Below are 72,089 nucleotides of genomic sequence, written 5' to 3' on the forward strand. Positions count from 1 at the left end.
GTGTATTTGAAAATAAGATCCTTAGGAAAATATTTGGACCTAAAAGGAATTAGGAGACAGGTGAGTGGAGAAGGTTACATAATGTAGAACTACACAATTTGTATCCATGTCCAGATATTATTAGAATAATTAAATCAAGAAGACTTAGGTGGGCAGGCCATGTGGCACGAATGGGAGAGGAAAGAGGAGTTTACAGGATTCTTGTTGGGAAACCTGATGGTAAGAGACCTGTAGGAAGGCCAAGATGAAGATGGAGGGATAACATTGAAATGAAAGTAAAGAAAATCTGTAAAGATGGAAAAGTTTGGATTAATCTTGCCCAAGATAAGGACAGTAGAATCATGTAGTAATTACATGGGTATACAAAAGCCACCACAGAATTGAATACACACTTGACTGAATTTGTTTCTACCAAAACCATCAGTCAAGAACTTCATAGGGCCAACATTCATGACAAGATTGCTATACCGAAACCCTTGATCACTAGCACCAATGCCAAAAAGTGGTGCCAGCAGCGTAAATCGTGGACGTTAGACAACCTGAAATGTGTTGTGTTCTCGGATGAGTCCACCTTCATTGTTTTTCCAACATCTGGAAGAGTTTACATGTGGAGAAATCCATCCAAAGCATACCAACCAGACTGCTTAGTAGCTAGAGTTAAACATGGGAGTGGATCTGTGATCGTGTGGCGTGCAATATCGTGCCAGTCTTTGGGACCACTGGTCGTTATAGAAGGACATGTCACTGCCAAGGGCTATAGGACCATCCTGGAGGACCATCTGTACCCTATGGTACAAATATTGTTCCTGGACGGTGGTGCAGTGTTCCAGGATGATAACGCACTGATACACACAGAGTGGTTCGATGAGTTTGAATGAGAGGTTGAACATCTGCCATGGCCCGCTCAGTCGCCGGACCTGAACATTATTGATCCCTTATGGGGTATTTTAGAGGATTGCGTGCGATGACATTTCCCTCCACCAACAACATGTTGTGAACTCATTGGTTTGCTTCAGGAGGAATGGCTGCAAATCCCTCTCACCACTGCGCAGGACCTCTATTGGATGTGTTGCTGTTGTACTGGCAGCCAACCCAACACCTTACTAATAAAGGTTAGTGTCTGCATTTCAGGTGTTTCAGTTTCAATGTCCACCACCTGTATTTTGCACATATGATTTCATTTTAGCCACAGTCATTTATGCCAATTATTATAAGGACGTTGCAGGAACATGATAACTTCACAATGAATGAATGATTTTTGATGGGTCAACACTATCATGGAGGGAAATATGCCTTGTTTGCCCCCATGGAAAATAATTCTTGCTTACCCCACCGTGGCAAAAATTCTGCGAATTCTGCGAACAATCCATAAGTATCTGTAACTGCAAAACTGTAAGTCAATTAGTCCCACAGTAATTAGTCCTTTGTTTACTCGGTAATAACGCCTATATCCATTTTTTGCTAGTAATAACAATTTTATAGTATGCAAATACTTTCACAGGGCACTGTGACGGTTACTTTTGTCCAGTGTTTCCTCTTTGTGTTCACCTGATGCTTGCTCCCTCTGCCTCAGAATCTGGGGAAACTACCCCATCCCCCCTTGCTTCCTTCTTAGCTATGACCAGAGTTAGGATTTTTAGGTGCACACCTTTTTTTCGTAGTGAAAGTGAGACCTCTCTGGAAGGACTCAGTGTGTGAAATGTTGCCTCAACATGAGAATGGAGCTAATTTGCCAGCACCTTTTTTCCCCTTTTTTGATAACCTTTCCCCTTCCCTCCCTTTTCCAGGACATTTATCTATTTCCCCCTTTTTTCGTGTTCTTAATCGCTTTTCCTCCCTTTTTTGTGTCCTTTTACTGGTGTTGTTAAATATATTTCCTCAGCAAATCATTGAATTTTTATTTTCTTTTTTCGCGACACTTTTCTCTTTAAGATGTTTTCACATTGTTAACTGAAATTGAATGTATTTAAACTGTGCTTGATTGTTGCCTATTTGAAATCAACAATAAAAAGACCGCTACTGATATGCACCAGATCGCAGTTATTTTTTTTAAGATAGAAGAAAGAAGGAAACGCAGTTTGGTCTTGGAAGCAGTGAAGCAACAATGTGTTTCTGAAGTGGTGGGTTTCACGTTTCATGTGTGCGCAGTGGACAGATATTGTTTGTGGATGTAAGTTCCTTACCTGCTTTTTCACTCTGTTAGATGCTGTTAGTGCATGTACTTTACCATGCCGAAAGTGCCCAGATCCCTATTTCTCAGTCTGGCTCAAGAATTTAAGCACGACTTCATAGAAAGTGATGGAACTGTTATTCGATGCACGGTTTGTGATACGGGAATCACATTAGATGAAAAACACCAGAGAGATCGCATCCAGCAACATATGTCCAGCTCTAAGCATCAAAAGAACAAGAATCTGCAAGGAAGTAAATCTCGGCAGCCTCTCTTACGTAATGCATTTGAGCAGTGTTCTTCCAAGAACCAAAATTTAAAGGAATTTAATGTTGACTTGTGTGCATCTTTCACACAAGCTTCTTTCCACTCAACAAAGTGAACCATCCGGCCTTGAAAGGGTTCCTTGAAAAGTACACACGGTTGTCAGTGCCCGATGAGAGTACGTTAAGGAAAAACTATATTGAACCTGTGTATGAAGAAACTGTTTGTAAAATTAAGGTGAAAGTGTCAGATTGCGATATAGGTGTCATTCTGGATGAAACGACAGACTCAATGCAATGATATGTTTTGAACATTTTGGTTTTTCCTCTGACAGGTGAGGAAGTTAAGCTCATGTTACTAAACATGAATGAGTTGCAGGAAACCAATGCCAGTACAGAGATGCAGTCATTTATGGATTTCTGTCAAAAACTGTGGCCCGGTGGAATTCAGTTCGAAAAAGTTGTTCTTGTAGTTACTGACCAGGCTCCCTACATGCTTTCGGCATTTAACCAATTGAAGCCGTTTTTCCCTAATTTAAAGCATGTAACCTGTTTGGCTTATGCCCTTCACAGGGTTTCTGAATCTATTAGGAACGAATACAACATTGTAAATGAGTTCATATCTGATCTGAAGAAAATACTCCTTAAGGCCCCGAGTCGCATTCTTGCCTACAGAGAAACTACCTGCCTGCCCCTGCCACATTTACCCATCATTACTCGCTGGGGATCATGGATTGAGTGTGCTGCATTTCTGTGTGAAAATTTTGAAAAAATTAAGGAGTTTGTGCTTTCCCTGGATTCAACCGACGCAGGTGCAATTTGCAAGGCACAGCAACTTCTCCTCCCAGACAAGATAGATGATTTGCAAAAAGAACTATTTTGTGTACATTCCTACAAGTACCTGTCGACAGCCATCAAAAGCTTAGAAGAACAAGGTGTCGAAAAAAAAAGAAAAAAGAAAAAGGGATATCTTTACTACTGTGAGGGGGCTGTTAGATGGTTTTGCCAGAGACAAACTTGAGGCTAGTCTTGACAAGAATCCGGACGTTGTGGAATTTTTCACTTCCACAGAGTTGCCATTCCGAGTGAATACTAAGTTTGCCCCACTTGTTTCTGTGGATGTATAGAGAAGCTTCAGCTTATATAAAGATATTTTATCTCCGAAAAGAAACAAACTCACTTTTAAAAATTCAGAAATGCTTAATGTTGTAAGGTACAACAGCTTTGTGTTTTTCCCCGACTCTGGTGAATAACTGTGACACAACCTATTTGTGTGATGTGTACACAGCTTCGAGTGAATAGCTTAGACTAATAAAATAGGAGGGAAAGTTTTAATAAGTAGTATAATTATCAGCACTTTTTTGTCCCTTTTTGGGTCTTATTTTAGCACCTTTTCCCTTCCTTTTTCCCAATTAAATTTTCCCCTAAAAATCCTAACTCTGGCTATGACTCTGTTCCTTATCAGACCAATAAGTTTGAAATGTAATCTATATCTACGGTCTACAGTGGTACAGTGACTCTCAAACGTTTTAGGACAACGACATTTTAAACTAGGCAACCCAATTTACACAAGGCGTTGGTGGGTTGCATGTAGAGTTAGGCTCAATTTCAGGGTTGCCACATGCACAATAGATATTTGTGAAATACGCGAAAGAAATTAAAATAAGTATTATTGTATAAAATTATTAAAAAATATCAATATTATATCGCAAAGACGAAGTTCTTTCTAAAAGAAAGAAACTAGGTTTTCTAGTATTTCATCGCTGATGAGCCTAAGGAAAGGATAAGAGGTTAGAGGAAACGAAAGGCGACAAAGGAGAGGAGGAAACGTAGAGGAGAGAAGAAAGAGGATAGACGAGGAGAGGAGAAGTAGTGAGAAGAAAGGAAAAATCGAGGAGAGATGAGGAAAATGGGGCAAAGAAGAGGGGAGGAAACCGAGAGGAGAGGGGAGGGGAGATTAACGTAAAAGAGAGTGAAAGGTAAGAATGAATGAAGAGGAGAAGAGTGCAGTGGAGTCGGAAATCTAAGACAGGAAAGGAGATAAGAGGAGTGGAGAAGAGTGGGATGGAGACAATTTTCGAGAAATATAGAGAAGGTGATATGAGATAAAAGCAGAGGAGAAGGAGGGGAGAGAATAATAAGAAGGAGAAGAGAAAATAGAAGAGAATGGAAACGAAAGGAGAGAAGAGGTAGTTGGAGAAAATATCGTTTCGGCGTCAAGAATTGATGCATTGATCAAATTATCGACATGAAACACTCAATAACGTTTTGAAATATATTGGAGAATGTATAGATCGGTGCCATATGCGTTTTGGCTGAGTTCAGAGCAAGATGAAATTTTTCACGTAAGATCATCGATTTTACCTGCCATTATACCACTAAAACATGAATGTAATTTTAATATTTATAAGAATTATCCTCGACTTCTCGGTTCGTTGAAATGAAGATGTTGTAATTTAATGTTTCCCCTCCCCCGTCGTTAATACCAAACTGAATCATTCCGTTTCACACAGCGTGGACAATGAACACAATGGGATGTCTAAAACTTACGAAAATTTTCTGCCAGCGGAGGGGTTTGAATCTACGACCATCAGGTTGACAATCCTTAACGATAACCACTACCCCACAAGCTTTCACTCCTGAAAGCAGGTAGAAGGAGCTCACCAATGTGAAATGTAGATGCAACTCTCCTCCTACATGTAATGTGCAAAGAATACGTGTTTGTAACAAAGAAAACGAAGGTAGAACGAATCGGCGAAAACATTGAACGGAGAATTGCACATGTTGAAAACTTTTCATTCGATATTTGCGGAGGTTACAATAATGTTACATTGATCTCGAGTGGTAAAAGGGATAAAATTAGTATATCCTGAATTGCCACAAATATAGAGAGTTATATCATTAATATTTGGCAATGTCTTTATAGCAGTACAGAATTATCGTTAGAGTCTCATAATTCACGATCTTCTACATGAAAATATCTTTTTGAACGTGTGTCAATTCATTTATTTGTTTTTTTTATATACAAATTCCAGATGCAGATTAATGTAGCCACTTTACACTGCTTTACAAATAATATTACCATGCTCTTGTTTATTAGAAGAGGAAATAGATTTTTAAAAAAGGAAGAACACCTAGTATGGAGGATCGAACCTGGAACGGCAATCAATGCTTTCAAGAACTCTAACCAATACACTACGCCCTTTGTTTCCCTTGAAGCAACAGTTCTTAATTATTCTGTCGCCTCAATATTGAAAACGTTATCCTGCAAAAGAAAAGTTCAATACTCTGATATAGCTCTGTACTTCTAGAATTACTCTATACACATGCATTTGAAATTTAACTCTGAATTTCGTTCTTCGTATTAGTATATCTAAGCTTGTGAATTATTTATTTGTAATTTTATAACGGGTACATGAACATCTACGAAATAGTTCCTTACAACTTGGAATCTAGTACATAGATACTTTCAAGTGTTCAAATGAATTTTAGACCACTAGATTTTTGCATGTGGATTATATGTGATCCGTTTCCAGTCATTCATTGCTGAAGCAAACGTTTTAAAACTTTGTGGAATTTTCATTCTGTGATAAGATTATTTACTTGCTACATGTATGCGAACTACACTGTCCCACTTATCTCTGGAGCAGGTGATTGAAAACAAGTATCTGAGCAGCGATGAACACGTGAGAGAAATGGGATTGCGTGGAGGGAGGAAAGCCACTGCAGTTACCAGCCTTCCCAGCAGCGTACACTGTTTCGCTCTGTCCACTCGATCCCCGCCTTCCCCCTTCTCTTCTGCTATGCGTGGCTTTGCTCCAGAGATGCTGGGACAGGACACAATTAATTGTTTTCGCAAAAAGGATTTCTGTGTGCCACACAGTTACAAACTATTTTGTCCTGGATGAGAAGTTAAGTGTAAAGAGGCATTTTATTCATAATTTTGAAATTGAGGTCTAAGGTTAAAATCCTCATATTTAGGGCTGGAACTCGTAATCTTAGAGGTTTGAAGATCCGTCCTCTTCTTTGTGCGTGACCTTCTTTATTTCTTTCTCTATTCATTATTCATCCTCATCGTCGCGATTAGCCAAAAGTAAAATAAGAAAAGTCCTCCTCCTTGACTGTGCGGTCTAAGGACTTCGACTGCGGGAAGTCATGGGTTCGAGTCTGCCTGTGTTCAGTCTTTGGGTTCTCGGCCTGGGTATAGGACCGGTAGCAACCCAGCATAATGAGGAAATTGGGGAGCTACGAGTGAGTAGCGTAATCGGGTCTGGGAAATCTCCTATGACGGCTGGGGGTTCGACGTGCTGATCCCACGTCACCCCATTACCGGTTGATCTCCACACCTCTAGGTAGTACTGTGGGAGGGAGGCTGGAAGTCGGGAGATAGGTCAAGGCACTTCGAGGACTGTCGAGCCATGGGTTATTATTATTATTATTATTATTATCATTATTATTATTATTATTATTATTAAATAAGAAAAAACAAGGGAATGAAGAAAAATATATATTTTTTTAAATATTTATCTATAATAAAGCAACCATTCAGTTTTATTTTGTTTTTAATGGATCTGTTGCCACTACTACGCTGTAATTCCAATAAGTATCTTACATTTTACAGGATAAAGCACGTATTACTATTCGAATCCTCATTTAATAAGCTTTTTGTTTGTCAGGAATTATGACTTAAACTATTGCATGTTGAGCTAGTGCCCACCTATACGCCTCTGATGAAATCTATCATTCTTCAGATTCTCTTTAAAATTCGACTCTGGTCACTTGTAACTTGCTGGGTGCAGACATTGTGCATCGACGCACAGTGTTTTGCGATAAGAAGCGGCCTTGAATATAGCGTGAGTCACTTTGAACGCGAGCAAGCTACGCTACCAAACTTGTCTGCCTTTGAAAACAAAGTCATTTTTTCACAGTTTCTGAACGCGATTGCTATTGTAGAAGTATATATTCTCTCAAAAGAGCAAGAAAGGAAATTCGACCAATGTTCTCCCGTCGTTTTCTAAACATAGAATTAGGCTATAATGAATTTTCAATGGCGCTCGCACAATTTGAACTGTTTTGTAATCTCTCTCTCTCTCTCTCTCTCTCTCTCTCTCTCTCTCTCTATATATATATATATATATATATATATATATATATATATATATATATATATATATAAATTTTGGGTATGGCCCCTTCCTCAAAGAAATCCTGGATACGTGCCTGGTCTACGTCAATGACTGAAATGCAAGCAATATTTTTATATATTTTTAACACAATTAAAGGAATGTGTAAGAATTTAAAAGAAATTAGAAAGAGCGGAACTACTGTTGCTCTACCTTAAAAATTCTTGTTCTTCGAGGAAGAAAAATAAGATGCATTTAGTCCAGCACCTTAACACAGTGTCCCACGAGAATCTCTTGACAAACACTGTCAAATGTGATGTGATTTCATAAATAAACATTTTACGCCTGTCTACGTATAACGTTTCTCACAATTGTCAATTCGCAAATATTTTGGATTACATGTAGGAGGAGAGTTGCATCTACATTTCACATTGGTGAGCTCCTTCTACCTGCTCCCAGGAGCGAAAGCTTGTGGGGTAGTGGTTATCGTTAAGGATTGTCAACCTGATGGTCGTAGGTTCAAACCCCTCCGCTGGCAGAAAATTTTCGTAAGTTTTAGACATATCCCATTGTGTTCATTGTCCACGCTGTGTGAGACTGAATGATTCAGTTTGGTATTAACGATGGGGGAGGGGAAACATTAAATTACAACATCTTCATTTCAACGAACCGAGAAGTCGAGGATAATTCTTATAAATATTAAAATTACATTCATGTTTTTAGTGGTATAATGGCAGGTAAAATCAATGATCTTACGTGAAAGATTTCATCTTGCTCTGAACTCAGCCAAAACGCATATGGCACCGATCTATACATTCTCCAATATATTTCAAAACGTTATTGAGTGTTTCATGTCGATAATTTGATCAATGCATCAATTCTTGACGCCGAAACGATCTCTCCTTTCGTTTCCATTCTCTTCTATTTTCTCTTCTCCTTCTTATTATTCTCTCCCCTCCTTCTCCTCTGCTTTTATCTCATATCACCTTCTCTATTTTTCTCGAAAATTGTCTCCATCCCACTCTTCTCCACTCCTCTTATCTCCTTTCCTGTCTTAGATTTCCGACTCCACTGCACTCTTCTCCTCTTCTTTTCATTCTTCACTTTCACTCTCTTTTACGTTACTCTCCACTCCCCTCTTCTCGTCTCCTCCCCTCCCCTCCCCTCCTCTCCTCTCCTCTCGGTTTCCTCCCCTCTTCTTTGCAACATTTTCCTCATCTCTCCTCGATTTTCCTTTCTTCTCACTACTTCTCCTCTCCTCGTCTATCCTCTCTTTCTTCTCTCCTCTACGGTTCCTCTTCTCCTTTCGCTTTCTCTTTCTCCTCTCCTTTGTCGCCTTTCGTTTCCTCTAACCTCTTATCCTTTCCTTAGGCTCATCATCGATGAAATACTAGAAAACCTAGTTTCTTTCTTTTAGAAAGAACTTCGTCTTTGCGATATAATATTGATATTTTTTAATAATTTTATACAATAATTCTTATTTTAATTTCTTTCGCGTATTTCACAAATATCTATTGTGCATGTGGCAACCCTGAAATTGAGCCTAACTCTACACGCAACCCACCAACGCCTTGTGTAAATTGGGTTGCCTAGTTTAAAATGTCGTTGTCCTAAAACTTTTGAGAGACACTGTACATTTAACGCCATGCTTTTACCAGAACTAAAGAGAGAGAAAGAGAGAGAGAGAGGTGTACCTATTATATGATTTGTGCGTGCAACACTCAGAGAGACTCCTCTGTTCTCTGTGTTTGTTTGAACAAAACCTCTCCCTGCACAAATTTTTGTTGAAAGGACTTTTTAGCACAAGATCGTTGGTGGGGTTTAAATCCTTCCAGAATTTCACACGCTGATCATGACAACGGTACAGCCATATGGTATCATAAGTTGGCACAAAATGTTATTTAATACAGCCTTCTCTGGGAGAGGGGAGGGAGATGTTTTTTTAACTACGTCTCACTAGTCGCATGTCACTGTTTTTGACCTCTTTGAGGGTAATCACTAAACTTTACACATCATGAAAGGCGATCGCCATATACTCCTATGTTAATTGAAATTTTATAGTTAGCCTATTTAGCCATCTAGAGAGGTGATTGCTTATTTTAGTATTTATTCTAGTTTTGCACATCTCTCACACCCTTAATCTGCCAAATGTATAATTGATGAATGCAGTGATCGTGACTGTAGAGTTCATCCCACTTCCTCTGATATGTCACGTAAAGTCATACTCAGGAAACGGACATTCGTTGGTTTTTCATCAACTTACATTCTGTTAATAGAACGTACCAAAAGAGAGAGACGGGGAGATCCAACATATTCAGAATTTATGCATACTTTGGAAAGATTTCGATTTTATTTTAGTGTAATTTAATCGCGACGAAAAATATGAATAGCGAATCGGTGAATGGATAAACACAGGATTCGAACTTACGACCCTATTCTCCATTAATCTGGGAAACAGTCGAAGTTTGTTTTTTAAGTTCACTTTATACTCAGATATGCTAACCCAACCGACAGTGGCGGAGCACATTAAGTGGTCGGCTTTCGATCTCACTACCGAAATTCCCGCGTTCGAATCCAGGCCTGTGCATGGATGTTCTTGACGAGTGTCCCTTCATCAATTTAATCTGATCACTCATCTTCATCGTCGCGATTATCTTTTCTGCAACTTTTAGCTAATCGCGACGCTAAATAACATAAATTCAAATACAATTCGAATCTGGGACCCCTTGATAACAACTCAATGTCCAATAAATAAGGATCAAACTTAATAAAATTAATTTAATCGCTGAACGTATGGTAATTTATGTGCTTCAAAACCGTTTAACTCGGACTAAGAAATAATTTTACTTGTTGGTAATGTTTACCCATCGCGCGTCCTTGCGTCATTCTTATCCTTATCAATTGCGTAATACAGTAAATAATATTCAAACTTAATAAGATTAATTTAATCAATGAATGTATTGTAATTTATACTGTGGTTTGTGGGTAATATTTACCCCAGCGCTCGTCCTTACGGGTTAAAAGCCATAACTGATAAAATTCATTTTAAAATTTCTGTAGCTAAGGCGATGTATGATAACCGGCCAGGCTAACGCTCCAATATTACCGATAACAATAATTAAAAGTTTCTTATTGATAAGGGCAATAAATGCTGTTGTGAAAAATAACTACTAATATATTAGAAATTTCAGTACGTTGAAACAAGAAGTTGCAGCTGTTCTCGGTCACGTGATATTGTCTGTTCCCAGACCGTGACAATATTTTGCGGGTCTTTCAGTACCGAAGTTTTAATTTTGTAGCTCGAAGCATTCGTGCCATTGATTGATGACACTCATTAACGAAATAGGACAAACCAATGGAAATAATTTACATAGCCATTAAGTTGTACCTGATAAAAGTCGGAAGGATGGAAGGAGGAGAAGTTGAAGAACATCTTTCTTTTCATATCTCTCTGTCCCTCTCTCTGTCTTTTCTCGTGCAGCAAGTTTTATCCTAGTACAGTGGGATCCATGAGTATTACCGTGCAAATTGTCCATCACTATGTTCGTGCACTTTATGTGACCCAATAAGAGCTTCAAGAATTAAAAGAAAATTGAAAACATGCTGCTGACAGCTTCTGCACCAGCATACTTAAAAATCCATCGCTTAAAGCATATAGGATGCAAGAGAAAAGTTAATGAAAATAGTCATGGACAATTTGCACGGTAATATTCATGGATCCCACTGTACCTCTGGTAATTTCTTAGATAATGATAGGTTACCGCGATATCGCTTGAATCCCATGAACAGAATAATGGATCAATATTTGTTCGCATTAAATTAATTTTTGGTAGTTTTTCAGTTCATCGGATATTCTCTCTGTTCCTTTTTTTTTTCTTTAATAGTAGTTTCTGAAAACTGGAGAGGTCAGCCCCCTTTCCCCTCCTCGAAGACCTGTATCTTCATGTGACCTCATTTCTAAATTGCGTCTGATGTGAGATGTAAACAAGAGGCAGATGTAGGTTATAGTTCTAAAAATGGTCTGTGTTTTGTCACAGTTCCACCCATAAAATGGACATACCGGGGCGTGTTTCACATCTGAGACACGCTAAGATCGAATGTCGCTTTTGCAAGGATGTGTTTCGATTGTTGCGAGATTCGAACGTCATATGTGGGCGGATAAAATGGGTGGCGGAGGGGGCGATTAATTTTCATCATTATATTGAAAATAATTTGTACCTCTCTTTCTCCGTATATATAGGAGCTATATTTTATAGAAAACATGAGGTTGTAAAATAATTTTAATAAATTCAATTTAAGTATCAGTTCTATAAAATCAGTCAAACTTTGCGCGGAATCATGAAATGACTAATGTGCGTGAATAATGGAAACTCAACAGAATGCAGCAATGATTGAGTTGGTGTTTTAAGTTCACTTTATGCACAGTACGGCTAATTGGGACTGGACCTACAGTTTAAAGTGGGATCCGAACCACTATGTGCCTTCACCGGGTATCGACCAGGGACCCCTTGATTACAAGGCGACGACGATACTACTAAGCCATCCGGGAGGCCACTGCAGGAATGAAGCTTGGAAAATATACTTGTGTTGGAAATTAATGATTCACTATTATATTCTTATAATTAATATAGCATTTAACTACTTAGGGAAAATATAATGTATTCTATTTGCACTTGAATGCAGCAATGGATGGTATTATGGGGTAATTATTGATTGATATTAAATTTTTACCGTTACTGACATTCTAGAAATAACCATACATGCTCCATGAAGAACATGAATTGTTAATTAAAATGTTATTAAATGTATGTATTCAGCTGACTCCAATGGGTTTTGCCTTAGAAAAAGGAAATCTCCATTTTCACATTTGCTTTCCAAGATCAGGATGTATGAAATATATCTTTAATATTTATACAAATTAATAAAGTGAGAAGTTATTGAAATAGAGATGGTATCTGGCAGTGGCTCCATCTCGTCTCGATTTGTAAACAATCGTCTGGAGTCTTGAAATAGAAACAACACAGATGCAACGGGTCACAGCAAAAACTTTTATAGCGTTCAAAGCTCATGTTATAGCAAACAACTCCTTCTTGATTTTTTTGGCTCTGGTTTTGACGCTATGAACCCACGTAAAACGGGATAATCATCCAAGTATATTATGCAACCATGCAGCACTAGTTCATAATTATGACTGATGAGCTGACTTCGCAATTACCAATGAACAAAATGTACAACCTATCTGTAAATAATAAGGTAAATACCCACCTGGTATGTCTTAATAAATGTGACAGTGATGCATTCCCTTTGGTTTAGGTGAAATTATCAAATATCATACGAAGGTCTTGAATGAGACCGAGATTCTCAGATGGTAAGTCTCGTCTCGAACGAGACAGGAGTACTCGCCTTGGTACATCATAAAGTCGTAATCATACATTTATCTGGGAAGAAAGGTTCCTGTACTCTTCAATTTGGTTTGTTATTGTGTTCATCATAAGAACTCATCGGTGTCTGCAGGAAGGGTTAAAGGGAAGGGAGAAATCAGTAACCCTCCTCTTGGAATAAGGAAAAAATACCTACTTCTCTTTCCTCCCTTCCTTTCATTTGTAACTCCTTTCTCTCCTTTTTTCTTTCTTTCTAGCTTTTGAAATTTTCTCTGTTTTAGTGCATTTTCGTTCGTGTTTGCTTCCTCTCTTCTTGACCGTTTCTTTTTTCTAAGCTTTCTCTCCCATCTTCTGTCTGTTTCTTCTTTATTCTTTATCTCTATCAATCTTCTGCTATTTCTCTTATCTTTCTGCCTCTTCTTCTTTAAAATTGTTCTTTTCTTTCTCTCTCGCTTCCCTATTTACTTTCTTTCTCAACCTCGCTACCCTATTTCTTTCTCTCTTCTGTCACTCTAGCTTCTCGATTTCTTCTCTCTCTCTCTCTCTCTCTCTCTCTCTCTCTCTCTCTCTCTTCTCTCTCTTTCTCTTTCTCTCTCTCTCTTTCCCTCTCTTTCGCTTCTCTCTCCCTCTCCTTCGCTTCTCTCTCTTTCGCTCTCTTTCGCTTCTCTCTCTTTTCTGTTTATTCTGCTTCTTTATTTCTCTTGGTCTCTCACTTATGTTTCAATTCTCATATGCTTCCTTCTTTCTCTCTCTCTCCCCTCTCTCTTTCTGTGTTTATCTTGCTTCTTTATCTTTTTATCTCTCACTTATGTTTCCTTTATATTTCCTTCTCTCTCTTTCTCTATCTCTCTCTCTTTTACTTCTGTCATTCTCTACCGCTTCTTTCATTTCTCCTTTTTCTATCTCCCTTAAAGCACTTCTTATGATGACATGTAAGCATGATGTCAGTCAGGGGCGTGGCCTGACCTTTCGTGATAGGCAAGCGATGGGTGAATTTTTCGTTTCGCTTAATTATAACAATTTCAAATATAATATAGGCCTACACACATCCCCATTTACAATAATGTGCATAATGGTGACGTATCGGGCTTGAGAGTGTGATGTGCATACATACCGTAAAATCAAATCTTCGCTGCACGGTTTTTAAAGAAGGAAAACAGCCTTTCGATATAACTTTTAAATTCCAACCATGAAGAAAATTATGATTTACCTGATATTTGAGGGCAACTATAAATTAAATTACGTTCTTCTTTAACCCTGAAAATAAGAAACATCCTATTAGCATAAAGTTTTGATATTAAATAAACGGACGGGTTTCGGTTTCTTACTTGGCTAGAATTATGAATCATGACTTGTCTTCAGTTGGATGCAAGCGCAGATGTGATTCTGCGAACGTTCATGTCTTTGCACTGCATTATAAAAATTGCTCAAGTCACTCACCGTAGCCTGTATAGTTCCATCAGTGGCCTGTTCAGGATTTTCGAAAGGGAGGGGTTATGTATACTTTTTCTTAGTAGTCAGCCCTCATTTTGTCATATTTTCCTACTTTTGACGTTCTTTTTTAGGAATACTTGGCGAAAGGGGGGTTATAACCCACATCAACCCCCCTTCTTGGGCACGCCACTGAGTTCCATGGTCCTACATTTGTATTGAATAAAACGCATGGCCAACAAAATAATTTATTAAGATCATTGCTGACACATAACCAGATAATATTGTTGTGCTGAGATGTTTAAAACTGCCTAGTGAAAACTTTCCCATCTTTCTTAGTTGGTTTGGTTATGAACAATTCAGGACACGGTCGCTCATGGTTCACAAGCTCCAACCTTTTACCTTATGTTCTCGAACTGAATGGTTTTGAAAGAAAGCTCCTAATAATCAAGTCCTTACCTGCAACACTGCAAATCGATGGCTCGTCTGGCATGTCAACCATGGCGGAAATTTTCAATGTAGAATCATACTTTTACATCAGGTACAAAAAAATACACAAAGACCAGAAAAACACGGCACAATATCACAGCAAAAAACAACACGCATCCGCAGCACCCACGCTTCTTCCGTTTCATCCTACCTTCAGTGTTACATACCCTCCATATTTCCGAGTAACTGACTACATGACGGATATGTTCAAGTACCGGCTGTGATTTTATTTCTTATAAATAGCACACGACTGGTGATCACTGGCTAACTTCATAATGTAATTTGTTAATTACTATAGAGTTTCAAACATGAAAATCGTACCGCGTGAGGTGGTGCTACGGACGCACAGAAAATTCTGGAAGTTAGCAACCTTGTGGCCAGTGTGGACGAATTCTTTCCAACACCCTTGCCAAAGACAGATGCGGGCTTGGTGTCGCTTGCCCTTGGTCGTTTTTCTTCGTGAACGGGGATCGACAGTGACCATGCAAGAACTGCATAAGTCACTCGAAAAGCGGGGAGAAAGGAGAGCAGTCCTCTTCCTCTAACGCGGTCAGTCGTGCCGCATCGCCCAGCGTCGTCAAGGGTGCAGCCAGTTTATGTTTCAAGCCAATAGAACAGGAAATAGGGGAAATGAAAATTGTGTAGTAAATATCTTATAGTAAATAAATTCCATTCTAAGGTATATAAAGGCATTGAAAAACACGGACTTAAGATATCAAAAGTGTTTTAAAAAACAACGCAAGCGGCGCTTGCCCCGCCTTTCCTTACCGCACGCTTCTGATGTCAGTATATCTAACCTAAGGAAGCAGCTTTTCGATCCAACGCCCCCTGGATCTCCTTTTTCTTCTGGAACCCATCTGATTGGTTGGTTGGTTGATTTGGTGTTTTAAGTCCACTTTGTGCACAGTAAGGCTAATCGGGACTGGTCCTACAGTTTAAAGTGGGATCCGAACCACTATGTGCCTCCACCGGGCAGGAACCCATCTGAGAATTACTCAAATTATTGTGATATGTTCATAAATGATTGTTCATTCTTGTAATTACACAGACATTTCTTTTGTTAAAATAAAACGTTATTAGTTTCTATTCTCGCGTATAAAAAGGTGCTGACGGGGTACCATTGCGTACCGTCAGAAAAAGAGCACTGTACATAAAGAAAAGATCCTCCACCTCTTAAAATTTATTCTAAGTCGATGCTTCTGAACATAGCGCTCATAATGTGCTCACAAACGCAGCCATCTTGCAAGCAGTTATATTCAAAATCTGACAGTCTATAGCAAAGAGAATCGAGTATCTCTTTGGTCTATAGTCTCCTCCCGTTCGTCACTTTCATACCCTTGTAATCATTTCCTTACCTTGGGCCAGATTGCAAAACAGTACGATGTTATCAGAAACCTCAAGTGACGTGGAAATGAGGAGGCAGTTGGTTTCCAGGAATGCAATATCGTCACTCTCGTGAGTCACAAATATTTGTTGTGATTCAGCAAGCTCTGAAAACGTACCTTTGTCTGACGCTAGACTTTGAGCATTAGGCATGTGGTACTATTTGATTATGTTGCTGCTTTGACATTTCAAGTTTTTTCCCTTAGTAGCTAGTACCAAATCAACTTCTTACGAAGACACTAAATAGCGCACATTCGGGATCGATTCCCTTCTATTGGATTTCATTGTGACTGTCCTTTCAGCAATTTCATTTAGCTATCATTCATCGTCATCGAAATTAGCCGACAATGGTGGGAAAGCGACATAAAATAACAAGCACAAATACAAAGTCAATGAAACTGTTGGACGATAAGGTAATCTCTCTATTTCCGTTGTAGTTTTCTGTCTCTTGGGGTAATCGTGACGATGAGAATGAATAATGATCAAATTAAATAAATGATGGGACAAACATAAGGACACATCCATGCTTTACCCAAGATTTGAAGCAATGAAACAGGGGTTCTTAAGACCACCATCATCTTTGATTTTTAGTTAAGGTTGGTTTTGATAGAGGCCCTAGTGGAGAAACATATCTGCTAAAAAAAGAAAAAAAAGAAGCAATTTGTTTTATTCTTCCGGATCATTCTTCGCCTTTTCCCCAGCAAAAGGAAAAACTTAATAAATTAATGTTATTTTCACCCAAATATTCATTCATAGGGGGGCTATATTGAATGTGACTACCCAACAGAAAATATTTTCACCCCTCTGCCTCCCCTATTATTTTTACCCCTTACGCTTTCATCTATTAATATGATTAATTTTACTTCGCTTTTCTGCCACTTTTGGCTAATCGCGAAAATGAGGATCAGTTATGATGAAATTAATGAAGAGACACAAAGAACACTCATGCCAACCCGGGATTCGAACCCGAGACCTCTGGCGTTGTAGCGCGCCGCGGTAATCACTCCACAACAGAGGCCGGCGCGCCCTAACCAAAACAGCATACACTAACCACAGTGGAAAAGTTTTACAAGAACCAGAACCTTCCTCATGTGCAATACTGCGCAATCAATGGGGGATGGGGGGAGGAATTTAATCCCTCTTTCTGGTGGTAGTTTTGTGAAAGAAGGGTATGACCTTTTATCATTCCATCTCTTCGTGTATCTAACGTATTTTTAAAGGAAAGTTGAGTAATAACCGCCCGTCCTCTTTTGAGAACATTAAAACCCTATTATATTCATCTTGTCAGCTCAGCGAGTCACTCTTTTTGTACTTTTATAGGCTAAGCACCATGAGGCTGGACTAGAGTCGGTACCAGACTTTCTGGTTTAGAATCGCTGTAGCACTTTCAACTTTGGGGCCAGATCTTCGAATAAAATGTATTTGGATTCAGGACTCAAGATAAAATTTTCATCCAAACGAGATTTTATTTTGCCCCCCCCCCCCTCTTATTTTCTATCCTGCCACCCTCGTAACTTTCCACCCTGCTCTTCCTACGTTCAACCACTCTTAATAAAAAAATATATATATTTAGTTTTAACGAGGAAAATAATACATTTATTTTTAAAATACCTTAAGTATTAACTGTTAACACATTTATGGTGGTAAGTATTTATTTAATATCTACATAATGATATGTTAACTTCAATTAAGACTCGACGTGCTCAACTGTGTGGCATGAGAGACGATAGTGTTAACTAGACCTCGGAGTTTAGGTTTTTAACCTATTTTTTCCTTTGCGGGTAAATAAGAAATAAGTCATATCAGCGTTTCATTTAAAAACGAAACAAATGACGAAGTTTATAGTGCCTAAAATAACCGATTTTGCTTGTTAGAACCTATTTTAGGTGTATGTGCCTAAATTAAACCTTTTCTTGGGTTTTTATATATTTTTTAATGTTTTACAGAACTTTTATATTTCACAGAGGTATTTACTAGGTTTGGTGGCGAAGTAATTCCATGACTGGCGTGTTTCAAACATGTTTCCTGACGATTTCCCTCCCTCCAAGTATATGATGTTTATCAAAGCTCTACACAAAACAAAATGTCTGACGCACTGTTACCTGCACACAGTGGCGGCGAAAGGGGACAGTTCCCCCTACCTTTTACCCCCGCACTATAGACTTTTAATGCTAAGCCTTGCCTACTAAGATAAAGTAAACTTCTTCCCCCCCCCCCTCTCCATTTTCAGTTTTGGCACCCAATTGTCTCTACTGCCTGCACAGTCCCAAGTGCAAACTTCTGATCTGTGCAGCCTTGCTAACTCTCGTGTCAGTATGGTCCTTTTTGGCGAAGTAATGTTTCAGCATTCAAATTTGCTTTCATTGATTGATTGATTTGGTGTTTTAATTCCACTTTATGCACAGTAAGGCTAATCGGGACTGGACTAGGGATGGCCAAACGGATCCGGATCCGGATCCAAAAGTTACGGATCTGGATCCGGATCCGAGAGTTCCGGATCCGAAAATTTCGGATCCGGGTCCGAAAGTTTCGAATCTAGATCCGGATCCGAAAATCCGGATCCGGATCCGAGAGTTTCGTATCTCAATCCCATTATAATATGTATTACCACACCTTAAAAGGTATTATGATCTTCGATTACAAAGAAATTTTTCATTAGTTAGTCCTACAAGAATTTATTTCAAGTGTTTTTCCTAAAATACTTTGCTACGCATCGGCTAACACACTCGTGCCCAAAAATAATCTTACTTGTTTAACATAAAATGTCAGAGGTGATTTTGTAAATGCCATTGAAACAAATATGTATTCATTCGAATGTATTGGAAATGAAAACACACATAAATGTGAGACATTCCATTCCAGGATGAAACCTTTAACACATATAACAAGATAGAAATGTTATACAAAAATTATACAATTGTTCTACAGTTACAGTTTTACAAATTAAAATAAAACATTATAATATATGCAGTGTTATACAATTACAAAGTGTAAGACTAACAAGGGAGGTTATCTAAGTGTCCCCCTCCGATTTCCATGAAACTTGGCAGGCGTATAGTGGAGCCCAAAGGAAGAAATACGTGTTTTTTGTTTCAACTAAAAAACAGTTTTAGAGGGCAAAACCCCCTCAAATGTCAAGATGAGGACAAATTGAAGTCAGGATCTGACCCCTGTGTCCCTCCGATTTCCATGAAACTTGGCAGGTGTATAGTGGCGCCCAATGGAATTTATACGTGTTTTTTTTGTTTCGGCTAAAAAACTGTTTTAGGGGGCAACCCCCCCCCCCCCTCAAATGTCAATATGAGGACAAATTTAAGTGGGCATTTGACCTATGTGTCCCCCTCCGATTTCCATGAAACGTGGCAGGTGTATAGAGGAGCCCAAAAGGAAGAAATACGTCTTTTTTTGTTTCAGCTAAAAACTGTTTTAGTGGGCAAAATTCCCTCAAATGTCAAGATGAGGACAAATTGAAGTGAGGATCTGACCCCTGTGTCCCCCTCCGATTTCCATGAAATTTGACAGGTGTATAGAGAGGCCCTATGCCCCCTGTTTCTTCCTATGCCATATTTACGTGGTTTCGGGGTCAGATCCCCACTTCAATTTCTCCTCATCTTGACATTTGAGGGGGGGGGGGGTCCTCTATACACCTGCCAAGTTTCATGGAAGTCGGAGGGGGAGACTTAGACCTCCCTTGTAAGTGTATTAATTAATTACAAATCCCGCACGCGCGCACACACACTATATATATATGTGTGTATGTATGTATATTATATATATATATATATATATATATATATATTAACAGGTAACAATATGTTATAAGCACATTCTTACTTTCCAAAGAAGCGCATGTGGGATGGCAAAACGGATCCGGATCCGAAAATTCCGAAAGTTTTGGATCCGGATCCGAAAGTACCGGATCTACGGATCCGGATCCGAAAAATTTTAGGATCCGGATCTGGCCATTCCTAGACTGGACCTACAGTTTAAAGTGGGATCCGAACCACTATGTGCCACCACCGGGTATCGAACCCGGAACACCTTGATTACAATCGCACTACTGACTATGTTTCTGTTGAAAAATAATTTTCAGTGATCCTCACAGACAAGAGGTGGAGTTTGAGTGCGGATAACGCAAAGGGCTTCATGGTGGTCAATAGGTAAAAAAAAAGGTAAAGGTAAAGTGTTCCCCTGTGCTTAGCACCACGCCATGAAGGCGTATAGGGGGTGTGGGGGTAACGCCCCACACTTTCTTGACCATGAAAAAATTCAAGTATAATTCCTGGTTTTCAAGGCGAACTTACCAAAAATTCAAGGATACAAGCAGATGTTTTCTCTATTCCAACCTTACGTATTACCGACTCTCACCCTCCCTTCCATACACAAAAATATTAACAATGTAAAGGGTTTGTATGATTCCAATGTACCAAAAAATTTACCTAATCAACTTCAAGATATATTATTTTGTAATAACCTTCCGTCTGTCAGATAGATTGTTCTGCAAAAGACGCTAAGTAAACGGATTGAGAAAATTTTGTTTTATTTTCAATGTAGCTTTCTTTTTCTTCATAAAAAAATAATATAAAATAAAAGCTAAACTGAGCGAAACTTTCCTCAGGGCATTTATAAACATGTATAAATTTAATGGGATTTGGATTAATAAAAGTTGCAATTTTTCACGTCTACGGAAAAAAATGGGACTAGAGAAAACATACGGTTGTACCTTTTTTCATGTCTTGCCAAAATTCATGAATAATTTCCAGAGCAAATAATTCACGCATAATTCCCGTAATTCAAGGAATTCCAAGTGAGTAGACACCCTGATTTTGTGCAGCAAATTATACATACGTAATTCATTTTTCATACCAAGAAGTAACTTTCTCTAACAGCACAAGTGCAGTATTATATAATTTGTAGATAATTTTAAAAATGATATATAAAGAAATGAAAATTTGTTTAGAAAATTAATATTTGGTTATTACGGTTCTTATGAAATTTTGTTTTTAACGGTTGTATCTATTCAGTATTTTTCAGGAATTTTGTACCAAATTAAGTCTTTTTGCAACCTATTTCAGGATTTTTCGAGCCTAATTTAAGGTTTTTAGAACCTATTTTAGGATTTTTAGAACCTATTTTAGGATTTTTAGAACCTATTTTAGAATTTTTAGAGCCTATTTTAGGAACCTAAAAGCACTTTTTTTTAGAACCTGAAAATCCGAGGTCTAGTGATAACAGAGTTGTTGCTATGATGTTGCACTGTCTAGTAAGTGATTATTGTGAAATAAAGAAAAAACTTGTGCATTCAATTGAATAGTTTATACTCCTCACATGTCAAAAATGAGTGCAAGTGATTAAAAAATATAGCGTCGGGACGAATTGCCATTACGTACATCGATCATGAAATAGTTGATGGATGATAGTTGTATGAAGGCGTTAACGTTTCATAATGCAAGAGCCTTGCACACTCCTCGTATTAAGCAAGCGAAATAATTTACAAGAGACAATCATGGAGCTATAAATTTTGTTATCGCACGATTCCACGTCGGGTGAGGTGTATATAAGTTAATGTAACCGAAAATGTATTCAGTGTCTTGTACACCTAGGCTCAGAAAGGAAGCATATCTAGACAATAGGTAAGATGCATGGGCGTTGGAAGGGGATGTCGAACAGGTCAGCCGACCCGCCCTGAAATTTGGTATTGTTCAAGTTGAAAAAACAAACAAACAGAAAGCGTGTAATTTTCATTGTTAGTAACAGAAATAAATTTCGGTTATTATTCGAACACAGTAATCAACGTGAAAACTGCATTGGATGGAAAATATAGTGTAAAACAAAGGATCCAGGGAGGCAGAGGTGTTGGGAAATTTGTTAGTAGTTACGACTTCATTGTGGAACAGCCAAACGACCAAGTATATAGAAATAATCATAAGAAGGAACGTTTATGAAGGTTCCCGTTTAGCCAAATAGTTAACGCTCTGGCCTTTGGTGAGGGCGCATAGCGATAAGAAGCCAGAGGTTCTAGGTTCAAATCCTGGATAAGGCCTTGGTCATCTCCTCGATGACCAATGGTACTATTGAGTACTGGAGCCTGGATTCATGATCTCGGCTCCAACATGGCTCCAACAGTCACGCTAGAGTCCTGGCGTGGGCATGGGTGTTTCTTTGCGAGTGTGTCTTCGTCAATTTCAACCTATCCGTATTCATCCACATCGTCGCGATTCGCCTAAAGAGGCAGAAAAGCAACAAAAATATTTCGTCAAATCATCATTCATCCTCGTTATCCCCTCCCCCTCACACATAAACACACACATAATTTAAATTGCACATCCAGTCCCGAAGAGCATGTCTGTACATAAAGTGTCCTCCAAAAATGCCATTTTAACCTCAAACTAATCTTTGATAGATGTCTTTTTTTTATTTTATTTATTTGGGGATTTCCGTCTTTGCAGTTTTCCCACAATTCCATAGATCTAAAGCGACACATTCTTGCGTACTCGATTTGTAAACATTACAACAATTGTTCACGTTTTCTTTAACAATTTAAATAACAGGAAAGCAGCGGATGTATAAACAAGAAACACCACACTGAAATTGAGAACAGGACAACCGTCCCAACGTACAAAAAAATTAAGATATATTAATCATCACAAATTTGAGTCTTGTAACTTATCTTTACAAAAGTTAATAGAGTTCGCGTTTTCTTTGTTTCAGGTAAAGTTTATAGCTACGTATTCCATAGAAATAAATACATCGTTACCATATCTGGATCTACAACTTTGGTTTCGTCCCGAATTCGTTTAGAAGATTTCATTATTTGCTCTCATATCAAAACGGTCAAACTTGATAACATTGACCCCGAGACCGCAGATAGCATAATCATGTTTTCCGCAATCCTCAGCTTGTTTGCTTCTTTCTTGAGAAACTAACTGAGATTTGAAACCGCGTGTATGAGCGTTCGTCTCTGTAGAATTTAATAGTATCCCCTCCCTCCACTCCACCGTCTCCTTGCAATTGTCGCAAATTTAGCACAAATTCTATAATTTTCCCTTAAGAGATCAACTGTGACTTTTTCTGCATATTAAAGCGATGACAATGAATACGATCGGAATTGATTAAACTAATAGGCGATTAATCACAAAGAATCACAATTTCACGCAGGATTCGACTCAATGACAGGATATTATGTTAACGCAGAAAAACGTATTATAATACGTATATCTATGATGTTATCCTAGTCCCTAAGGACAGAAGGAGGACTGACAGTAGGGTGGGTTCTTAAAACCAAGATCAAAGAGCTCTATGCTAACATTTCTGAGATTCTACTGAAATAGTGCCAAGTGTATATTTTATTAAATTCTGATCAAACAAATAATTTCCCGAAGCACTAGAAATAGAAACTAGTGAGTCACTAAAAAGTAAATGTACACTAAAATTAAATTGAAGCGTTACAGGTTAGGGTGTTCTATTTTTTTACAAAGCTGGCCTTTAACCGACATGGCCACAAGCCACGTTGAAGAAACCAAGCTATTCGAGTAATTTATCCATAAGATTGCAACTTTTCCTGTCCAGCTCGAAACTTTTGATGTCGCTTTTCGCTAATTACAGTAATTTGAAAGCAATACGCTTCATCAGATAGTGTTTGTGTGCTGTGCACATTGCTGACAGAATACAAGTTAAGCTTGTGCATGAAAATGAAGGAAAACATTGCGAAGTCGTGCTTTTGTGGAAGGTGAGTGTTTCCAAACCTAAATGATCGTGTTCTAGCTTCCATCAACATAGCGGATTCTGCTATGTGACGAGGAATCAATCTTATTAAGCAACGGCACATATAGCTATTATATTATTTTTAAACTACTTATTTCAAAAAGAAGAGTCATTATTCTGGAATCTACGGAGATATTCATTCAACCTGTATTGATTTTACGAGTCACAATTCTATTTTTTTGCTCCATTACGAAACCAATGTGCACGTGTAAAAAAGGAAAGCCCGACAATTTTCATTTTACAAAAATCCTATTTACTGTTAAAGTTAAATGAGAGGACAACCATTGACTTATTGTTAATAGCCTGGATAACTGATGTGTGTGTGTTTGTGGGTGAGGGGTACCTCCTGTCATGTGCCTCCAATGCTGTGACATAAACTCTTCTTGCTTTCGATTTCTATTACTTTTCCCATCGCATATTCAGTGACAACTTTGCGATTATGTTTGCCAAAGTGGATGGGGAAGAAGTTTATATATTTTTCAAGCCTTCTCCCGGGCTAGGATAACACTTTTCCCGAAAGAAAAAATAAGTTGTTTTTTTTGTTTGTTTGTTTTTTTGTTTTTTTCATCATCATTTTCAGGAATTACAACAGCACTATTTCCTCCTCGCTTATTCAAATTGCGTTTTTTCTTTTCGTTATTTAGTGTTGCTTTTCTTCCATTTTTGGTTACTCGCAACGATGAAGAGACACTCAAAAGAACACCCGTGCTCAGGCCAAATTCGAACCCCGGGCTCTCGCATTCTAACGCATTGTGATAAATTTCAGAGTGACACCTTTTTTAAAATTTTGAATTATTTTCCTTACCAGCGCAATAATGGTCGGGAAAGCACTAGGTAACGTATCTACACTATTCCCACGAAAACATAGAAGCGTTCGCGCATTTTTTTCTACCTTTTTTTCAATTTCTTACACGACTCTGAAGTGACCGCTCCCCCTTTGACGGCACTCAGTGCCGCGCGCGGGAACGTTTCCTACCTTAAATCATAGCACGCCAGCCATGAATTTGGTTTATATAAAAGAAGAATACAACAACTCTACGTTGTTAGAAATGCAAATTATTTGTATGCAGAAACCATTGCAGTACCCGTAAGAAATGTTCCATTTGTTTGAGTCAGTATATCTTTTCCTACGTATATCTCATAAGAGTGGGAGAAACATATTAAGATTTGAACATTTCAAAAATATTTGGTAAGTTTCATCGAGTTTTGTTTCAACATTTGGTTGTTTTTTCTGCGAGTCAGTAAGATTTTGACTGAAAATTTTGGAATAAATAGTTTCTTTCTAAGTCCATATAAGTTTTACGATTTCAATTCGTTTTGAAAAATACGTTGGAAATTGTTGAAAAATACGTTGAAAATTTTGTGAATGGTGAGTTCAATTTTTAGTTCCTTCATTATACGACAAAGTTTTTAATTATTTTTAGAATAATATTTTTGTGCATTTCCTTCAAGAGTCTGAGCTTCTACTTCTGAGACACTTATCTCATTTTTTTAAGTTTAGTCTCTTTAATAGCTAATAAACATGTCCGCTATTCGGGCGATTTCGTGCAGTTTGCAACTTCGTAACAAGTTTGAACATGCAGGCGCACTCCCCGTCAAGCGGAATGCTGACGTATGTATTGTTGTACAGTGTCTCTCAAAAGTTTTAGGACAACGACATTTTAAACTAGGCTACCCAATTTACACAAGGCGTTGGTGGGTTGCGTGTAGAGTTAGGCTCAATTTCAGGGTTGCCACATGCACAATAAATATTTATAAAATACGCGAAAGTGATAAAAACAAGTATTAGTGTATTAAAAGTATTAAAAATATCAATATTATATCGCAAGTGACAAAATTCTTTCTGAAAGAAAAATAATAGGTTTTCTAGCATTTCATCGCTGATGAGTCTACAAAAAGGAGAAGAGGTGAGAGAAAACGAGAGGTGACAAAGGACAGGAGAAAGAGAAAGCGAGAGGAGAAGAGAAAAAGTAGAGGAGAAAAGGAAGAGAGGATAGACGAGGAGAGGAGATGTTGTGAGGAGAATGGAAAAATATTCTAGGAGAGATGAGGAAAATGGAGCAAATTAGAGAAAAGAGAAGGAAAACGAGATGAGAGAACAGTGGAGAGTAGAGTAAAGGAGAGAAAAAGAGAAGAACGAAAAGAAGAGGAGAAAAGTGCGTGGAGTCGGAAATCTAAGACAGGAAAGGAGATACGAGGAGTGGAGATGAGTGGGATGGAGATAAGATGCGAGAAAAGTAGGGAAGGCGATATGAGATAAAAGCAGAGCAGAAGGAGGGGAGAGAAGAAGTTGAAGGAGAAGAGAAGAACAGAAGGGACTGAAGAGAAGAGGTAGTTGCAGAAAATATCGTCTCAGCGTCAAGAATTGATGCATTGGTCAAATTATCGACATGAAACATTCAATAACATTTTGAAATGTATTGGAGAATGTATTAAATCGGTGCGAAATGCCTTTTGGCTTAGTTCAAAGCAAGGTAAAATCTTCCATGTAAGATCTTTGATTTTACCTGCGATTATACCACTAAAAACATGAATGTAATTTTAATATTTATAAGAATTATCCAATTTTTGTCCACTTCTCGGTTCGTTGAAATGGAGATTTTGGAATTTAATATTTCCCGTCACCCCATCGCTAATTCCAAACTGAATCATTCCGTTTCACACGGGGTGAACAATGAACACAATAGGATAGGTCTAACACTTACGAAAATTTTCTGCCACCGGAAGGGTTTGAACCTACGACCATCAGATTGACAGTCCTGAACGTTAAACACTACACTACAAGCTTTCGCTCCTGAAAGTAAGTAGAAGGAGCTGACCAATGTGAAATGTAGATGCAACTCTCCTCCTACATGTAATGTGCAAATAATACTTGTTTGTAACAAAGAAAACGAAGGTACTACGACTCGGAGAAAACATTTAATGGAGAATTGCACATGATGGAAACTTTTCATTTGATATTTGCGGAGGTATCCTTGCATTGAACTCGAGTGGGAAAAGGGGTAAAATTAGTATGTCCTGTATTGCCACAAATATAAATACAGTAGTTATTTCATTAAGATTTGTCAATGTCTTTGAAGCAGTACACAATTTTTCGTTAGAGTATCATAATTCACGATACATGAAAATATCTCTTTGAATGTGTGTCAATTCATTTATTTGTTTATTTTTTTATAAATTCCATATGCAGAACAATATAGCCACTGTACACTTCTATTACAATTAATGTTACCATGCTCTTGTTTGTATACCGCGTTTGTTACAACCTGTCCCGGTTCCCGCGCTAGTTGCTCCCTGGCTTTTCTCGGTGCTGGGGAAAGTCTAAGCCAGGCAGCCAATTAAAATACGCAACGTCGCAACAGCGTCTACGTAAGCGCCTCTCTTCTGGCTTCCATTCGCTCCTCGCTGCCCAGCAGACGATTTTTTCCTCGTTTCTCATTGGCACCAAAACTGTTGAGCGCTCCCTAGCGCGGGAAAGGGGACAGGTTGTAACAAACGCGGTATAATAAAAGGAGAATTAAAAAAAGAACACCTCCTAAGGAGGATCGAACCTGGGACCACAATCAATGCTTTCAAGAACTCTAACCAATACACTACGCCATTTGCTTCCCTTGGAGCAACAGTTCTTAATTATTCTGTCGCGTCAATATTGTAAACGTTATCTTGCAAAAAGAAGTTCAATACTCTGATATAGCTCTGTACTTCTAGAATTACTCTATACACATGCATTTGAAAATTAACTCTGAATTTATTTCTTCGTTGTTACTTGTAGTATATCTAAGCTTGTGAATATATTTTATTTGTAATTTTGAAAACGGTTACATGAACATCTAGGAAATAGTTCCTTATAATAACCTCAGGTTGACCAAGTTGCGAATACAAACAAATGGAATACAGATTGTCTTCGAGCTTACATTGTTAAAAAGGAGCGGGTAGGCGTATTACTATCCCGATACTTATTCAATAAGGTTTCTTTGTTGTCAGAAAATATCACTTAAACTATTGCATGTTGAGCTAGTGCCCACCTAGCCGCCTCTGATGAAATCTATCATTCTTCAGATTCTCTTTAAAATTTGACTCTGGTCACTCGTAACTTGCTGGGTGCATCGACGGACAATGTTTTGCGATAAGAAGCAGCCTTGAATAGCGTGAGTGAGTCACTTTGAAGGCGAGCAAGCTACGCTACCAAGGTTGTCTGCCTTTGAAAACCAAGTCATTTTTTTCACCGTTTCCGAACGCGATTGCTATTGTAGAAGTATATATTCTCACAAAAGAGCAAGAAAGAAAATTAGACCAATGCTCTCCCGTCGTTTAAAACCAAATATTATCTATTAAACGAAAAGTTCACGATTGTCAATAAACCTATCTGAGCATAAGGTGGATGTAAATAATAAATTTAATACAAAGATTCTCCAAAATTTCTCTCCAACTGTCTACGTCACTAACGTCAGGCCAGTATCCAGGGGGGCATGGGGGCCATGCCCCCCTCGAACCCTGAAATATTTAAATGTGAACCTATCAATAACTACGAAAATAACATCGTAGATTTTAGAAATGTGTGAACATTTCAATTTTGTTCTTACATAAATGAATCTGTTTCTTGCGCAAAAGTCTTCAGGCTGCATATTGGATGGTTTTAGTTTTATAATGCAAGGCTAGCAGACGTCCGATTCACCGATTTAGTCAGGACAGTGCTCTACTTTTAATCCCTGTCCAAACTTTTTCGAACTGCAATCGTGATGCGAGAATGTCTCTTTGTTATTGTTGTTTTCTTAACTCACAATTAGACATGTTCTTTATTGTAATAATAATTCCTAGTACGCAACATTTAATTTATAAATATATTATTTTCTAAACATAGAATTATCATGACTTTTGAATCGCGCTCGCACTATCACTATTTGAACTATTTTCTAATATCTGTCTCTCTCTCTCTCTATATATATATATATATATAGACACACACACACACACACACACACACACACACACACACACACACATTTGGGACTGGCCACTCCCTCAAAGAAATATCCTGCGTACTGGTCTACGTCAATGACAGAAATGCAAAGAGCGGAACTACTGTTGCTCTACTTTCAAAATTGTTGTCCTTCGAGGAAGAAAAATAAGAAGGATTTACTCCAGCACCTTAACACAGTGTCCCACGAGTCTCTCTTGACTAATACTGTCAAGTGTGAAGAATAAAATTTTCCGCCTGTTTACGTCTAACGTTGCACAGATTTGGTAGTTCGCAAACGGTGTAATTATTTCGTGTTACCTTACGCAACAGCAAGTACATTTCATAAGACTGTTCTGAACACCAGACTTGCGTCAGTAAACAAGCATTTCGTCTGTTGCAGTATCACAAGAAAAGAACATCGTCCTGCAATGTTCAAGCCTCTAGATATTTTTTCATTAATAATGTCTAATCACAATAATAAGTTAGAAGAAAGAACTCGCATTTTCACAACTACCAACATTCTCGTATTTCTTCATCACTTCGAAAATTATTTCTCGAAGATATCTGCTATACTACAAGAAAGCAATCCAAAATTAAAGTAAAAGTTCAACTACATGACCCAACGTCATTTACAATATTGGAGAGACAGAATACTTAAAAATTGTTGTTTCAATCGAAACTAAGGGCGTGGTGTATTGGTTAGAGTTCTTAAAAGCATTGATCGCGGTCCCAGGTTCGATCCTCCTTAGGAGGTGTTCTTTTTTTAATTCTCCTTTTATTACAAACAAGAGCATGGTAACATTAATTGTAATAGCAGTGTATAGTAGCTACATTGTTCTGCATATGGAATTTATAAAAAAATAAACAAATAAAAAAATAAACACACGTTCAAAGGGATATTTTCATGTATAAGATCGTGAATTATAATACTTTAACGATAATTGTGTACTGCTTCAAAGACATTGACAAATCTTAATGAAATAACTACTGTATTTATATTTGTGGCATTTCAGGACATACTAATTTTACCCCTTTTCCCACTCGAGTTCAATGCAAGGATACCTCCGCAAATATCAAATGAAAAGTTTTCATCATGTGCAATTCTCCATTAAATGTTTTCTCCGAGTCGTAGTACCTTCGTTTTCTTTGTTACAAACAAGTATTATTTGCACATTACATGTAGGAGGAGAGTTGCATCTACATTTCACATTGGTCAGCTCCTTCTATATACTTCTACAATAGCAATCGCGTTCGGAAACGGTGAAAAAAATGACTTGGTTTTCAAAGGCAGACAACCTTGGTAGCGTAGCTTGCTCGCCTTCAAAGTGACTCACTCACGCTATTCAAGGCTGCTTCTTATCGCAAAACATTGTCCGTCGATGCACCCAGCAAGTTACGAGTGACCAGAGTCAAATTTTAAAGAGAATCTGAAGAATGATAGATTTCATCAGAGGCGGCTAGGTGGGCACTAGCTCAACATGCAATAGTTTAAGTGATATTTTCTGACAACAAAGAAACCTTATTGAATAAGTATCGGGATAGTAATACGCCTACCCGCTCCTTTTTAACAATGTAAGCTCGAAGACAATCTGTATTCCATTTGTTTGTATTCGCAACTTGGTCAACCTGAGGTTATTATAAGGAACTATTTCCTAGATGTTCATGTAACCGTTTTCAAAATTACAAATAAAATATATTCACAAGCTTAGATATACTACAAGTAACAACGAAGAAATAAATTCAGAGTTAATTTTCAAATGCATGTGTATAGAGTAATTCTAGAAGTACAGAGCTATATCAGAGTATTGAACTTCTTTTTGCAGGATAACGTTTACAATATTGACGCGACAGAATAATTAAGAACTGTTGCTCCAAGGGAAGCAAATGGCGTAGTGTATTGGTTAGAGTTCTTGAAAGCATTGATTGTGGTCCCAGGTTCGATCCTCCTTAGGAGGTGTTCTTTTTTTAATTCTCCTTTTATTATACCGCGTTTGTTACAACCTGTCCCCTTTCCCGCGCTAGGGAGCGCTCAACAGTTTTGGTGCCAATGAGAAACGAGGAAAAAATCGTCTGCTGGGCAGCGAGGAGCGAATGGAAGCCAGAAGAGAGACGCTTACGTAGACGCTGTTGCGACGTTGCGTATTTTAATTGGCTGCCTGGCTTAGACTTTCCCCAGCACCGAGAAAAGCCAGGGAGCAACTAGCGCGGGAACCGGGACAGGTTGTAACAAACGCGGTATACAAACAAGAGCATGGTAACATTAATTGTAATAGAAGTGTACAGTGGCTATATTGTTCTGCATATGGAATTTATAAAAAAATAAACAAATAAATGAATTGACACACATTCAAAGAGATATTTTCATGTATCGTGAATTATGATACTCTAACGAAAAATTGTGTACTGCTTCAAAGACATTGACAAATCTTAATGAAATAACTACTGTATTTATATTTGTGGCAATACAGGACATACTAATTTTACCCCTTTTCCCACTCGAGTTCAATGCAAGGATACCTCCGCAAATATCAAATGAAAAGTTTCCATCATGTGCAATTCTCCATTAAATGTTTTCTCCGAGTCGTAGTACCTTCGTTTTCTTTGTTACAAACAAGTATTATTTGCACATTACATGTAGGAGGAGAGTTGCATCTACATTTCACATTGGTCAGCTCCTTCTACTTACTTTCAGGAGCGAAAGCTTGTAGTGTAGTGTTTAACGTTCAGGACTGTCAATCTGATGGTCGTAGGTTCAAACCCTTCCGGTGGCAGAAAATTTTCGTAAGTGTTAGACCTATCCTATTGTGTTCATTGTTCACCCCGTGTGAAACGGAATGATTCAGTTTGGAATTAGCGATGGGGTGACGGGAAATATTAAATTCCAAAATCTCCATTTCAACGAACCGAGAAGTGGACAAAAATTGGATAATTCTTATAAATATTAAAATTACATTCATGTTTTTAGTGGTATAATCGCAGGTAAAATCAAAGATCTTACATGGAAGATTTTACCTTGCTCTGAACTAAGCCAAAAGGCATTTCGCACCGATTTAATACATTCTCCAATACATTTCAAAATGTTATTGAATGTTTCATGTCGATAATTTGACCAATGCATCAATTCTTGACGCTGAGACGATATTTTCTGCAACTACCTCTTCTCTTCAGTCCCTTCTGTTCTTCTCTTCTCCTTCAACTTCTTCTCTCCCCTCCTTCTGCTCTGCTTTTATCTCATATCGCCTTCCCTACTTTTCTCGCATCTTATCTCCATCCCACTCATCTCCACTCCTCGTATCTCCTTTCCTGTCTTAGATTTCCAACTCCACGCACTTTTCTCCTCTTCTTTTCGTTCTTCTCTTTTTCTCTCCTTTACTCTACTCTCCACTGTTCTCTCATCTCGTTTTCCTTCTCTTTTCTCTAATTTGCTCCATTTTCCTCATCTCTCCTAGAATATTTTTCCATTCTCCTCACAACATCTCCTCTCCTCGTCTATCCTCTCTTCCTTTTCTCCTCTACTTTTTCTCTTCTCCTCTCGCTTTCTCTTTCTCCTGTCCTTTGTCACCTCTCGTTTTCTCTCACCTCTTCTCCTTTCTGTAGACTCATCAGCGATGAAATGCTAGAAAACCTATTATTTTTCTTTCAGAAAGAATTTTGTCACTTGCGATATAATATTGATATTTTTAATACTTTTAATACACTAATACTTGTTTTTATCACTTTCGCGTATTTTATAAATATTTATTGTGCATGTGGCAACCCTGAAATTGAGCCTAACTCTACACGCAACCCACCAACGCCTTGTGTAAATTGGGTAGCCTAGTTTAAAATGTCGTTGTCCTAAAACTTTTGAGAGACACTGTACAAGTTGTACAACGATATAACACAGGTCAATTATACAGTAGCATATTCTGAAAATTTGACTTGGTTTACCTCTACAATTCTTATTTATTGCATGTATTTTACTATACCTAATAGAAATAAAACAACAATGCAGACATGCAAGTAAAACAAAAAGAGTCATTCCATGCCAAATCAACACAGATATGTGCAATTTTTAACCTGAACATCTCCGATTTTCATGAAATTTGGGGAGTTGAAACTATGCATAGAACTTAGTAACTATGAAAATTTTTAGTCTCGTGCGTCTTGTAATTGTTAAATTATTCAAGGTCAAAGTTTGCAGAAATTGCCTTTTTTGAGCCCGCTTAGCTATACTAAATGTGCTGTAACTCCGCCCCTATTTCGCCTAGAAAGCTCAAATAAAGCATATTGTACAGAGAATTGAACAAGCTTTCCAGTGATATATAACGTGCCTACCTTTGGATAAAAATATAATTTTGTCACGTGACCTTGACTTTGACCTTGAATATCTCAAAACATGTCATCACCAAAAATCGTGAAAAAAATATATTTGGTCCCCCATTCCATACTCTAAAACATATCAAAAAATCATTCTGGGACTGCAATGGGATCAGAAGATACAAAATAATATGTGTAACTATGTGACTGATAAAAGCCCGATTACATGAACTATGAAGAGTCAAATGTTCCTTAACACCCCCTACAAAATGTGAAGGAGTTATCCTGGGTATAATTGGTCATGAAAGATATAGGTTAGGCATAGGGAGATCCCTAGCCGTGTGTGTCAAGCGCAGATCCGGCATATTGTTGACCGCCATATTGAATTCAACGCAAAAATTTCAAAGGAAAGGGGGTGATGTGATATATCAAATGAGGCTAGAATTTCACGAGAAATGAAGTGACGAAGGTTTATCCAACATATATTTAACCAGTAAAAAGTTATTACTGCATGCTTGTAACCATTTTCTCCATTTTGAGGTGTTAAAAACAAAGTATTAAGAATGCTCCTAACGTGTTAGGAACTCGTCGAGACCACGCTGACATCTTGGGAGAGAAAGAAGTATACGCACCATTGCATATGATTTTAATCAGCTACATTCACCAAATAGTTGAATAGTGAAAAATATTGGGAAAAGTATCTCAAACAATTACGTGACACTTCCTTGGAATGAAAAATTCTTCAGTGACGAGGCTAATTTTTATGTTCACGGTGAAGTTATTAAAAATAATATGCAATACCTGTGATTTGCTCAGTCGAATGGTTGTTGCTGGTAAGCTAATTATGTGGTATGGCGAACGGAAATGGTTGGTCCATATTCAACAACGGAACCTTAAATGGTGAGGGCTTCTTGGATTTGTTAAGTGAACAGGTTTTTTCACCCTTGCTTACGGGATATGGCACTTTTCGAGAGTTTTGAAACAGGACAGAATGTGACCACACTATGTAGACATTTTCGCAATTTCTTCATGGTAATTTTCTATGTAGATTGATGGGCACACGGGGATCTATTAAAAGGCCTGCACATTCCCCAGATCTAACATCTTAGGAGGACTTTTACCTTCAGAAACATTTGAAGAGAATGGTGCATGCACTAAAAGTCCCTGATATTGACCATGTTAGAGAAGGCATAGTTGCTGCTTGCAATGTTGTTGCACATGCTACATTGCCAAATGTTCCACGTGAGTGTGAGAGACGTCAACGAGTGTGCTCACAGGAACATTGACAACATTGTAATGTGCATATATCGTAAGTGAAAGATATGTGTATAACTTTTTGCTGGCGTAAGATACGTCAGAAAATCCTTCGTCACTTCATTTCTCGTGAAATTCTAGCCTCATTTGATATATCACATCACCCCCTTTCCTTTGAAATTTTTGTGTTGAATTCAATATGGCGGTCAACAATATGCCGGATCTGCGCTTGACACACACGGCTAGGGATCTCCCTGTGCCTAACCTATTTCTTTCATGACCAATTATACCCAGGATAACTCCTTCATATTTTGTAGGGGGTGTTAAGGGACATTTGACTCTTCAAAGTTCATGTAATCGGGCTTTTATCAGTCACATAGTTACACATATTATTTTGTATCTTCTGATCCCATTGCAGTCCCAGAATGATTTTTTGATATGTTTTAGAGTATGGAATGGGGGACCAAATATATTTTTTTCACGATTTTTGGTGATGACATGTTTTGAGATATTCAAGGTCAAAAGTCAAGGTCACGTGACAAAATTATATTTTTATCCAAAGGTAGGCAAGTTATATATCACTGGAAAGCTTGTTCAATTCCCTGTACAATAAGCTTTATTTGAGCTTCCTAGGCAAAATAGGGGCGGAGTTACAGCAGCTTTAGTATAGCTAAGCGGGCTCAAAGAGGCCACTTTATGCTAACTTTGACCTTGAATAATTTAACAATTACAAGACGCACGAAACTAAAAATTTTCATAGTTACTAAGTTCCATGCATAGTTTCAATTCCCCAAATTTCATGAAAATCGGAGATGGTCAGGTCAAAGGCTGTGTTGATTTCGCATGGAATGACTCAAAACTGGTATACCAGATAACATGGAAGAATTTGGTAAATTGGTAACCTTATTGTTACAGTGCATAGTTGAAGCATTTTGCCTTGCATCATAGGCACGTAGCATGACTGTAGTCAGTGATCCACGCATATATATAACTTGTAATGGCAAAGTTTTTGTATTCCTTAATGTTTCAAAATGTATGATAACTATTGAGAAGAACTTCTGAAGTGTGTCAGAGCGAGCCCCTATAAAGTACACTTAATGAATTTATATTAAATTTATATAAGAATGATGATTGTGTATTTTTCTCAACAGGACATTGAAGAATTAAAATGAAGTTGTTCATTGCTGCTATTCTTGGCTGTCTTGTAGCCTTAAGTTGTGGGATTAGATTTTCCAATTTAGTAGTAGAAGAATGGGAGACATTCAAGGTTAGTTGCTGATCAAATATAAAAACGACTTGATTTTGCGTTTTCTACCAAATAATTTAAGTTCTTGTTGGATGCATTCAAGACATTCTATTGTGTTATCTTTCATCATTTTAATGGTAACTTTATTGGTTTACAAATGTAATTAATAATTTTGCATGTGTGTCTGTGTTAATAACTTGATACCTGAATATTTGCCTACCCTTGTAAGATTGAACCATTTCCAAGTAATGTGGATTTTACAGGTTTTTGGGTGTTTTACACTTGATTAAAATATTTCACTATTGTTTTGTTTAAAATTGGTTACTGACAGTCATTTTGTGCTTTAAATAGTGCATGCAGTTTTGTGAATTTGAAATGTTTAATCATTATTCAATGCAGTTGGAACATTTGAAACAAGCAACACATAGTGTATGATTTTGATTTCTGTTTTCTAGGTTGAATATGGGAAAAAATATGATACAGATGTGGAAGAAAAGTTCAGAATGAAAATCTTCATGGAGAACAGACAGATGATAGCTAAGCACAATGAAAGATACGAACAAGGACTTGAGAGTTTTAAATTAAAGCTCAATAATTTTGGTGATATGGTAAGTCCTTTAGTTATTTTTTTCACTTGCATCATAGTTATATACAGGGCTCATAATGGGAATTTTCATGAACGGACTGCTTACTTTTGTTAACATGTTGTTGTATGTTTTTGTTGTTTATTTTGTCTCCGATTACAAGTATGAATGGGAAGGTTCCAGGTATTCATGAACCAGAATGCTGCTCCAGTCCATTTCGACCCTTGGTTATATATATATTTAAGAAAATAAAATTTATTTATCTATCTTTACTTTTTGAGTAGCTTTCTGTAACTACCTAAGAAAAGAATCAATATTTTACTTTATTCATTTAAATGTGCTATGCAGGCAGCTAGATCACATACTGACATTACGTGCTAAAATCCCATACACATTATACCATATCAGTTGGCTTTTAAGGTCATCCCTGATGACATAGACATAGTGGTAACACTGTTGCCGTACAATCAAGGGGTTCTGAGTTTGATTTAAACATTCAGTATTTAAATTTAATTCATTACAATTGATTGTGTTCCAAATAAATTCCAGCAGTTACTTTTCAAGTACCAGAGACTATAACTGAGTTACTCTTTAAAATGAGTAACTGTAACTGTTATTTTTAAAAAGCAATTTTCAGACACTGGTAGTTATTGAATCAGACCATAGACTATATATTCTTGCAATCATTTAACATTGTAGCTTTGCAGTTTAGTAAAGTTAACATGATTTTATTTCGTCTCTCATGTTTCTCTAATTTCAGTTACTGCACGAAATTGATAGCAGAGTAAATGGGTTTAGACAGACAAAGAATGAGAATATGACACATGTGAAGGGAGCCACATTCATGAGCCCTGCTCATGTAGGTGATTTGCCTCCATCCATAGACTGGAGACAGGAGGGAGCAGTGACACCTGTCAAATACCAAGGCGAATGTGGATCATGCTGGGCTTTCAGTGCAGTGAGTGTTTTTTACCCCATTACTCTCTTGTTGTATTGAGATGGGTGCCAATAGTTGCTTCTCAGCTATGGGTCAAATTCTGATTACTGGATGTTGATCTATCCTTTATATGTGCACTGGTACTACTTGGTACTGGACCAGGAATGCCTTGAATTACATGATTTATTCACACTGGAAATCTTACGTGACTTCTACATGAATTTTATATCTGAATTAGTAATAAAAAAAACTACAGTCCCTAGTAATTCAATGGAATAGATGAAAATGCCATGGTATCTAGAATTTCGTAAAGATTCTGATTTTTGTATATATGAGGGCTATTTTGCTGTCATTTTTATCTAGGAAGCGAAGGGTATTGTCTAAAACGTTTATGAGTTATTTAGGGAGAAAGATAAAAGGAACACCACTGATCCTTGTTTTGCTGAGCAGATATACCACATCAAGTAAGTACATCAAATAATGTGATGGTGCAAAGTGTAATTTTTTTTTACAAAATTTGATCCTGCTTGATGTCACACTCCCTCATGTTGTTTGTTGTTCGTTTGCAGCCTGCCTAGTTGGAAGATTATTGAAGGTTTTCCAATTGTCTTGAACTATGATTTTGGGTTACCTTATGATTTGGTTCACACAGGAGATGTAATGCATAGAAATTTCAGAAAAAAATGCAGTCTGAGCCAGGATTTGAACTTTTTTACATGCATTACTCACTCTGCTTCATTATTGTAATTTTCATATCTCTATACCTAGTCTTACCATAAATACTGTCCCAAAGTTGTAAGTAAATAGACACAAAATGGTGAGAGATATTGTAATATCAGAATAACATGAGGTGCATGGATGCATTATGAACCAAAATCACAAATAATTATTCGAAATGGCCACCTTTAGCACTGACAAACTTCTGAAGTCTTCATGGCCGCGCATCAATGGAATTACGCAACACATCGACTGGAAAATGAGCAACTGCCTTCAGAAGAGATCGACCTCTTTAAACTGTCAATATTGGGATGTCTCTTCTTCCAAGCCATCTCCTGAAGCTTGGACCACAATTTGTAGTCCAAAGGGTATAGGTCCGGACTTGCAGAAGGCCAATCTGAAGTGGAAATGAAGTCTGGAACATTTGCTATGAGGGAACGCTCCATTTCTGTGCAAAAGGGGTAAAAACATCAGCCAAAGTGTACCAGCAGACAGTGCTTGAGAAACGATGCAAGAATCTTACCGACACCATCTTCCATGGAGAGAACTGGAGCTTCCAGCAGGACTCAGCCCCAGCACACAAAGCACGCACCACCCAGCAGTGGTTGGAGGCAAATGTTCCTGACTTCATATCCACGTCAGATTGGCCCTCTGCCAGTCCAGACTTAAACCCTTTGGACTACAAATTGTGGTCCAAGCTTCAGGAGATGGCTTGCAAGAAGAGACATCCCAATATTGACAGTTTAAAGAGGTCTCTTCAGAAGGCAGCTGCAGAGTTTCCACTTGATGTGTTGCGTAATTCCATTGATGCGCGGCCATGAAGACTTCAGAAGTTTGTCAGTGCTAAAGGTGGCCATTTCGAATAATTATTTGTGATTTTGGTTCATAATGCATCCATGCACCTCATGTTATTCTGATATTACAATATCTCTCACCATTTTGTGTCTATTTACTTACAACTTTGGGACAGTATTTATGGTAAGACTAGGTATATAGTGTAAAATATTAATTGGTATTTTGTGTTGGTTGTATAGCAACCATTCTCTCACATGAATTTGCTATTTGCGAAAACGAAGAGATGCAGAATGATTATTGTTTCTGATGTGTTACCATAAAATGTGCTTTACAGTAGGGATGGCCAGATTCGGATCCGTATCCTAAAATTTTTCGGGTCCGGATCCGCGGATCTGGAATTTTTGGATCCGGATCCAGAACTTTCGGATCCGGATCCGTTTTGCCATCCCACATGAGCGCTCCTTTGGAAAGTAAGAATGTATTTATAACATACATATTGTAATTAATACACTTACAAGGGAGGTCTAAGTCTCCCCCTCCAGAGATCAGGGGTCAGATCCCCACGTCAATTTGTCCTCATCTTGACATTTGAGGCAGGTTTTGACCCCTAAAACAGTTTTTTAGCCGAAACAAACAAACACGTATTTCTTCCTTTGGGTCCCTCTATACACCTGCGAAGTTTCATGAAAATCAGAGGGGGGACAGGGGTCAAATGCCCACTTAAATTTGTCCTCATTTTGACATTTGAGGGGGTTTGCCCCCTAAAAAAGTTTTTTAGCCGAAAAAAAAACACGTATTTCTTCCTTTGGGCCCGTTTATACACCTGCCAAGTTTCATGGAAATCGAAGGGGGACACAGGGGTCAGATCCTCACTTGAATTTGTCCTCATCTTGACATTTGAGGGGGTTTTGCCCCCTAAAACCGTTTTTTTTAGCTGAAACATAAAAAAACCGTATTTCTACCTTTGGGCCCCTCTATACAGGTGTCAAGTTTCATGGAAATCGGAGGGGGACACTTAGATAACCTCCCTTGTTTGTCTTACACATTGTAATTATATAACACTGCATATATTATAATGTTGTTTTTTTTAATTTGTAAAACTGTAACCGTAGAACAATTGCTTAATTTTTGTATAACATTTCTATCTTATTAAATGTGTTAAAGGTTTCATCCTGGAATGGAATATCTCACATTTATGTGTGTTTCCATTTCGAACACATTCGAATGAATACATATACAATGGCATTTACAAAATCATCTCTGACATTTTATGTGAAACAAGTAAGATTATTTTTGTGCACGAGTGTGTTAGCCGATGCTTGATTGATTGATTGATTTGGTGATTTAAGTCCACTTTATGCACAGTAAGGCTAACCGGGACTGGACCTACAGTTTAAAGTGGGATCCGAACCACATGTACCTCCACCGGGTATCGAACCCGGGACCCCTCGATTACAAGGCGACGACGCTACCACTGCGCCATCGGGGAGGCCTGTTAGCCGCTGCGTAGCAAAGTATTTTAGGAACAACACTTGAAAAAATTTTGAAGGACCAACTAATGAAAAATTTCTTTGTAATCGAAGATCATAATACCTTTTAAGGTGTGGTAATATTATAATGGGATGGAGATACGAAACTCTCGGATCCGGATCCAGATCCGAAACTTTCGTACCCGGATCCGGATCCGGAATTTTCGGATCCGGATCCGTTTGGCCATCCCTACTTTACAGTAAGCAGCAATTTGTTGGTGCCTGCAGACCAGACTTGTGCTGCCACCTGCAACACGTTTTGTGTTTGGTACTGATATGAAATTTTGTAGTAGTTGCGTGCTTTGCATGTTTTGTCAAGTTGTATTTTAATATGAAAAATAATTCACCTGTAAGTTCTTGACAGTGGGTTAGGGTTGGTGCTCTTAGCATTTTGCATGTGGTAATGAATCCCATAAATAAGTTGAGCCAGTTTTGTTTTATGATGGTAATATTTATAGAGTTTGAATAGGTTAGGCTAATGGTACCTGAAGACTTTCTTTTCGTGCAATATAATTTTTAAGTAAAAGCATTAGCTGTTACAACTTTAATTTCACCCTATGGCCATGTGGTCTAAGGCTTTGTGCTCGAACTACAGGACATGCGCTGAATCGAGTCTCCTGAGGTGAAGTGTATGAACTTTTCTCCTGAGGTTTTGGTCAGTGTATGAGACCGGTGGCCACCCACCATTGTGAGGAAATTGGGGAGATACTAACTTCATTGTGATCTTGCTTTGAAATTAATTGATGTAACTGTGAATGAGTTTTTCTACCAAGTAACTAAATCAATCTCATATTACACATAAGATTAGGCCGTATGTGTAGGGGTGTACACATTCACCCATTTGAACACTGTAGCTACACACCTTGCAACCAATCCAGTCTATTTGCTAGGTTTTGCTAGTACCTTAAATTTATGTTTTTAGTCTAGGTCTGTTTGTTCGCTTCTCTTTTGTGCATATTTTACCTCTTTTCATTACAGACTGGATCTCTAGAAGGTCAACACTTTAGGAAGACACAGAAGTTAGTGTCTCTTAGTGAGCAGAATTTAATTGATTGTTCTATGAGTTTTGGTAACCATGGTTGCCATGGGGGCTCGATGAAGCATGCTTTCCAATACGTGAAAGCCAACAATGGAATTGACACAGAAGACACATACCCGTATGAAGGAGAGGTGAGTTCTTGTGTTAATGTTTGTAATGTTTTTAAATATTTTGTCTATGGTTGTGTATGGTATTTTATAATTATATCTGCATAAAAATGTAGGTTATGCTTAAACAAACTCTAAATTTCATTTTGGCAATGCTTCAACACATTTTCATTGGCCAAATGTTGATTTCAATGATTCAGTTGTTGTTTTTTCCTTATGTTAGTAATATAGGGAATTCCTTGTTACAAAAATACATAACTAATAAAAATCAGTAGTTATAAAGACTGCACATATATAAATTTGGGCCTCTCCGATGGTATTGTGGTAATATTATTGCTTTGTAATCAAAAGATCCTGGGTCCGACACCCAGTGGAAGAAAATGGTGGTACAGATCCCACCTCAAACTGTATGTTCAGTCCCTATTAGCCTATCTGGGCATAAAGTGGTCTTAAAACAAAAGATCAAACTATTACTGTTACTGTCTTGAATAGAAACCAGAAGCGAATTCCACCTGTGTGCCACAAAATCGTTGCTTCTGATGCTGCTGTCGGACGCACAATTAGCAGCGATGCTGGGGCTAGCAATGAGCAACTGGGACTTTATTAAAAAGAAATTAACCCAATTCGGTCACACGGGAACATGTAGCTATTGCGCTAATACTGAGTATATGTTGAGAAATGTTCTGAAATATGGAAATAATATATAAGAATAACAAAAATATGTAAAATCTGAGCCAAAAGCTAATATATGTACAAATATGAAAAATTAAAACTGAATTTTTCCAGCCTCAATGATAATACAAAATATAACTGATTTCAGCTTCAAACATAAAATATGTATTTACACACACATACACATTCCCTGGTGATTATGATTAATCTTTCTAATGGTGCTCAAGTACTCGAAGGAGGGTTTAACAACTTGATTCAAAATAATTAAAAATGCAACTTATCCAAGTTTACTCCCAATAGTTTTAAACATTTTGCTGGAATCTGCCCAATATGACTTGAAATAATAATGGAAAGGGTTAATATTCAACAATACACATGTCCATGACACTTTTAAACTGTTTTTCCTCAAAAGTAATGCTAATGCTGCATGGGTGTTATTTGTGAGTTTTCCTTCGTCAATTTCATTTTCGCAATTATTCAAAAGTGAAGTAAAACAATCCAAGTCAGTCAATCAGAATTTATGTTGTTGCTTTTCACAATGTGCTTGATGATACTGAAAAAAGGTAGTGTATTTCACTTAAAAGTTTTGAGCAGAGCTTTCTCTGTTACCGCAGATAACAGCAAAATGTGAAGAATTAAAAAAAAAATCAATAAAATAACAACATTGTTAAATACGTTAAGCAGCAGTGTTGCTGTCGAGTAGAAATTGCAGAGGAAATTTTATCTGTAGCCGACAGAAGTGCAGAGGGAGACCGGTTCCGCCTCCCTGAATAGGTAGAAGAGAAGAGGATGCCAATGCAGGAGTAGACTTTGGGGCAAAGTGTGCAACAGGGTTATTCATATGTAGAGTGCGGATCAATATGCACTAAAAAAAGTGGAAAATATGCATGCATCAATGCACTAAAAACAAGTAAAATATGCACTCAAATATGCAAATTATGCACTAAAGGAAAAATATAGGCACAAAAAAATTCCTCGAAATACATTTATTTTTTAAAGTACTACACACACACACAGTGACCATTGAAGGTAAAGACGAAGTAACAACAGCTTCCATGTCAAGTAAGGTTGCAAAATCTTGTATTAAATTGAATTTACTATTTCCAGTTGTTAAACACAATATAACGAAAATCGTTAAGTAGTTTTGAATTTATGTAAATTGCAGTGCACTACAACATATCTCTCTAAATTGGTTATAGTGATTTTTTTTCCGTTTATCAGTTAGTATATCCTTGTATGAAGAAAAGGTGCGCTCCACACTAAAAACTTGTCACTGGACAATATTTCAATGCAGCTATGTCCTCTGGCGTGAGATCTTGTAATAGTTCCTATAATCCACTGTTTCAGTAAAACAATCTTCGATGATTTTTCCTTCGGCATCTTCATACAATGCAAACTACACTAATTCAACGGAGTACAGACTGTTTACTAGCAAAAATCTCTGTTGCCTTATATAGACCGTGTTAAAAATGTAAACATAAACATTGGCGAGGTCTTGCCCGGTCCCCCCGGAACTTCCGGTTTAGGCCAGTCCCCGTTGTTGCCAGTGCAGATTCACCGGCATACGAAGTAAGAAATGGGCGCTTGTTTTCATCAGTTGTGCGACGATAGTCAAGAAAGGTATTTGTTAAGGTTCTACTATGAAGGAGTGTACGTCTAGAATCCGTCGGATGATCAACTGCAGAGCAGATTATTAAAATATGACGCGTCTTTGTGGCCGCCAGTTGTATAGCACTACATATGATACAAGTATCGCATGTACACGCACGACGAATCAAAACGTACGAAAGTTTAGATATATTCAATTATTTTGTAAATGGAAAAGTGAGGGAAAGATAAATCTATAAAACTAGTGATATTATTATATTATAAAGTATGCTTAAGTGAATCTTTGCCAACAAATCTGCAGAATTAATGAAATGACACATAACAAATGCTAGTAAATATATGTGCTTTCAACGTCGCCTATCGGCCTGGGGGATTTAGGGAAAACCTATGATATGGCATGCTACTTTCACTTGCACGAATTTATTTCAAACAATAATGGAGTTTTCAGACTGAAGGGACAAGCTATATCGAGATTTCGCACAGAAGCATTCGATCTAAAGCAAACCATTCACCAGTCACCCTTGCGCAAATAACAGGCCCGGGGCAACACAATGCACGGTATTGATAAAACAACTCATTCCGAGGGACAAGCGACACCTGCAATTTGTCGTGTGTCTCTAATTCGGAAGGCGTTGTCTATTTTTGAATGTTGGTTTCAAAGAGACACGTATCGCTGCAGTCTGAAAGCTTCCTTTCGAACCAAATCACCAAGAGAAAACGCACATGTCGCTTGGACTGGACTGTTGTTTTCTCAGTACCATGCATCGTGTCGCCTCGGTCTGTTGTACTCGTATGCAAGATGAATTGTTTCCTTTAGAGTAAAGGGGCTGTTGCTTGTCGCTTCGATGTGTAATCTCCGTGCCACTTAAAATTGAATCCTCAGTGATCAATGAAATTTCTCGAACCGAAGCGACACGACAAGCTGCACGTGTCGCTCAGATTTCCAATGGCGTGTATTGTGCCGCCTGAGACTTGATTTCCCATGAGCGGTAAATGCTTATTTATAGACTAAATGGGCCTGTGTCGTTTGTCACTTCGGTACGAAACACTGCTGTCGCGTGTCGCTTCGGTTTGAAACCTCACTAAGAGTCGTGCTTTTCACCACAACACAATACGCAGATATACGATCAACATGTTTGTAACAAAATGCAAGTCGTACCAATCCTTTCTTCGTTCTGCTTGTATCAGTAGGTTTCGTCTCTCTACGTCCTTCGGAAACTTTCGAAGTGATACTTGTCTCAATAAAGTTGTTCACGATCGAACTGTACAACCAAATGCTAAACAGCTGACACCCTATTTCCTTGTATTTCCTATTTCCTTTCATATTAACGCCCATAGCACCGTAAGCGTAACCGGATGTTCGAGGGGGACCAGACGAGTGCGCATGCTCCGCAGTAGCTCCGCCTTTAACACCGTCTATAGGCCAAGGAAGAAGGCTGGGGGAGGGAATGTACGTGTTCTCTGTGTCATTTCCAGGTATGCGCGAGGGAGGGGGGACCGTCTGCCCTGCAGCGCATAAACAGGGGTTTTCGAACACCTGTGCTTGAAAATTTTACTCTCAGAAACAGACGAAACATTAACCAAGTAAACAAATATATTTAAAAAAAAAAACTATCATTTAATGATTTCTTCACGTAATATGCATTTATATGCGCTTACGCAGTAAATATGCACGAACACCTTAAATAGGCATTTATATGCACTTTAAAACCCCCCTACTTCAATTCGGAATGCTCTGAAACAACTTTAGAACCCGGTTGCATATTAATTAGAGGACCGGAATAAAATATGCAAATATGCAAAATCCGCACTCTATTCATATGCCTGTTCAGGTGCCCAGTTGCCGGCCAGGCAGAAAAGAACTAAATCCCACCTAAAAATGGGGATACTGTTTGTCTGAAGCAACTAGAGCTGGACTGCAAAGCCCAGGCTGGATTTAACTACACGTAAGACCAGTTAGGTAATAGAAGAAAAGATAGTTCATTGGAGCTTTTCGAGATTTGGACAAACCTTACTCCAAATGACAAATTAAGTCCCGATATGCGCAGATCGTTGCGGAGCACTTCCTATTACGTCATCCTCCCCACCACTCTTCTACGTACTGGTCTGGCCTTCAGAGTACGAGTGGTGCCAACTCAGCAAAATTAAGCTAAAACAAATATGACAAACTATTTTTACTGTGTGGATTGACGGTGCCGGCTCATATCAGTTTATCAGTGGTTCATTTGATTTAATCTGGTCTTTGAAAATGCGTGCGGTGCGCGGATCGTAAACTGTAGTATTACGCACGCGCGTTAACGTTTATAACGAAGAGAAACTACTGGGCGAATGACTTCATTTTCTGAATGCGACATCGAACAGTGGCCTGTTTTTTTTAAAAGCCGAGTGGGGTAGGGGTTCTTTTGTTTATCGTATAACAATCACTACGAGAAGGCAATCTGATAACACGCTTGCCTGTGTTCTTTTTTAAAGCACTGAAATGTTCTTGCTCTTTATTCTTGGCTGCATATTTTTGAAATGCAAAAAACCAAATCATGCCGGGTCCAACGAAATCCACAATCTGCTCTGGAAAGCCCCTTAGAGGACAGGCCAGAGAAATTGTTTACAATGTTGCAACATATTTGCGAAATCAGAAGAAGTATCTAAATGGATGGTTTCTCAAGTTTTAAAATAATTGGATTGTATTGATTTGTTGTTTTAAGTCCACTTTATGTACAGTAAGGCTAATCGGGACTGGACGTACAGTTCAAAGTGGGATCCGAACCACTATGTGCCTCCACCGGGAATCGAACCCGGGATCCCTTGATTACAAGGCGACGACGCTACCACTGCGCCATCGGGGAGTTCTAGTTTTAAAAGAAGGAAAAGAGTAGTTGGCGAAAGGTGAGCTGAAGTTCTGTACATCGACAGGTAGAAAGCAGCCCAGGAAAAAGCGAATACAAATTTCGTTGAAAATCCTCAGACCATTCCGATCCCTCCAGGTTGCAACACTGCGAACCAACGTCCCTGCGAAGAATGGAGTGGGGAAATGTGGTGTGAGCTGCGCAACAGCTATTTGCAGCGTCTTGTTTTTAAACTTGTCAAGTTAGTTCGTACAGTAGGACTTCCTTCCCTGTCGCTGAAGAAGCGGAATTCTGTCGTCTGCTCACCAGCAAACGTCAAACTGACCCGAGAAATGTGTGGTTTTTCTCCTTCCCACCACATTGAAAAGAAACAGAGATGAAGAATTGACAAGGCTCGACAACTATTTATTGGATTTTCGCGGTAACTGTCTCAAGAGTGGAATATCTTTCTAGGAGTGTTTGTAGCTAAATCACTGAGCGGAAAAAAAAGAGAGAGAGAGAAAGAACGAAATGACCAAAAATCTGGATCAAAGGCTTTTTTAGGGGGAGATGATAACGTCTAGCAGGTAAAATTGTCGTACTGATGGCCGGTAACACGTTTGAAAAAGTCACGCCATGCCACTGGTTTTGAGGATTATGATATATCAGTAATATAAATGTTATTGTGTATTAAAGTGCACTGTAATACCGTGTGCAATAAATAACATTTGTACAGTACAAGAAATGTAAGCTCCGCACACAATAAAATTACTTTTTATTTGTGTATGTAGTGTTTATATATGTAAGTAAAGATCATAGCTCATATTTGTTCATTACAAAGTACATAAATCTATTTTTCTTTGTATTTTAGACTGATGAGTGCAGATACGATTCTTCTGATAAGGGGGCATCTGATGTTGGCTATATGGACATTGAAAGTGGCGATGAGGAAAAGTTGAAATCTGCAGTTGCTACCGTCGGACCAATTTCAGTAGCCATTGATGCTCAAGAATCTTTTCATTTTTATTCTCAGGGTAAGTTGAAGTTCGAGTGTTTTGTTATGTGAGTTACAGTATAGTTACTGTAGCTTCTTTAGTTAGAAGCAGTGACATTACAACTAAGCAACAAGAGTTTTCTCAGGTCAGGATGTTATCAGATAGAACTTTTTAAACCTTTTAAATGTCACTGTATCCAGTGACGTATAAAATCACAGTTCGATATTTATCATTTTGTTTATATAATCATATTATGACTTGTGTAAAGTGTGAAGTTTGGTTTATGTAATCTGAATATTTCCAATGCATATATGGTAAAATTGATATTCGAGCAAGACATCGGGAGTTGGGGGACAGGTTTTTTGAATCACAGCACGAACCGTCAACACGGCAAAGTACATGACACTTTTGCAACCGAAGCGGCTCGTCACGGAGGAAAGATGGACTTATTTTCGTCAGGACCAACAGAGAATTCACCGCGGGAGGCAAGCTGCTTTTCATCAGAACTGCACGCAGACCACAGATTCCCAGATAAGCGCCAGGCAGGCGAGAACTTAATTCCCCGCACCAACCCAAAGACACGCCCTTTGACCGCGTTTCGAGACAATAGGGCCGATGTTGTTGCACCTCGCCTAAAAACCGAAGCCAAGCCATATTAACGTCTTTTCAACTGACATTTTTGAATCATATAAATCTGCAGTTTGCCACACAGTTTGTCAGGATTTTTGTAGAGAGAGCATCTCATCTCTACGCTAGACTCCCGTGCACTTATTGTTTTGTTTTCGCGGACTTTGTATTATCTGCGGACCGTCAGCAAGTGACCGCATCTGAAGTGATCAGTGTGTGCTTTGTCCTGTGAAGCCATTCGCGGTGATTTGTTTTTATGAAACAAGAACTATCATAACCATGGGCGGCTAACACGATAGAGAAATGGGGCCGTTGCCCTTCCCCGAAACCCGCAACGACGCTGCGCCACCACCATCCGGCGAAGCCAGCCGACGCCAACACCACCGACGCACAATGCCGCGAAGTCAACCAACGCCCAACGCCAAGAAGGATGATTCCAGATCGACGCCCGACAGAAGCCCGATACCCGATAGAGAGAGAGAGAGAGAGAGAGAGAGAGAGAGAGAGAGAGAGAGAGAGAGATGATTCCAGTACGACGCTTGATAGATGCCCGATACACAAGAAAGATTCCGGACCGACCCGTGAGAACGTACAGCCGATGCTTGTGAGAAGAAGGGATACGGACGTCCTGTGAAAGTGAAAGCGCTCGATATCGTCGCAATCACCCTTCGTCGCAGTCGACCTCAAAGGAACATTTTCGCCGCAAAGGAACCTTGCGCAAATCCCCGCATCCAGGAAAGATGAACGATCCCACGATGTAGCAAAGTCTGGGTAGAGTATTCTTCAGCTGGTTCATGTCCATGTACGCATGTATTGTTTGTATAAACGCCGTACCATAAAAGCCGAAGTCTCATTGATTTTCAAAGTGACTCAGGAACTCCGAACCTAACTTCCGTGTCTATATGTTTGAATAATGTTACATAAAAGGTCATTTCATGTTCATATGTAATAATTAGATTGGCTGCATTTAGAGTTAGAAGCTCCTTTCTATTACGTTAATTTTCCGTGTAACTTGTCAAAGTGTGCTCCATTTTTGTGTAACTAACCGCGCAGTCGCGTCTATTAGCTTGTCAAAGGTCGACTGATTTGTCTTTTAATTTGTTGAAAGCGTATGTTATATTGCAAGGTCGTGCGAGTGTAGTATTCTTTATTGCATAGTGTTTTTGTTGTAATTTTTGCTCGCACCGATGATTAATTTGTGTATTCCGGCAGCTGGAGCCGATTAAGTTTTGCATCACTATGTAATGGTGTAATTGTTCTCAATGGACGAGAGAGGCTTGTGTGTATTACTCCCGTCCAAGAAACTTGGTAAATGTCGTGCTTACGACTTTGATGCGTATGTTCATTCGAACGAAAGGTTTAACAACACCGACCTAATGGACATTTCCACTCAATTTTTTTACAACAATTTTAAAAACTACACCCTGGAAAAAATGACCCCTGCAAGTTCTCGCGTTTCTCTGCGTCCAGTTTAAGGCAGAAACGAGACTTCCAAAGTTGCGAGCCTAGCGTTGCGCCGAAAACACGCCACCGCCATGTTAATACGTCACGCCTTAGAGAGAGCTTGTTTGTCGTCTGCTTCGAGCGTCCAGTTTACTGCGGGTAGCCCGCGGTGAGCGAACATGTGCAGCAGTTTTACAAATCTGTACAGATTTAAATAATGGAAGAAGGAGCGATAGGGGAAAGGAAAGCTATGATTTGTAATGATCATTCTTCCATGAAATATCCATGCTGCTCACGTGCGAGATAAATGAAAGGGTTCTGCTGCGTGTGTGTTCTCAGGTCATGCGGAAAATATTGCTTGTAAAATTGGTTGCTCACCAAACTTTCAAAAATATATATATATTAAACTTATATTTATCGAAATTTACCGTAACCTATGTAGTGCAAGATAAGAATTTTCAGATTCTTCACTTTATTTATAAAGCCTATTTTACTTTATTTTCCATAAAGCAATTTCAGTTTGTGTTTCATTTCTGTTGCGCAAGTTATGATCAAATAATTTTGGGCAATTAACAGAAAATACACTGAGAAGATTACATCAGTTGCACAGTACATATTAATACTTAGTTTATGTATAATTATTACAAGGAAATAATGTGTATAACCAAGGGCGTATTTAAGGGGGGGTTTCAACGGGTCCACCCCCCTTTGGTTCAGTAAAATTGCCAGAGTTACCTGTTCATCCGCTTGTTCATAAAAATTTCTTCGGACTTATTTTATTCTCTTAAATTAGAGACGGGATACGGATGGGAAGGAAATTACGTAATTCCACACACCAGATGGGACTGCAGACCAAATGTATGCAATTTCCTGAAACTGCATTGAGACTGTCAAATCAGTAATTTCCCCCCTCGAGTCATCTTAAAGATATTTGGTTTTTAAAAACGCAGTGACACAAGATGAACAGAAAAGTATCAATACTAGCGTTAGTTCGTGATTACATACACACAACTTTGTCGGGTCCAGTACCCCCTGCTCCCCAACAAGTTTCCGGCCAGCAGTGTCCTGGATTTTCACTTACGAAATAAAGCAATCCTAATCATACCAAAAGTTGATCCATCCCCACCCTCCACGTGAACTTTATATACGCCCATGTGTATAACAATATCCCATACTGAAATGGTACGATATATTTTGAATTTTGTACTGCGAAAAAAACCGCCTCATCTCGTTACCCCGAACGCATTAATTGGTTGGTTCACAACTTCACCACTAAGGATCCTATCGAGACGAGACATGGCAGCCTTGCTCTCGTTCTCGTTGAGAGTTGTAAATATCTGTCTCGTGTTTATTTGTAAATGTCTCATTGCCAGTCTCGTCTCGATTTATAAACATCAGTCTCGGTTTGGGAGGGCAATTCTCGTTCTCGAATCAAGTCTCGAAAAATATAGAATTAACTACGTATGCAAAGGAACACACAGTGCGAGAAAACTAGATGAATGAAATACATCTTCTTCCAGACATTACATATTTTTTAGATTAACATAATTTGAAAAATCATATTTGAAGAATCATATTTGGCCTAACCACACCAGGGTTACAGAAATAGGACTTCGGATCCTATTTCAGTCGTTCAAAAATGTTTTTCTCTCGTTTCAGGGATGGTTCAAATATATTTCTTTCTTTCTATTTTTATTTCTTTACTACAGAAAGGACGTTGAAGAGGTGATGAACTGATGATGATTCGAATTGAGAATGTCCAGTAAAAACGTAGTCGAAAGAAGGTGAAGTTGAAAAAAAGCCGTTAAGAGCTAAAAAAGGACCAATAAGCCAAAAAAACGCCGAAAAAGGCAAGAAATGGCAAATAAAACCCACCTTTTTCTGGCCTACAATGACCCAAAATGAACATATATTATGTTGGTCATATTTTCCTCAACTTCCGAGCCCTACTTATCATTATAAATACAAAAAAGGAAACCTTTCTTAATATATTTTTTTCGACTCCTCGTTTTAACGGTACGACCCCTCGAAAACTGAATATTATCCTGCTTATATATGCAAACCAAACCGAAGATTCAGAATTACCAGAAATGAACTGGCGTTGTAATTATTATACACAAAAGTCATGATTTATCTGAGGAAGTCGCATGTTCCAGGTTTGACTCTCGACCTGGGCATGACTGTTCCCTTGTGAGTGACATTTCATTGAACTGGAGTGTTACATGGGAGGATGTCTGCGAGAGACTTTGGGGACACCTAAGGTGATGCTTCTATTGTTAATGTTAGTGTTGCTCACGAGACGAGACATTTTCAGTCTCGTCTCATAAAAGGAGATAAGACAAGACTAGTGAATGTTTTCGAAATGAGATGGGACAGAAGAAAAGTTTCGTGTTGTATCCTGGAAGGTTGGGTGATACTTAGATTGTGCTTGTTGGTGGTGGTGGTGGTAGCGTGTGTGTGTGTGTGTGGGGGGGGGGTGTCCTCCTGCACTCCGACTTCGAATACTGCTTGTAGTCATTCATCTTCATTGTAGCGATTTGCCAAAAGTGGGAAGAAATGTGATGTTAGAGAAGATACATACTAAATTAACCATGCGTTCTCATCGTTGCGGTTAAACAAAGTAACGGAAAAGCGACGTGAAAGTAGGCTAAATACAAAAATTTGCAATATATATATTATCTGAAAAAAACTGTCATTTACTGAAGGGAATTTAAAAACTCCCCGTACCTTTTTATACCGTATCACCTCTTATATTGCAGAAATTGGTGTGTATACCAGAGTGTTCTAAACATATTATCTTAAAATTTGCGAAGAAAGTATTATGACGAAAATAATTGTAATTCCAGAAAAGGCATTCCTATAACATCAAGTTCTTGCAGTCAGAACCAACCTATGTATTCGCAATGAACAAGCCTGTTCACGTGTTCAGCCATTGACTGTTACACTTTTTGCTTTGTCACCCTACTGGGAAAACCCTCTACCAAGTGGCTGAATTATAGTAAATTCTGCTATACTGCTAGGGCATAATTCATCTCCAAGAAATGGAGCACAGATTTTTGCATTGGAAGTTACAAGATACTTGTTTTACACATTAACAAGTGACGTTGCTGTCGCTTCCGCGGTTCGTGCTAAGTTGACGGGACGAGCAGAAGCCCTGCATGCACGCATTTCAAAGTGATGACGTCAGAGGACCTCGTGTCTGTGGAGAGGACGTTTTCAAATTCGTGACGTAGGAGGTGAATTTCAGCGGTGTTTGAAGGCGTGTTTCACGAGAACCAAAACGAATATCGCCGAGATATTTTGCACATCTCATGTTTGTGTCATTATCCGTAAAATGAATGGATTTAAAACGTTTTTCATGTCAAAGTGGAAATGTCCATTGTTTCAGATAATTGCTTTCCAAGGGCTGGCGCATATTTTATTTAAATGAGCACAGGAGCGAGCAGACTAATGACCTAAATTTACGTAAATGTTTAAACAAAAAGGAAATGGTACGTTGATTAGATGATTTATATGTATATTCCCATGTGACATATCCCAGAAGTGAGAATGAGTGAGCGAATGTGAGAGTGAATCAGGGGGACCTGTAAGATATTTGTTATTCCAATATTTTCTTTGATACAACATATTTATATTTTACCGTTCGTCCGAGTTATCATTTGATGTTTTCAGGTATCAGATATAATGCTATTTGTGTTTTGTTATTGTTCGAGGCGACACAACTAGGGTAAAGCCAAAAGTGTAATATTTCAAGGTATTTTATCTCCGCCTCGCACTAGTACAACAATAATGACCCTCTCAGTACCGAACTAAAAATCTGGATCGTTTGTAATCACACGACCGGCATCCCCTACCGATTGTGACGTCTGGCGCCGTGCCGGGGAATGAAAGATATGTCACCCGGGGACTGGGAATGTGATTTATTACATAAACATGTGTAAATACCTGGAGATATGGCAATGCAGGAAATTTTCCGAGTGTAATGTACTCCCTGATAATAAGTGAAACTAGTTACATTACAGTTCCAGTCAGTGTTCAAGATTGGCAGTTGCAAGTTACAAAATGCAACTAGAATTTTTAGTTTTATACCTATGTAGAAATTTCAAGTTTGTTATGTTTGGCGAGTATACTTTGAACTTGTGCCAACTTGATGGTGGCTGTCTTCGACGAAAAGAATTGTTCCTCTGTGGTCATAACTGTAAACCAGATTAAAGTGAAAAATATTCAAAGATTTGTTTTTAACTTTTATTAATGGAGCTATAGTTTGGCGACTATGTTTACAACTTTGGCAATTAAGTTTGATGGCCAGATTTGGAGCCAAGTAGCATAATCATGAAGGTGTAGCTTCAGACAGCCATTCCAATATACATTATTTTTAAATATGAAAACATTGAATTTTCTAGCTTTTTTAATATAAATGTTCAGGTGTCCCTGATGGCATAGTGCTAGTTATCAAGAAGTACTGTGTTTGATTCGTAGTAGAGGCACATTGCTCAGTGCTTTGGATCCCACTTTGGACCGTAGCTCCAGTCCAGATTAGCCTATCTGAGCATGGAGTTGACTAAAAAGAAACTTTTGGATACAAATGTTAAAATTTGTGTTTGTGTAATAGTATTTATAACTATCCTCAGATTTTACTCTGATATATGTACGTAAGACATTTGAAACTATTACATCAAAGCCCCGGTGGAGGCACAAGTGGTTCGGATCCCACTTTAAAAACTGTAGGTCCAGTCCCGATTAGCCTTACTGTGCATAAAGTGGACTTAAAACACCAAATCAATCAATCAGATTACATCAAAGCAATTTCTTAAGGCTCTCCCTTACTTCAGGACAATACAGTGTACTGTAATGAATTAAATATGGGTAATATGCTGACTTTTATTAAACTTTCAAACAGAAAGGTTTTGGAATCCATTTAAATATTGTAATTTTACAGAATCTAAAGTGATAATTTTGTCATTTTTATGCATCGAAAACATGACCTAGCATTAGAGACTTAAAATTTATTGTGATTGGACCAATTTGAAATTTTTGGCATACTGTTAAAGTACCATTACAAAAATTTACTGGTAACTGATATTCTACTGTTCCGATATAAAATTGCAAATGTTCTCTGAATGCTTACTCTGTAATGTTTGTAACTAGGTGACTGCAATTGGTTTTTCCATCGCAAATGAAACTTCATATTTAGACTTTATAAAACCAGTACAAGGTATATTTTCTTCATAGAAACAAAGTGGCAAACAAAATTACAAGCTGCTTATAGATACATCAGGTTTGTAATGTTATCAATAGACCAATGCACCGATATGCCATATCAGTGCCTAAAATTTATTTTTATTTAGCTAGCTTCTGATTCAAATTATTATTATTATTATTATTTGCAGGAGTATACTACGAACCCCAGTGTCACAGCACAAGATTCAACCATGCTGTACTTGTCGTCGGTTATGGCACTGACGATAATGGTCAAGATTATTGGCTCGTTAAAAACTCATGGGGCACCACCTGGGGAGACGAGGGATATATAATGATGGCCCGTAATCGTGACAATAATTGTGGCATTGCAACTCATGCAAGCTATCCATTAGTTTAATCAATGCATTTGAATGCATATGTGAGTGTGTGTGACTGTTGAGGAAATACAACAGCTGTATTTTGAGTTTCATTTTGGACACATTGACTTTTTGTGTGGAGTCTATAGCCTTGCACACACTGCATTCATATTGAGTTGTGCACCATGTAATAAAAGATGAATATATAATATTTTTGTTCCTTAAATTGTCTGTATTAATCATACCTACGTTATTATAATTATGATTGTGTCATAGTGTATATAATCATGTGACAGTAATTCTTTGATTATGTTTTACATGTTAAAAATTAAATTAAAGATTTTCATTTTTTGAATTTTTATGTTGAGACGTTCCACTTCAAGTAAAAGACTTTTGTTTTTTCAGAAAACCTGGTTTTCTTTGTTTATATGATAATAGATTTGTGTTACTTTCAAGACTAAAACATGTTTATTCTGTCATTAATTATATTTCCTTGGTCTTCATTTCTTTCATCATTGTGCATGTGTTTATGTATGTTCTGATAGAGCACAGTGTTATAACACTAAGCACATGTATCTAAAATAAGTACAAGCTCATTTCCAACTGAGATTTGAATAGTTTTATGAGTGTCTTGGCCAATCATAGTTTGTATCAGCTTCAATGTATATCCAGTAAGTATGATACACTTGTCAGATGAGTTTCCATGATGTAACCTCGTGTCAGCAGTTTGTACATCTTTTATATTGGATTTATTTTCCAACATCTTGAATGTTTTTAAAAATATTTTGCTAATAAATAAAGATTTCTTTATCTATCTGATTGATGATTTTTTATTGAAGTGTCTAAAAACCAAAACGTAAAAGTAAGATACAGATTTTCAGTTTTTTCGATGTAGTGCATAATTGCTAAATATTTTCCAATTTTATTTTTGTAAATATATTGACTCTATGTGATCTATATATTGACTCTTGATATTTGCATTAAAATGCATACTTTGTTAAAAATTTTCTCAAACGTTTGAGTAGTTTTGGTATGACTTTGCCAGAAAGGAGGAAAAGTAACCACTTTTCTAAGATATTTTTAAGAGGAATAATTTCTTAGTTTGCTTTCTATAGCACCAATGATTGTGTATCATCCAGCCAGCCGCTATGGCAGAGTGGTTAGCACATAGTCCTACGACTCTATGGGTCTTGTGTTTGAATACCGGCCTGGACATAGGTACTTCTTGTGAGTGTCCATTAATGAATTTCATCATATCATTACTCATCCTCATTTTTGCAATTAGCCAAAATTTTCAGATCTAAATTTTTGCAAACTAAAAACGATATTGATATAATATGGCTCAAAAAATTCCATGGGCCGCCGTGTTATTCATTTACATTTTTTTCATTTCGGCGCCCAGGACCAACTCCTCTAGCTACGGCTCTGAACTTGAAGAGATTATAAGAAAAGCAAAAATTGATAGCGAAGCGAGCAAGAAAATTTTACGAAATGTATTTTTATTTGTACAAAATTTGATATCAAGGGGGGCAATTTCCCCTATGTGCCCCCTGCAGGTTCTCTTGGCCGTCTGGAAGAAATAATACAAGAAAGACGTGAAATCAAATTCCATCTTGAGTATATTTTTGTCCTTCTACTCTTAGATACTACTAGCCTTGCTTTCTTTTACCTCAATGTTTGCCCCCCTTGCCCCCCTAGAATTTGATTTCCGGCCAAGGTTGGGGAGGGAAAATAATAGTATAATATCGTTTAATGACGGCGATAAGATTCCTCTACACTAAATTTCTAGGAGAAAGTATAATAATGTAGGCACATATGGGGTTTATTCCTGAGTATACAAAAGATGATCGATCAGACATTTCGATTCTTGATGGCAGGGAAAGAACTTCCGGTTTGGCGAATTTTCCAATCTAAACAAGTGGAATACAGATCGTCACCGACCTTATTTTCTTATAAAAAATCGGAAACAAAATGGATCACTTGACATTTTTGAGTGATATAGAGAAACAAAGGTACCTAAAAAGACTGGCAATTTCCCGGATCGTTTGGATGCAGATATAAGGGACAATACTAATATTTTTCAAGGCAATGTTGATCTTCTACCATCAATTTCGTTTTTGAGAAGACTTCTCCAGGTTGAAATGAAGCTTATATTAATTATAAACATTGAAATACTTCGATCACAACAGTAAAAGAAATAATAATAATTACTACGATTAAAATCATTGTTATACACTAATAATACCTAATTAAATACATTTTATTCGAATTTAATTATTATTGTTGTTGTTTATTATTATCATGCTATTCGATCCACAAGCCGAGTGAATATCCAGCGCAACTATTTTCCATTAATACTTTTACATTTCATAGTTACTGTACTGAAATACACAGTTGTTGTATTTTGTTATTAACTTTTGCAAGTGTCGTTTAAGAAAGGACTTTAAAAGTTAGAAAAATACTCACAAAGCGTCATCGCCTTGTAATCAAGGAGTCCCGGGTTCGATACCCGGTGGAGGCACGTAGTGGTTCGGATTCCACTTCAAACTGTAGGTCCAGTCCCGATTAGCCTTACTGTGCATAAAGCGGACTTAAAACATCAACTCAAACCAAACAAAAACGTCTGGAAGGGGGAGCAAGAATAGCCACACATCCTCCTTAGAAATCGAATGTCAACCTAAAAGTACATATTTCACATGTATAATTTGATTCCAGTCATAGTAATTTACATTAGCGCGATATTTTCAAATTCAAATGGCGTTTTTTGAGGAGGCAACATGCCCAATGGAAAAAGACCTTGCTTGTTCCTCCGTGGAAAATAGTCTGCGAACGTCCATGATTAAGGGGGGAGGGAAATTGCCCCCCTTTCCTCCCAGTGCGCAAGCCTATGATTAAAGCGAATAATGACAATGAATATGATCGGAATTGATTAAACGAATAGGCGATTAATCATAAAGAATCACAATTTCACCCAGGATTCGACTCCATGACAGGATATTATGTTAACGCAGAAAAACGTATTATAATACGTATATCTATGATGTTATCCTAGTCCCTAAGGACAGAAGGAGGACTGACAGTAGGGTGGGTTCTCAAAACTAAGACTACAGAGCTCTATGCTAACATTGCTAAGACTACTGAAATATTGTCAAGTGTATATTTTATTAACTTCTGATCAAACAATTAATTTCCAGAAGCACAAGAAATAGAAAGTAGTGAGTCACTAAAAAGTAAATGTACACTAAAATTAAATTGAAGCATTACAGGTTAGGGTGTTCTATTTTTTTCTGTAATAATTCCTTCTGACAGCTTCTGTAACAGATATGTGCATTCCCTTTGCAGTTTGTAAACTGTTCGTCGTGGTCAAAATTTCCATCCCTCCCGAACCTCAAGTTGTAAACACAAAGAACATAAACCGTTGGTACATTTCGAACGTTCCGAGTTCGTATCCGGGGCAAGGTTTGGGAGAATTTCGTTGGGTTTTTCATCTACTTTTTGAAAACATCACTCCAGGTCATCGCTGGGAAGAACCGAAACTACTCAGAACAAAAAGAAGTACGTAGCGTAGCAATTTATAACTCCGCACAGTGGCAGCGATTAAGGGGTGTGAGGACTAAGTCCTCTTTATGTCGAGCCTTGTCTATCAAGAAAATGTAAACTGTCCTTTCGCCTCCCCTTCAGTTTTGGAACCAATCACCGCTACTGCCTCTACATAATAATAGAACAATAGTGATGCCCAAGATGAAATTTCTGACTACCATGCGAGAGACCCGGAATTTTTTTTCCACCTGTGCAAGCGGCTCCGGCGCCCACCCAGCATCGTATATAGTGGGTACCTGGAGGAAACTCTAAGGGGAAAAAACGTCCCTACCTTCGGCCGTGATCAAGAAAGTGTGGGATCCTAACTCCACACTCCCTATACTCCTTCATGTCGTTGTGTAACGCACAGGGGACAGAAGCGGCGCCACAAAATTTTGACCGGGTGGGCAGGAGTCAAATATCGATAAATTAGGGTGGGCAGGTATAAAATTTATGATTTTCAAAAAAACGTATTCTCTCGCCCTCTCCTGCATTCCTTTGTATTTCTTTCGCCTTTTCTCCATGCTGTTGAATGTCTCATTTATCTTTTTCCACCAATTTCCTCTGCATGCATCCCCCCCTCTCTCTCTCTTTCGCTTTCACACACATACATGCGCGCACGGGTAATCCGTTCGCCAAATCTTCTGATTAAATTTCCCTCTATCCACTCCAATCTAGGAAGGAATAGGAAGTGACTCCATGTCGTCAGCTGTTGTAAAGCCGCTTGGCTATCATTCCTATCTTCCCTGTGTCAGTCTGGATATGACATTCCTTATTTCTCTTCACTCTGTCTCCCTGCCCATGCCTTTCAACTGCTCACTGTGTACTTCGGTTTGTAAGTGGATATTTTGTCCTATCCCTTTCACTTAAGAAGGAATTTAACATAGACTATACATAATTAGCTCATCCAAGTAGATTAGATTAATTGATTTGTTTCATTTGACTTCGGTTTTCTTCCACTTTTGGCTAATTCCGAAGATTGATTTGATTGATTTGTTTTATTTTACTTCGCTCTTTGTGCCATTTTTGGCTAATTTGCGAAGATGGGGATGAGGCATGATATGATTAAATTGATGAATGGACACTCACAAACATCCACGCCCAGGCCGGGATTGTGAAGATTAGGATGAATTGTGATAAGATGAAATATGTGAAAGGACAGTCACAAACGCACATGGGCAGATCACAAAACAAGGTCGACAGAGGATTATACCGGATGTGAGTACAGACGTCAGAGCCTCCTTAGTTTGTAAAATACAGTCCAGAGTGTAACGTGGAAGAAAGGTTGACATTTAGGTGGCAGATTAGAGTATATTGCTTAATTCATGCGAAAATTATGAAAACTATGAAACAAATTCTTTACAAATGGAAGAGACACCGAAGGCTACAAGAAGTAATTTGTATGTGACACGCACTTTCTGCCTTTAGGGCTTTATGTTAGTCGGTTACAACTCTTTTATCGGACTTCTCAAAGGCTTCTAAGGGTTAGTTGGACCAAGCCCTTGCGAGGTCTGTGGTGCAGGATTTATTTTTAATTATCACCTATGTAGGTTTGAAATGAAAGATCATTAAGATATTTTATTCGAAGATTTATTTAAACTTCCGATGATATACAAACACTTTTCAAACAGACAATTCACCCGATACAACTTGTAGGCCTAAACCTATTAGTTGTACCGAAGTTTATAACCCTGGTCTTTTTTATGAAGAAGGAGAACGCCTTATTCAGATTTGGGTTTGTGGAATATCTGCCAAATGAAGTACAAGTACACCAGCCAAACCGAAGATCGAAGCAAGATATTACCCAACGTCCCCTGAACCATCAGCCTTTCGGCAACCAGGAGAATGTCCCGTAGGCTTACAAAAGTCTAGCTCTTTTATATCATAATTTTGTTTACAATTTACCATGGTTAGGTACTACATAGTTGTTTTATATTTCCATAGTTTCAGCATTTTTTTTTATATTTAAGTTAAACAATTCATTACCTATTGTAACATTAACAACATTTTTATGGTAAGAAATATAACAATCTTTAGAGAAAAGATTCAACACTAATTCTTAACAACATAGATTTTTATAACATAGACTGAATTGTTTAGTGCTTAAAAGGCATGTGTTGACAGGGGCGACACAGCGTTCCCCCAGAAGAAAAGAAAATTAAATATAAGTTAACGTTATTTAATTTTGTTTTATAATTTTTTCTCCTTTTTTTTGTATATTTTCATTTTTCTTTCACTTCTTCTTCTTCATGATGTGAGGCGATGTTTCATTTGGGATCGTCTTCTTGGACTTCATTCTTCATCTGCGTGTAGCTTCTGGAGAAAACAGGAAATGGTTTTACATCTTGTTCAACACGCTCCTTCGTAAAACTTCTTGACGTCCATTAGCTAGGTCTTCCATCCATTTAGGTCTTCTTCTACATTCTCCTCTTTTGGAATGGGATATGGATTTTGTAAAGAAAATGCAGGTTGTTTTGCACTTATCTCGCAGATTGAATTATTTACAAGTTCCCGTTTGTCAGAAAATAATGGGCAGTGTAGTTCCTCTTCATCTTCTTGATTCGGCAACCCTGGAGCGAAAACCTTCTTTGTTATATCTTCCTCGGCAGCGGACCTATTGTCTGAATGCGATTCCCTTTCAGCCATCGATAGTTTAACACACGAAGTCTTGCCATTAATTGCTTCAAAACTATCTTCTTGGTCATCTGGAATCAAACTTTCTTCAACGACTTGTCCCTTCACCGTTAAATATAATTTATTGGTACCTGCATCCAAATTGACTCTATATCTCTTGAAGAAGGGATATCCAAATAACAAATCTGCCTCTAAATTCTTCACTACGTAGACTTGATCTTCAAAAGTGTGTCCTGCAATTTCAAAAATAATGGTTCGGCATCCTACAATACGGGACCTCTCATGTCCAACAAAATCCTTTAACTTTATACCTGGACATATTTGCAATTTCAAGCCTGGTAATCTCTCTCAGAGCTTTATCCAAACATTATAATTCATGACGGTGCATTCACTACCTGTATCCAAGGTACATCTTATTTTCAGTTCCAAAACTTCTATTAGAATTTCTGGCTTTTTGCTGTAATTCCCAGTTACTTCGAAAACATTAAACAATTTCTCTTCTTCAGAATTTGGACAAGAATTTAGATCCAGATACAAAACATCTAAATTTTCATTAGTAATTAGTTTGTCTTCTTCGCTCTCACAAACATCAAGATTGTGTAGCGTTGAAGAAAGGAGAGCACCATCTACAACGACCTCTGGTTTAAATTTGACCGACTGGTAGAGGGAATTTCCCAAGAAGGTGCTTTAATAGTGGAAGGAATTTCCCATATAGGTGCTCTAGGGTTCAAAGCACAGTCTTCTGGAATTTCGTCAGTCTGTATTCCGCATTCTTTCTTGCGAGACTGGTTCCAGTTTCTTTGATTTTGGTTCTTATTCCAGTATGTCCTTCTATCGGCATCCTTCCTTTGGAACCTTAGATTTCCATTAAACATTTGGTTGATCGGTGTGGTCCTCTTATCTTCTTCCCCTCCATTCCTCCGGGATAGCTCTAGATTCCTTACCCGAGGTTGAGGATTTTGTCGTTCATCAGTTCGTTGGTGATCTGCTTTCCATCCTTCCATTTGTTCAGACGCTTCGAACTTTCCCAGGAAGCTCGTGAGTTGATCTATGTTGGCGGGATCCCGAGTTAGTACCAGTTGTCGCACTCGTGAAGGTAATTGGCCAATGATTAAGTTCAGCACTTCTGATTGGTTGATGGTTTCCGTCAGATTGCAGTATGCTGCATAGACCTCCCAGCAATATTCCCAATGATAACCCTGCACCTTTGCTATAATGTTTATTCCTCAGGGTATTCATTTCCCTCTGTTTTGCTTCAGGTGATGCGTATTGCTTTCTAAATGCAGAGCGGAAAGTTCAAAAGTTTTCCATCTTTTTTCGTTCGCCATAAACCAAGCCTTGGCTTTACCCACCATTAGCGAAGGGAGGACTTTTAGTCGATACATCATGGGCATTTTCATTAAATCCATATAAGTATTTATCTCTTCCGGGTACCTCTCAGCAGATATTGAATTTATTTCTCCATTAAACTTGGTGAGGGAATTGACGTCAGACATTCGGAGAATTCGATTGGATGAATACATAGTTTAAGTAGGAATTATCTTCTACCATTTTTTCCGTAGAGTAGTCTCTAGTTCGCCTAATTCTGCTACTCCTTCTTCGTTTCTTTCTTTGGCATGGTTCACAATGTTCGGGAGATTCGGAACTGGAAGAATGTGAGGAGCCAGAGGTTCTTACACATATCTTCTTTGACAGAGTTTCCATCTCTTCATTCCTATTCTCCTTGCCTAGCTGTAAGGTCTCCAACTTTGAGGTTAACGTTTTTATAATTTCGACTTGTTGTGTTTGGACCTCTTTCGATTTTCTTATTTCGCCTTCCAAATTTACGGATATTTCCCTCTGACTTTCCTTCAGCTCGATCAGCAAACCACAGTTTACATTATCCTTGTCCTCTCGATTCTTTATTTCTTGGTTCAAACTTTCTTGTAGCTGTTTAAAACGGTCATCATCTATCTGCCGTTCTTCTCTCCTTCTTTCCACTAGTTCTTCATATTTTTCGTCTCTCTCTTTTCTGATTTCAGCTATCGCTTCGGATATTTCTTTTCCTAGATTTATTTTAAAATCTTCAAACATTTTCTTACTCATTTCTCGTTCCCTTTCTCTTTCTGCTTTCTGTTCAGCATCTCGTTCACCCAACGTTTCGATTAAACGTGCGAACTTTTGGTCATTTTCTTCCCTGTCCTTTAATCTTTGCTCTTTTTCTTCTTCCTTTTGTTTTAATCTCTGCTCTTTTTTTGTTTCCTTTTATTTTAATCTTTGCTCTTTTTCTGCTTCCTTTTCTTTTAATCTTTGCTCTTTTTCTGCTTCCTTTTCTTTTAATCTTTGCTCTTTTTCTGCTTCCTTTTCTTTTACTCTTTGCTCTTTTTCTGCTTCCTTTTCTTTTAATCCTTGCTCTTTCTCTGCTTCTTTCTCTATTTGTCTTCGCATCCCCTGTTCAGCTTCACGTTCTTCTAGCTTCTCGATCAAACGTGCGAATTTCTGATCATCTTCTTTCTTGTCTTTTAATCTTTGCTCTTTTTCTTCTTCCTTTTCTTTTAATCTTTGCTCTTTTTCTTCTTTCTTTTCTTTTAATCTTAGCTCTTTTTCTGCTTCTTTCTCTTTCTTAAAATCAGTCATAAAGGAGATCATCATTTCCCTCCAACTATCATCTGTTGGGGTTGGCGTAACTTGTTTTTCCACGCACTGTCTACATTTAACGTCTACCTCCGCTGCTACGTCAGATCCTGGGGTTTTATGTGCACAACTTTCATGAACGTATCTGTTGCAGCCGGAGCATGAGTAGTGTAATTGATGATAATATAAACTCGAGAAAGTATGAACCCCCCTCAGGCAGATTTGGCTACACTTAAACCTAGCTCAAGATGTGCATATGAGCTTTTTGCTCAAGTGTGGAACCCTGTCTAATCCAAGATTTTTGTAAAAATGCCCTCGGGAATTTCCCGGGAAAGTATGACCCCCCTCAGATTGATTTGCCTACACTTATAAAAGGCACTTCTGTGAGATTGTTGTCCATAAATTTGTTAAAAATATGCCCCTCTTGATATTTTTTTTGGCCACACTTAAAACTAAGCCAAGATGCTTATAAGAGCCACCCACACCCACCCACATACACACCCACACTCACACATATTTACTTCCGGTTTAAGTTCAATTGGACACCAGCCTCAGCTCATATATCTAATACTAAGACAATACAATATGCAGAAATCTTCTAGAATTGCTCTGTGACTCTCTCATTTCTTACATCATAAACATATGATTTTTCTCCTATAAGAATAACACTACATATAGTGTCATCAGGGAGTATATCATGGAATTCACAGATAATTTTAATGTTTGTCCTGTCATTAACCACAACTTGTTTTCTTTTTGAAGTGTTGATGACAAACATGGGTCTCTGTGCTTTGAATTCATCTGGTGTGTAATACATGTCAGTATTGCCAGTAGTGACCCTTTTGTATGCTGTAAATGCTTCATATAATTTAAGAAAATCATCCTTGGACATGTCTAAATTATAATTTTCTCTGGGGAACACCTCATTTCTGCCATTTTTAAGATATATGTTCTTGATGTTGCAGTTATCAAATTTTCTTGAATTTTTTTCCTGATTATTGTGTCTTCCAGTCTGAAACAATACCACCACAAAATCTGGCATGTCATATTGTATACTGGAGAATGAATTTGTAGCATCAAACTCATAATAGGTACCAGTGGCAGGCTTCTGTACACATTGATATGTATAAAATTGTAAAGGCACCTGTGGATTTTTTAGGATATCTGCTTTGTATTTAAGAGCATAACTGGCCTCATATTCAACAACCGGGATTCTTAGCTCCATAGTCTGAATAATGCACTTGCCCTCATCAGGTAGGGTATTAGGCAGAGCTTCCCCTGTAGAATTTAATGTACTGTACCTCATCAAAGCATTATTATCATTGGCAGCTCTTCTAAATGTGATTCTTAAACCACCCTTCCACATAATATCTTTGTAATCTGAGAAGAATCCTGGCAACAGGCGCATGGGGAACAGCACTGTGTGGCTCTTAGATAATATTTTATCACCAGCCTCAAATCCACCTATTTTGTAGTAAGAAGCCTCGGTTTTGGATAATTTTAGCGTGGCCAAAGCTGTGGAGGTAATACCCGGATAATCTACTCTGTTTATAACAACACCATGTTTTCTGATCTCAATTTCAGAGAACAGATGTGGCACTAAATTGTCTACCAATCTTATATTTGAATTTGCCGGATAATCTGTACCATCGAGCTTTACAACATCAAATTTGATGTATAGATCTGCTCTGTGAGGGTGTATAAAGCCATCCCCTACATCAAGATCAACCTCAATCTCTGTGTTGGGTTGATTTAAATTTGCAAAGGTCCTCCTGTTTGGGGGGAATGAGTGTAACTCATAACTCCCAATATTTTCCATTTTTTTTGTATGTATTTTTATTTAAATATTAATTTCTATGATTGCAGTTGTTGTGGCTCCAGCAAAATTAACTAATTCTTCTTTTTCATTAGTGACAATCAACTCAATGTAATCTATTCTATTAAGGCACACAGGAAAATATAATGTTGGCGATGGAGTGTAGATGATGGGCTCCATGAATTCAGAGTTAGGTTTAAATGTTGCAATGATGCCAGTTTGTTTGTGAGTGCCTATGCCATTTGATTTGGTGATCATACCCTCGGCCACATTACAGTGAATATTCAGAGTCTCTATGGCTACGAATTTAGGTATATTAATAGCAGTGTGTTTGATGGCTGGTTCAAGTTTTGTGTTGTTCTCAAAGCCTAACAGCTCTCCTATAGTACCCAGATCCACTGTTTCTGTAGTAGATACAATTTCTACTCTGTGAGTGACAGAATTTTGAGTTAAAACTATACCTCTGGGTAACTGAGCATTTAGAGTAGATAGATTATATTGCCCTGGAGTGATGACAATTTTTTGATCCCCTACTGCAATTGTGTTGTTGTGGTGTGTAATATTGGGGATCAAGTACATGCCATAAAATGCTCTGAGAGCTATTGTTTTGGGATATACTATATCATCATGTAATCTAAGTTTCAATATTGAATTTTGGCTGGTGAGATGGAATACCCCCATGATGTTTTAAATACCACAAGGCTTTTTGAAAATCTTCAATTGATGGTTTATTTATTTGAGACATATATCTAAGAACAGATAAACACAGATGTCCACAATTAACATTTTTGAAATTTTGAACACGGGCATTATTGTAATAAAGTTTAGTTGATTTTAGATATTTTACTAAATTTTCAGGTGGAACACCTCCAAATGAATCAAACACAAATGCCTCATTGTTTAAATATTTAAGATAACAAATCCAGTGAGTACCCTGATTTTTGTACTTATCCAAATTAACTATGCCACACTCTTTGTTGAGTGGTTGTTCTGGCAAAGAATCAGACATGTACACACCTCTAAAATGTTTGATGCCCAGTGGCTTGATTAAAGCTTCAATATCTTGGTTTGTAAGCGGCTCTTGTTTTTTTAAACTTATTCATGGCTCTCTTAACACCTTTGCCTTGTTTCTCCATGGCCAGGTTATGGCGCTTCAATTCATCTAATTCTGCCTTATTTTTCTTGGCATCTATTACTGTTTTTGCTATGGCAGCTGATCCCCCGGCCAAGCTCCCAACAGCCCCAAGTGCTGCTAAGATGGCCGGGATAGTAAATATAAATCCACCCACATGTGATTTTTTTCTAGATTGCTGTAATTTTTTTAATTGGGGGGTACTAAGTAATAATTTCATACCATGGCCCTTGGCAATACAAGAATTTTTTTTCTTGCGCTGCTTTTTGGTTAAAAGACTGTCAATAGTTTTAAGAGATTTAAGACCTGCATAAGGTATTTGATACATAACACCCTTGGCCTTCATCCTAGGTTTATTATATATATATTCACAGCCCCCACCCCAGTTTTTGTTTGGTGTCCATAGCTATGGTGGTCCCCAATGCTGCTATTCTCTCACTTAAAGAAGCATCTTTGCTTACAAATCTACCAAATACAGCCTCTTCTAATTTCTTGTCTGCAACATGTCTCTTGTCAAGATCAGAATGTGTGTTGTATGCTATGTCATGGTCTCTACAAGCAGCATCTAGGGGATTAACACCAGGGTCCCCTCTGTTTAATCTATGGTCCAATTTTGTACCGGGACCACAATACTGATAGCCTGGAATGTGTAGTTCAAATGGCAGCTTGTTTATAATGTCATTAACCAACCCCCGACCCTCAGAAATATTCCAAAATTTGGGGGGTAGAGTATTAATAATTTTTATAAGATATCCAATGCCCTTAGTGTCATTCACTATAAAATTAGACAATTTGGTGCTTATCATGTCCATAATTCCAACCTTTTCATTGTAAAAATTGTGGTTGCCAGCATTTTCCTCCCCAGCTATCACCAATAACCTATCTACAAGTTTCCTGACATCATCAACCCACACAAATTCTTTAGGCAGGGTGTTGTATTGTTTCATTCCACTGCCAGTCTTGATCTGTGACCATATGGGCTTGATTAAGTTGTTGTATTTTGCTCCACTGCTAGACTTGACTCTTTTTTGTGTGGGATCATTGTTCTGGTATAGAGCATCTGATTTTATTAATATTTCTTTGTAATGCTCATAATCTTGATCTGTATAGCTGCCAGGCCTTTTCCTAGTCATCAGTTCCCACAACCCAGGTGTGCCGGGATATTTAACAAAACCACCTTTTTCTCCAAGATGAGATTCTGAATATACAATCAGATCATCTCCCATAAATGTTACTCTAAAATTGCCAATTCTATGTATGATGCTACCATCACGCTCTGTGTCAGCATATAAGCCAAAGACCTCATCTTTGTTGTCTTTAGGTGTGCTTAAATATTTTTGAGCAAGAAGACCCAATTCAATAGGATCCTGAGTAGCTTCAATTCTTCGAGGAGCAACAGGACTAGGTGTATGAATACTAGAAAGTGGGGTGATTGGATAATCTAATATGTTCCTAGCAGCTACAGGTACAAGCTCTGTGATCAAATTTTGATTTTGCTCTGTAAGAGTTTTGATATTTTTACCTAATTCACTAATAGCATCAATAATAGGCTGTTCTGTTTGCTTGTGTTGTTCATAGATTCCTCGGTTCTCTGATTTCCATCCCTTAAATCTTTTTACAAGATAATTTCTTAATTTAAGATCATCAATGATTGGCCTTTTCATGGTTATTTATATATGTTTCAATGTCTAGAAAATTGTTGATTTTATTTCTATATTTACCTGTATTGGGTGTTCTTGTCATATCAATTGTGACAAACCCATAACTGTCCTGGTTCCAGCACCTACTGCAAAACTTGGAAAAATCATTGTAGCTCAAGTTCCCACCTACATATTCATCATGTATGTGTTTGAGGTTGGTATGATCTTGATGAAACACACATATAAAATTACTGTTGTCTTGGATCAGCTGCTTCGGTATTTTAGAAAAAGTCTGTGCCAGGTAGAAGCAATCAATGTTTTTGTATCGGCCCTGTGTAAAGAAATTTCTAACCTTGTTTTGATTATCCAGTATAATGTCATCAAACACAACAACAGAATTATCGAGACATTCATGGAGTGGCTTAACATCTGATTCAAAAGTGGCAATATCCAGTCCATCATATAGCTTCATCAGCTGCTGATATTTTAATTGTTCCAAGCTCTTAGAGAAGACTTACAAGTGCCTGTTTTTCCAGTCTAACCAGTTGGGTGCCAATAAAAAATTATCAATCATTAGTGTAGTTTTACCACAAGCCGATGGCCCAACAATAAGACATCTAATATTATCAGGTAGCAACTTGCCATTTCTCTTAATCTGCTGTTCAGGTTCTGGCAGCCTTTTTATAACATCCCAGGTATTCATATTATCATTTTGTTTGCATCGATCCAGCTGTGTTCTGGGAGTCCTAGCCATTTGACAAATAACTTGTTGCCTTTTCTGCGGATGATTTTTTCTATGAGATATGTGTCAGGCTGTTTAGTTTTGCTGAGTTCTTCTTCATAGAACCTGCCTTTGAGAATTTCTCCTCGGTGATCTTTTATTATATATGTGTTAAGGGTCCCAGGTTTAACTTGAACCACTGTAAATAATTCAGTGCTCCAGTTTCTTGTAAAGCCTCTTTTGAATAAGTGCTTATATTTGCTGATTCTTACTTGATCACCAACCTTGTATTTAGGTTTTCTTGTTGTTGGCTGATATCTAGGATAATAAACAGTGCTGATCAATTTTTGCTCATCAGATGAAGTTACTTCAGAGGGTTTCATGTTGATTGTGGAATGGACCGAGTTGTTATATTTATGTAGAAGTTCTGGAAGAATATTAAGCCATTTATAATTACCTTGAAGTAGGAATTGTTTATACATATGATTTTTTAGGGTTTTGTTGAATATCTCTACAATTGAGGCCTTGAGATCACTGTAACTCGAGTAATGTTGTATTGACTGGCTTTTAATAAATTGTTGGAACACAGAATTATAGAATTCTTTGCCATTATCTGTTTGCAAATAGCGCGGTGATCTTCCACTCTGATTGATGATTGTCCTGAAGGCTTCTGTAACACATTTTCCAGTCTTGGATTTGAGTGGCACGGCCCAGGCAAATTTTGAAAATGTGTCTATTACAGTGAGTAGATACTTGTAGCCCTTGTTGATTTTGTCTAAGTTTTTCAGCTGTCCACTTGCCATCTCAATCAAGTCGCTCTGCCATAAATCATCTATGCCTTTTGTGACTACTGGCAGTCTCTGCTAATTATGTCTGGCTTGTCTGTGTAATTCATCAACAATAATTTGTCTAGACATAATATGTAAACAAGAATATTGCAACTATAGGGTGTTCAGCAGCTGATACTACAGGATTTTCTAAATACAGTTTGTCTCCTATTTGTATATTAAATTCCAGAGAGCCATCATCTTCAGCATAAGATGTTTCTAATGTATTGGGGTCTGTAAAATCCTCTAACTCTACACTGGTGGCCTTTGCTTTGTTTTCAGCATTTGTTATTGATAAGGTAGGGTAGTGGTGTGCCTGTGGTTGAAGCCAATATTTGATCTTGATTGGTCTCAGTGTGCCCCCAACAAAAAAACTGGTAATAAAATTGTGCAGGGGACAGCATATATATTTTGCCACCTGGTGTAAATGGTGAATCATATTCTTTGTTGGGGATACTGTACAATTCAAGAATTACTGTATGTTTAGGATTCTCGATTATGCCGGTTATTTCTTTTTCTGCTGTGAGCAATCTACTTGTTACAGATTCAAGGTGCTCATTGATAGTCCTAACAACATCATCATGGCCTGGCTTGATCTTTATGTCCACAACAAGTTTCTTGTATTGTTGCACAATCTCTTGTAGCTGCGTGGCAAAAACAGACAAAGCATTTGCTTGATTGGATTCCATGGTCCCTAGCTGTTGCTTGATATTAGCAACAATTTGCTGTAAATTTTCAACAACTGCCAATTTTGAATTTTGAGCAGTAAGATCATGGACTTGTCTTCTGATATCCTCAAACAGGGCATGCAGTTCATTAATATGTTGATTGGTTGGAAGAGTGGCCACTGTCTGAGTAAGTTGTTTGATCTCTGTCTGGATATTCTTGATATCTTCTGATTTCAATATGCGATTCACTGCCCTTTTTATATTTTTAAGTTCCTGTGATGTAGGCAGATTTGATACAGTATTTTGCAAAAATTCAAGTGCCAATTTCACATTGTTTAATTCAGAAGCATCAGCCACATTTTGCATAGCATTTTGGAGCAGGGCTATATCTGCCTGAGTAGGTGTTGATTGTTGTAAAATTTCAAGCTTTGTTTGGATATCATCGATCAAGTGATGAAAATGAGATAACTCAGATTCAGTGTTGAGGTTTTCAAGTTTTGAGATCTGTTGCTGGACACTGACAAGAGTATCTACAATCCAAGGCAATCGGGATTCTAGAGTTTCTTGTACATTTGTCAAATCACTTTGCACTGCTGCTATGGTACCCTCAAGATGGGTTATGGTACTTTGAATTTTTCCAAAATCTTCATATGTTTCAAGTTGCAGCTTAATGTTTGCAACACTCCGAGTTATTGCACTCAAAGCATCAGAAGATGGCAAGTTGTTCATAAAATTTTCAAGTGTCTCAATTTTTTCTTTAACCTCGGCTATGGCATTGTTCAGAGGGTCGAGATTAGGAATCTCCAGTGATTGAATCTGTTCTTTTAGAGTGGAAATCACTAGATCAAAATCATCTTGTGATTTTATGCTTTTGACAATTGTTTGGAGCTGTGCCTGGACATTATTAATCTGTTCTTCCAATTGTTGTTTCAATTGCTCAGAGTTGGTGGCCTGGGTTTTAAATTTGGCTTGAAGAGCTGCTACAGCTTCTTCTAAACTTTGAAAATTATCCAATGTGGCCAAATCAGTATATTTCTGAAGCAGCAATTTGAGTTCAGAATCAATTTTAAGAAGAGGGTCCATGCATTGTGATTGTAAATTTGTAATTTCTAGTTGAAGACTGGCCTTGAGTGTTGTTTGTAAAGCTTGTAAATCACTTCTTAATTTCTTGACTCTGACATCAAGCATAAGAATCTCATCACTGTGATCTTCATGCCTTGTATGGCCAAATATATCATTAGGCATTTTGTTTTAGTGGTTATT

At 37.9% G+C, this 72,089-nt stretch overlaps 1 protein-coding gene across 1 annotated transcript; it reads left to right on the forward strand.

Annotated features, from left to right (window-relative positions):
* Positions 1-21,832: 21,832 nt before the first annotated feature.
* LOC145988736 (cathepsin L-like peptidase) lies at positions 21,833-55,549 on the forward strand. Its single transcript, XM_083123856.1, has 7 exons — positions 21,833-21,873; positions 35,669-35,784; positions 36,219-36,371; positions 37,108-37,305; positions 41,304-41,495; positions 47,445-47,607; positions 55,029-55,549. Exons 2-7 carry the CDS (start codon positions 35,686-35,688, stop codon positions 55,235-55,237), a joined length of 1,014 nt encoding a protein of 337 aa, XP_082979982.1. The 5' UTR covers positions 21,833-21,873; positions 35,669-35,685; the 3' UTR covers positions 55,238-55,549.
* The last annotated feature ends 16,540 nt before the right edge of the window (positions 55,550-72,089 follow it).

The sequence above is a fragment of the Lepisma saccharinum genome, chromosome 6, assembly GCF_977018435.1.
Source record: "Lepisma saccharinum chromosome 6, izLepSacc3.1, whole genome shotgun sequence".
Classification (NCBI taxonomy): Eukaryota; Metazoa; Arthropoda; class Insecta; order Zygentoma; family Lepismatidae; genus Lepisma; species Lepisma saccharinum.

Coding starts and splice junctions, on each gene's coding strand:
- LOC145988736 (XM_083123856.1), top strand. CDS start 35,686: ATGAAGTTGTTCATTGCTGCTATTCTTGGCTGTCTTGTAGCCTTAAGT. Junction 36,372..37,107: donor TCAATAATTTTGGTGATATG/GTAAGTCCTTTA, acceptor CTCTAATTTCAG/TTACTGCACGAAATTGATAG. Junction 41,496..47,444: donor CATACCCGTATGAAGGAGAG/GTGAGTTCTTGT, acceptor TTTGTATTTTAG/ACTGATGAGTGCAGATACGA.